This window comes from Nerophis lumbriciformis, linkage group LG03, assembly GCF_033978685.3.
Source record: "Nerophis lumbriciformis linkage group LG03, RoL_Nlum_v2.1, whole genome shotgun sequence".
NCBI classification, from domain to species: Eukaryota; Metazoa; Chordata; class Actinopteri; order Syngnathiformes; family Syngnathidae; genus Nerophis; species Nerophis lumbriciformis.
Genome location: NC_084550.2, coordinates 5160139 through 5232227, shown reverse-complemented (window position 1 = coordinate 5232227; position 72089 = coordinate 5160139). Strand labels below are relative to the sequence as shown.

Sequence of the window (72089 nt, the reverse complement as noted above, 5' to 3'; positions counted from 1 at the left end):
CAACGTGCCCACACAATGCAGACAAGGTAGGTACACTAGACAAAAGTCTTGGGACACTTCAGACTAAAAGTAGACAAAAGTATTGGGACACTTAGGACTAGCACCTGCCAAATACGCGGGCCCGAACAATGCTGCTTGCAGCTTTAATTTTAAATTGCCTTTCAAATGTCTATTCTTGCTGTTGGCTTTTATCAAATACATTTCCCCCAAAAAATGCGACTTATACTCCAGTGCGACTTATATGTTTTTTTCCTTCTTTATTATGCATTTTCGGCCGGTGCGACTTATACTCCGAAAAATACGGTACATATAAGATGTCCGGGTCCACTGGATTGATGTTCTATGTACCACACGCAAACAGGGGAACATTATCAGCAGACCTATGTAAGCGTCAATATATACCTTGATGTTGCAGAAAAAAGACCATATGTTTTTTTAACCGATTTCCGAACTCTAAATGGGTGAATTTTGGCGAATTAAACGCCTTTCTAATATTCGCTCTCTGAGCGATGACGTCACAACGTGGCGTCACATCGGGAAGCAATCCGCCATTTTCTCAAACACCGAGTCAAATCAGCTATGTTATTTTCCGTTTTTTTCGACTGTTTTCCGTACCTTGGAGACATCATGCCTCGTCGGTGTGTTGTCGGAGGGTGTAACAACACCAACAGGGACGGATTCAAGTTGCACCAGTGGCCCAAAGATGCCAAAGTGGCAAGAAATTGGACGTTTGTTCCGCACACTTTACCGACGAAAGCTATGCTACGACAGAGATGGCAAGAATGTGTGGATATCCTGCGACACTCAAAGCAGATGCATTTCCAACCATAAAGTCAAAGAAATCTGCCGCCAGACCCCCATTGAATCTGCCGGAGTGTGTGAGCAATTCAGGGACAAAGGACCTCGGTAAGCAATGGCGGCAGTTTGTTCCCGCAGACGAGCGAGCTAAACCCCCTATCTACCCTAGCTTCCCTGGCCTGCTGACATCAACTCCAAAACTGGACAGATCAGCTTTCAGGAAAAGAGCGCGGATGAGGGTATGTCTACAGAATATATAAATTGATGAAAATTGGGCTGTCTGCATTCTCAAAGTGCATGTTGTTGCCAAATGTATTTCATATGCTGTAAACCTAGTTCATAGTTGTTAGTTTCCTTTAATGCCAAACAAACACATACCAATTGTTGGTTAGAAGGCGATCGCCGAATTCGTCCTCGCTTTCTCCTGTGTCGTTTTCGTCGTTTTCGCTTGCATACGGTTCAAACCGATATGGCTCAATAGCTTCAGTTTCTTCTTCAATTTGGTTTTCGCTACCCGCCTCCACACTACAACCATCCGTTTCAATACATGCGTAATCTGTTGAATCGCTTAAGCCACTTAAATCCGAGTCTGAATCCGAGCTAATGTCGCTATAGCTTGCTGTTCTTTCCGCCATGTTTGTTTGTGTTGGCTTCACTATGTGACGTCACAGGAAAATGGACGGGTGGTTAAAATCAGGCACTTTGAAGCTTTTTTTTAGGGATATTGCGTGATGGGTAAAATTTTGAAAAAAAACTTCGAAAAATATAATAAGCCACTGGGAACTGATTTTTAATGGTTTTAACCATTCTGAAATTGTGATAATGTTCCCCTTTAAATTTTTTTTATAAAAATTAAAGAAAAAATGAAAGAAACAAATAAAAATAAAAAACATAGATTTTTTTTAAAATGAGAATCTATTTTGAATCGCACAACGTGAGAATCGCGATTCGAATTCGAATTGATTTTTTCCCACACCCCTAATCATGTAGTAACGGTAACTGAGTTACTGAATATAAAAAATTTTTTTTAGGGATATTGCGTGATGAGTGAAATTTTGAAAAAAACTTCGAAAAATATAATAAGCCACTGGGAACTGATTTTTAATGGTTTTAACCATTCTGAAATTGTGATAATGTTCCCCTTTAAAAAAATTTTATAAAAATGAAAGAAAAAATGAAAGAAACAAATAAAAATAAAAAAACATAGATTTTTTTTAAAATGAGAATCTATTTTGAATCGCACAACGTGAGAATCGCGATTCGAATTCGAATTGATTTTTTTTCACACCCCTAATCATGTAGTAACGGTAACTGAGTTACTGAATATAAAAAATTTTTTTTAGGGATATTGCGTGATGAGTAAAATTTTGAAAAAAACTTTGAAAAATATAATAAGCCACTGGGAACTGATTTTTAATGGTTTTAACCATTCTGAAATTGTGATAATGTTCCCCTTTAAATTTTTTTTATAAAAATTAAAGAAAAAATGAAAGAAACAAATAAAAATAAAAAACATAGATTTTTTTAAAAATGAGAATCTATTTTGAATCGCACAACGTGAGAATCGCGATTCGAATTCGAATTGATTTTTTCCCACACCCCTAATCATGTAGTAACGGTAACTGAGTTACTGAATATAAAAAAAATTTTTTAGGGATATTGCGTGATGAGTAAAATTTTGAAAAAAACTTCGAAAAATATAATAAGCCACTGGGAACTGATTTTTAATGGTTTTAACCATTCTGAAATTGTGATAATGTTCCCCTTTAAAAAAATTTTATAAAAATGAAAGAAAAAATGAAAGAAACAAATAAAAATAAAAAACATAGATTTTTTTTTAAATGAGAATCTATTTTGAATCGCACAACGTGAGAATCGCGATTCGAATTCGAATTGATTTTTTTTCACACCCCTAATCATGTAGTAACGGTAACTGAGTTACTGAATATAAAAAAAAATTTTTAGGGATATTGCGTGATGGGTACAATTTTGAAAAAAAACTTCGAAAAATATAATAAGCCACTGGGAACTGATTTTTAATGGTTTTAACCATTCTGAAATTGTGATAATGTTCCCCTTTAAATTTTTTTTATAAAAATTAAAGAAAAAATGAAAGAAACAAATAAAAATAAAAAACATAGATTTTTTTAAAAATGAGAATCTATTTTGAATCGCACAACGTGAGAATCGCGATTCGAATTCGAATTGATTTTTTCCCACACCCCTAATCATGTAGTAACGGTAACTGAGTTACTGAATATAAAAAAATTTTTTTAGGGATATTGCGTGATGAGTAAAATTTTGAAAAAAACTTCGAAAAATATAATAAGCCACTGGGAACTGATTTTTAATGGTTTTAACCATTCTGAAATTGTGATAATGTTCCCCTTTAAAAAATTTTTATAAAAATGAAAGAAAAAATGAAAGAAACAAATAAAAATAAAAAACATAGATTTTTTTTTAAATGAGAATCTATTTTGAATCGCACAACGTGAGAATCGCGATTCGAATTCGAATTGATTTTTTTTCACACCCCTAATCATGTAGTAACGGTAACTGAGTTACTGAATATAAAAAAAATTTTTTAGGGATATTGCGTGATGGGTACAATTTTGAAAAAAAACTTCGAAAAATATAATAAGCCACTGGGAACTGATTTTTAATGGTTTTAACCATTCTGAAATTGTGATAATGTTCCCCTTTAAATTTTTTTTATAAAAATTAAAGAAAAAATGAAAGAAACAAATAAAAATAAAAAACATAGATTTTTTTTAAAATGAGAATCTATTTTGAATCGCACAACGTGAGAATCGCGATTCGAATTCGAATTGATTTTTTCCCACACCCCTAATCATGTAGTAACGGTAACTGAGTTACTGAATATAAAAAATTTTTTTTAGGGATATTGCGTGATGGGTAAAATTTTGAAAAAAAACTTCGAAAAATATAATAAGCCACTGGGAACTGATTTTTAATGGTTTTAACCATTCTGAAATTGTGATAATGTTCCCCTTTAAATTTTTTTTTATAAATATTAAAGAAAAAATGAAAGAAACAAATAAAAATAAAAAACATAGATTTTTTTTAAAATGAGAATCTATTTTGAATCGCACAACGTGAGAATCGCGATTCGAATTCGAATTGATTTTTTCCCACACCCCTAATCATGTAGTAACTAACGGTAACTGAGTTACTGAATATAAAAAAATTTTTTTAGGGATATTGCGTGATGAGTAAAATTTTGAAAAAAACTTCGAAAAATATAATAAGCCACTGGGAACTGATTTTTAATGGTTTTAACCATTCTGAAATTGTGATAATGTTCCCCTTTAAATTTTTTTTATAAAAATTAAAGAAAAAATGAAAGAAACAAATAAAAATAAAAAACATAGATTTTTTTTTAAATGAGAATCTATTTTGAATCGCACAACGTGAGAATCGCGATTCGAATTCGAATTGATTTTTTCCCACACCCCTAATCATGTAGTAACGGTAACTGAGTTACTGAATATAAAAAATTTTTTTTAGGGATATTGCGCGATGAGTAAAATTTTGAAAAAAACTTCGAAAAATATAATAAGCCACTGGGAACTGATTTTTAATGGTTTTAACCATTCTGAAATTGTGATAATGTTCCCCTTTAAAATGCAGGAAGTTATTGGTATCTTCTTAAAACTCTTATGAGTGTTTCAGTGCTATCTTTGTTGGTCAATTCTGATTTTCACACAAGAAATAACATTGAGGAAAAAAAAAATTATACCGTATTTTCCGCACTATAAGGCGCACCGGATTATTAGCCGCACCTTCAATGAATGGCATATTTCATAACTTTGTCCACCAATAAGCCGCCCCGGACTATAAGCCGCGCCTACGCTGCGCTAAAGGGAATGTCAAAAAAACAGTCAGATAGGTCAGTCAAACTTTAATAATATATTGAAAACCAGCGTTCTAACAACTCTGTCCCAAAATGTACGCAAATGTGCAATCACAAACATAGTAAAATTCAAAATGGTGTAGAGCAATAGCAACATAATGTTGCTCGAACGTTAATGTCACAACACACAAAATAAACATAGCGCTCACTTTCTGAAGTTATTCTTCATTCGTAAATCCTTCGAATTCTTCGTCTTCGGTGTCCGAATTGAAAAGTTGCGCAAGCGTGGGATCCAAAATGGCCGGTTCCGTCTCGTCGAAGTCATCGGAGTCAGTGTCGCTGTTGTTGTCCAGTAGTTCTGTGAATCCTGCCTTCCGGAAAGCTCGGACCACAGTTGTGACCGAAATATCTGCCCAGGCATTTACGATCCACTGGCAGATGTTGGCGTATGTCGTCCGGCGCTGTCTGCCTGTCTTAGTGAAGGTGTGTTCGCCTTCGGTCATCCATTGTTCCCACGCCGTTCGCAGTCGTGATTTGAATGCCCTGTTGACACCAATATCCAGCGGTTGGAGTTCTTTGGTTAATCCACCCGGAATGACGGCGAGTGTTGTATTTGTGTGCTTCACTTGGTTTTTGACACCATCTGTGATGTGGGCGCGCATGGAGTCGTATATCAACATGGACGGAGCTGTGTGAAAAAAGCCACCCGGCCTCTTCGCGTAAACTTCCCTTAACCACTCGCTCATCTTTTCTTCATCCATCCATCCCTTCGAGTTAGCTTTTATGATGACGCCAGGCTGGAAAGGTCTCTTTTGGCAAGGTCTTCCTTTTGAATATCACCATGGGAGGAAGTTTCTGGCCATTAGCATGGCAAGCTAGAACCACAGTGAAGGACGACTTCTCATTCCCTGTGGTGCGAATATTCACCGTACGTGCTCCCGTTGTATCCACAGTGCGGTTCACAGGAATATCAAAAGTCAGTGGAACCTCGTCCATGTTGATAATGTGCTCTGGCCGGATCTTTTTTTCCGCTATCTTGTTTTTACAATATGCACGGAAAGTAGCCAGCTTTTCTTTAAAGTCGTTAGGCAGTTGCTGTGAAATAGTGGTCCGTGTGCGGATGGAGAGATTGCGTCTTTTCATGAACCGGAAACACCAAGAAGCACCACCTTTAAAATCATCCAGGTGAAGTTCGCTTGCTAGCGTTGTTGCCTTCATTCGAATAGTGATGGTGCTGACACTTCTGCTTGCTGCTCTCTGCTCAACAACCCACTGTTCGAGTTCGTCCTCCAACAGTTGCCATCTTGCTTTGTTCCCTCGGAAACTCTGTTTTGTCTTCTTTACCTGGCGCAGGTCATCTTCTTGCTTCCTCCACCTACGCACCATTGATTCATTTACCGTATTTTCCGCACTATAAGGCGCACCTAAAAACCACAAATGTTCTCAAAAGCTGACAGTGCGCCTTATAACCCGGTGCGCTTTATTACGATTCATTTTCATAAAGTTTCGATCTCGCAACTTCGGTAAACAGCCGCCATCTTTTTTCCCGGTAGAACAGGAAGCGCTTCTTCTTCTACGCAAGCAACCGCCAAGGAAAGCACCCGCCCCCATAGAACAGGAAGCGCTTCTTCTTCTACTGTAAGCAACCACCCGCCCCCGGAAGAAGAAGAAAAAACGCGCGGATATCACCGTACGTTTCATTTCCTGTTTACATCTGTAAAGACCACAAAATGGCTCCTACTAAGCGACAAGGATCCGGTTCATAAAAAGACGCAATCTCTCCATCCGCACACGGATTACTACCGTATTTCACAGCAACTGATATTCCTGTGAACCGCACTGTGGAACGGGAGCACGTACGGTGAATATTCGCACCACAGGGAATGAGAAGTCATCCTTCACTGTGGTTCTAGCTTGCCATGCTAACTTCCACCCATGGTGATATTCAAAAGGAAGACCTTGCCAAAAGAGACCTTTCCAGCCGGGGTCATCATAAAAGCTAACTCGAAGGGATGGATGGATGAAGAAAAGATGAGCGAGTGGTTAAGGGAAGTTTACGCGAAGAGGCCGGGTGGCTTTTTTCACACAGCTCCGAAGGCGAACACACCTTCACTAAGACGGGCAGACAGCGCCGGACGACATACGCCAACATTTGCCAGTGGATCGTAAATGCCTGGGCAGATATTTCGGTCACAACTGTGGTCCGAGCTTTCCGGAAGGCAGGATTCACAGAACTACTGGACAACAACAGCGACACTGACTCCGATGACTTCAACGAGACGGAACCGGCCATTTTGGATCCCACGCTTGCGCAACTTTTCAATTCGGACACCGAAGACGAAGAATTCGAAGCATTTACGAATGAAGAATAACTTCAGAAGGTGAGCGCTATGTTTATTTTGTGTGTTGTGACATTAACGTTCGAGCAACATTATGTTGCTATTGCTCTACACCATTTTGAATTTTACTATGTTTGTGATTGCACATTTGCGTACATTTTGGGACAGAGTTGTTAGAACGCTGGTTTTTAATATATTATTAAAGTTTGACTGAACTATCTGACTGTTTTTTTGACATTCTCTTTAGCGCAGCGTAGGCGCGGCTTATAATCCGGGGCGGCTTATTGGTGGACAAAGTTATGAAATATGTAATTCATTGAAGGTGCGGCTAATAATCCGGTGCGCCTTATAGTGCGGAAAATACGGTATGTTATATTCTCTTGCTGCTGCTCTATTTCCGTGTTCTTCGGCATGACTTATTGCCTTAAGTTTAAATTCTGCGTTATACGCGTGTCGCTTAGTAGGAGCCATTTTGTAGTCTGGTCTTTACAGATGTAAACACACAAAGGAAATGAAACGAAAATCCGCGCGCTTCTTTTTCTTCCGGGGGCGGGTGGTAGCTTACAGTAGAAGAAGAAGCGCTTCCTGTTCTATGGGGGCGGGTGCTTACCTTGGCGGTTGCTTGCGTAGAAGAAGAAGCGCTTCCTGTTCTACCGGGAAAAAAGATGGCGGCTGTTTACCTAAGTTGCGAGATCGAAACTTTATGAAAATGAATCTTAATATTAATCCATATACCGTATTTTCCGCACTATAAGGCGCACCTAAAAACCACAAATTTTCTCAAAAGCTGACAGTGCGCCTTATAACCCGGTGCGCTTTATATATGGATAAATATTAAGATTCATTTTCATAAAGTTTAGGTCTCGCAACTACGGTAAACAGCCGCCATCTTTTTTCCCCGTAGAAGAAGCGCGCGGTGCATGCTGGGATATGTGACGTTTCATTTCCATTTGTGTGTTTATGTAAAGACCCCAAAATGGCTCCTATTAAGTGTGTTGTCTGTCTAATTATAAATAATGCAGACGAGGCGTGTTAACTGAGTTCTCAACGTTTACTCACAGCGTGCTCATAACCACATTCTAACTGCCAGCATACAACAACGCTTCTCAGGGCTACCGCGCATGCTCGTCACTATCGTTGCATGCTGGGTAGTGTAGTTGTTATATTTGCTAGCTCATAACAGCACATTGAGAGACACGCTTACGCGCTTAATTCAATACTCGCCGTCATTCCGGGTGGATTGACAAAAGACCTCCAGCCGCTAGATATTGGTGTCAACAGGGCATTCGAAGCTAGACTGCTAACTGCGTGGGAACAATGGATGACAGAAGGCGAACACACCTTCACTAAGACGAGGAGGCAGCGCCAGACGACGCCAACATCTGCCAGTGGATCGTAAATTTGCCCAACTTTTCACTTCGGACACCGAAGACGAAGGATTTACGAATGAAGAATAACTTCAGAAAGTGAGCGCTATGTTTATTTTGTGTGTTGTGACATTAACGTTCGAGCAACATTATGTTGCTATTGCTCTGCACTATTTTGAATTTTACTATGTTTGTGATTGCACATTTGCGTACATTTTGGGAGTGAACAGAGTTGTTAGAACGCTGGTTTTTAATATATTATTAAAGTTTGACTGACCTATCTGACTGTTTTTTTGACATTCCCTTTAGCGCAGCGTAGGCGCGGCTTATACCGTATTTTCCGCACTATAAGGCGCACCTAAAAACCACAAATTTTCTCAAAAGCTAACAGTGCGCCTTATAACCCGGTGCGCTTTATTACGATTAATTTTCATAAAGTTTCGATCTCGCAACTTCGGTAAACAGCCGCCATCTTTTTTCCCGGTAGAACAGGAAGCGCTTCTTCTTCTACGCAAGCAACCGCCAAGGAAAGCACCCGCCCCCATAGAACAGGAAGCGCTTTAAGCAACCACCCGCCCCCGGAAGAAGAAGAAAAAACGCGCGGATATCACCGTACGTTTCATTTCCTGTTTACATCTGTAAAGACCACAAAATGGCTCCTACAAAGGACAAGGATCCGGTTCATAAAAAGACGCAATCTCTCCATCCGCACACGGATTACTACCGTATTTCACAACAACTGATATTCCTGTGAACCGCACTGTGGAACGGGAGCACGTACGGTGAATATTCGCACCACAGGGAATGAGAAGTCATCCTTCACTGTGGTTCTAGCTTGCCATGCTAACTTCCACCCATGGTGATATTCAAAAGGAAGACCTTGCCAAAAGAGACCTTTCCAGCCGGCGTCATCATAAAAGCTAACTCGAAGGGATGGATGGATGAAGAAAAGATGAGCGAGTGGTTAAGGGAAGTTTACGCGAAGAGGCCGGGTGGCTTTTTTCACACAGCTCCGAAGGCGAACACACCTTCACTAAGACGGGCAGACAGCTCCGGACGACATACGCCAACATTTGCCAGTGGATCGTAAATGCCTGGGCGGATATTTCGGTCACAACTGTGGTCCGAGCTTTCCGGAAGGCAGGATTCACAGAACAACAGCGACACTGACTCCCGATGACTTCGACGAGACGGAACCGGCCATTTTGGATACCACGCTTGCGCAACTTTTCAATTCGGACACCGAAGACGAAGAATTCGAAGGATTTACGAATGAAGAATAACTTCAGAAGGTGAGCGCTATGTTTATTTTGTGTGTTGTGACATTAACGTTCGAGCAACATTATGTTACTATTGCTCTACACCATTTTGAATTTTACTATGTTTGTGATTGCACATTTGCGTACATTTTGGGACAGAGTTGTTAGAACGCTGGTTTTCAATATATTATTAAAGTTTGACTGAACTATCTGACTGTTTTTTTGACATTCACTTTAGCGCAGCGTTTTTTTGACATTCACTTTAGCGCAGCGTAGGCGCGGCTTATAGTCCGGGGCGGCTTATTGGTGGACAAAATTATGAAATATGTACCGTATTTTCCGCACTATAAGGCGCACCGGATTATTAGCCGCACCTTCTATGAATTACATATTTCATAATTTTGTCCACCAATAAGCCGCCCCGGACTAAAAGCCGCGCCTACGCTGCGCTAAAGTGAATGTCAAAAAAACGCTGCGCTAAAGTGAATGTCAAAAAAACAGTCAGATAGTTCAGTCAAACTTTAATAATATATTGAAAACCAGCGTTCTAACAACTCTGTCCCAAAATGTACGCAAATGTGCAATCACAAACATAGTAAAATTCAAAATGGTGTAGAGCAATAGCAACATAATGTTGCTCGAACGTTAATGTCACAACACACAAAATAAACATAGCGCTCACCTTCTGAAGTTATTCTTCATTCGTAAATCCTTCGAATTCTTCGTCTTCGGTGTCCGAATTGAAAAGTTGCGCAAGCGTGGGATCCAAAAATGGCCGGTTCCGTCTCGTAGAAGTCATCGGGAGTCAGTGTCGCTGTTGTTGTGCAGCAGTTCTGTGAATCCTGCCTTCCGGAAAGCTCGGACCACAGTTGTGACCGAAACTATCTGCCCAGGCATTTACGATCCACTGGCAGATGTTGGCGTATGTCGACCGGCGCTGTCTGCCCGTCTTAGTGAAGGTGTGTTCGCCTTCGGAGCTGTGTGAAAAAAGCCACCCGGCCTCTTCGCGTAAACTTCCCTTAACCACTCGCTCATCTTTTCTTCATCCATCCATCCCTTCGAGTTAGCTTTTATGATGACGCCGGCTGGAAAGGTCTCTTTTGGATGGGTGGAAGTTAGCATGGCAAGCTAGAACCACAGTGAAGGATGACTCCTCATTCCCTGTGGTGCGAATATTCACCGTACGTGCTCCCGTCCCACAGTGCAGTTCACAGGAATATCAGTTGCTGTGAAATACGGTAGTAATCCGTGTGCGGATGGAGAGATTGCGTCTTTTTATGATCCGGATCCTTGTCGCGTAGTAGGAGCCATTTTGTGGTCTTTACAGATGTAAACAGGAAATGAAACGTACGGTGATATCCGCGCGTTTTTTCTTCTTCTTCCGGGGGCGGGTGAAGCGCTTCCTGTTCTATGGGGGCGGGTGCTTTCCTTGGCGGTTGCTTGCGTAGAAGAAGAAGCGCTTCCTGTTCTACCGGGAAAAAAGATGGCGGCTGTTTACCGAAGTTGCGAGACCGAAACTTTATGAAAATGAATCGTAATAAAGCGCACCGGGTTATTAGGCGCACTGTCAGCTTTTGAGAAAAATTGTGGTTTTTAGGTGCGCCTTATGGTGCGGAAAATACGGTAATTCATAGAAGGTGCGGCTAATAATCCGGTGCGCCTTATAGTGCGGAAAATACGGTAGTCCAGGGCGGCTTATTGGTGGACAAAGTTATGAAATATGCCATTCATTGAAGGTGCGGCTAATAATCCGGTGCGCCTTATAGTGCGGAAAATACGGTATAAAGCGCACCGGGTTAAAAGCCGCACTGTCAGCTTTTGAGTAAATTTGTGGTTTTTAGGTGCGGCTAATGGTGCGGAAAATACGGTAATTTGTTTTGTGTTTATGTGTTTTTTTTTTAGATGGCAAAAAAATACCGCATTGAGGATGCTTTGAAAATGATTATGGATGGAAGTTCGAGTGACATGGAGCAGCTGGGGGAAGAGGATGATGCGATGGATGAATGGACCCCTCCTGCCAGGATTGAGGAAAGCACAGACACTAGTGATGATGATGATGAGGAGGAGGACCCGGAAGTCCCAGAGGAACACAATGATATAACACAAAAGCAACTGGGAAAAATGAAAAGAAAAGAGTATCAGTGGAAAAGAAAACGGTTTGAACCTCCAGCGGTTGACTTTGTGGAGTATGTCGAGGAAGGCTCTGAAGACAGACTCGACTGGACGCCATACTCGTATTTCAAAGACTTTGTGACCGAGGAAATGCTGCTGGAAATCGCCGAAGAAACAAACTTGTACAGCCTGCAAGAAGACGGAAAGTCGGTGAACACAAACGCCAAAGAAATTGAGCAAGTTGTGGGTATGTACATGCACATGGGCTTGGTGCAGATGCCCAACGTGCGAGCCTACTGGGAGATGGAGACCAGGTACCCGGCGGTTTGCGACGTCATGTCGCGCGATCGGTTCCTGTATTTGCTGCCGCGGATTCACTTTCAGAACAACCTCAGAGTATCGGAGGAGGCGAAAAAAGACAAACTGTGGAAACTCAGTCCGTGGTTGGAGAAATTACGGCAACGTTTTCTTTGCATACCTCCGGAAGAATGTCACGCTGTAGACAAAATCATGGTGCCTTTTAAAAGAAAATTAAATCTGCGGCGCTGCGTCCCGGGAAAAGATCCCAAGTCGGAGTTCACGATGTGGGGTCGTGTCGGACTCAGCGGCTTTCTTTATGACTTTGACGTGTGCCAAGGGGAAGAAAATCCAGACCAGGAGAAATCTGACGTTGACGCTGCTGGGGACGTTGTACTGAAAATGACCTCGACCCTGCCAGCGAATAAAAATCACAAAGTTTTTGCGGATAAATATTTTACATCGGTTCAATTAGTGGAGCACTTGAAACAACGAGGAATCTACTTCATAGGCACAGTGCGAATGAGCAGGGTGAAGAACTGCCTACTGGTTCACGAGAAGGAATTAAAGGCGAAGGGAAAAGGGTCCCTAGATTTCAGCGTGAACCAGGAAGACCACATAATTGTGAGATGGTACGACGACAAATCTGTCGACCTGCTCTCCTCTTTTGTCGGCGTTGAACCCCTGGGCCACGTGAAACGCTGGGATCGGAAAGCCCACACCCATATCCTGGTTCCCAGACCGGCCATCGTCGACGCTTACGGCAAATTCATGGCGGGCGTTGACCTTCTTGACATGTTGTCTGCGCTTTACAGGTACAGATTCAGATCTCAGAGGTGGTATTTAGACATCTGGTGGCACACTGTTACGGTGGCAGTGATCAACGCGTGGATCCGCTACAGGAAAGACCTGGAGAGAATGAGGCCCGAGCAAAAACCGCTGCCCCTTCAGAGGTTCCAGGCTTCTGTTGGCACGTCTCTCACAAGCGCAGGGAAGGTCGCAAAGTTTGGCAGACCGCTGTCCTCTCCAGATGCCACGCCGACCCCTTCCCGGAAAAGGAAAACAACCGGCGTGCCGCCCGATGTGAGGAAGGACGCCCTTGACCATTTCCCAACGTGGCAAACCAGACAGCGATGCAAGTACTGCACCGGTCACTTTTCCCACGTGTACTGTGAGAAATGCAAAGTGCATCTTTGCCTGAACAATCACAGAAACTGTTTTCAGGCCTTCCATCATGCAAACTAAAAATGTCGGGACACCAAATGAGTTTTCTCTACCAGTTCCATTAGAATAGGACTTTTCAATGCTGCAAGTTATTAAAAATGTTCTTTTTGTATGCTTGGAATGACCAATAAGTTGGTGTGTCCGTGTATTATTTGTTTTTTTTTGTTATGGAAATAATAATTTTTGAGGGCGAGTATAGAGAAGTTCGGATTTTTCAACATATCCCACAATTAAAGATGTCCGATAATATCGGCCGATAAATGCTTTAAAATGTAATATAGAATCGGTTTCAAAAAGTAAAATGTATGACTTTTTAAAACGCCGCTGTGTACACGGACGTAGGGAGAAGTACAGAGCGCCAATAAACCTTAAAGGCACTGCCTTTGCGTGCCGGCCCGATCACATAATATCTACGGCTTTTCACACACACAAGTGAATGCAATCACATACTTGGTCAACAGCCATACAGGTCACACTGAGGGTGGCCGTATAAACAACTTTAACACTGTTACAAATATGCGCCACACTGTGAACCCACACCAAACAAGAATGACAAACACATTTCGGGAGAACATCTGCACCGTAACACAACAGAACAAATACCCAGAAACCCTTGCAGCACTAACTCTTCTGGGACGCTACAATATACAGGGAGAGCATGTCCCAAATTCCAAGCTGCTGTTTTGAGGCATGTTAAAAAAAAAGAATGCACTTTGTGACTTCAATAATAAATATGGCAGTGCCATGTTGGCATTTTTTTTTTCCATAACTTGAGTTGATTTATTTTGGAAAACCTTGTTACATTGTTTAATGCATCCAGCGGGGCATCACAACAAAATTAGGCATAATAATGTGTTCATTCTACAACTGTTTATATCGGTATCGCTTGATATCGGAATCGGTAATTACGGTAGGTCTCACTTAGACCTACATTTCATTCATTGACATCCTTAAGCAGAAATCTACAGGAAGTTTGCTATTCCCCCTTCAAAACAACATTTTTGTAAAAACCGGTCACCTCTCTTCAAACATTATCTCCTCTGAGCACGTTTGTTGTTTCGGCTTCAAACTAATACAGGAGAGAGATTGAACCCTTGTGATTAAAAGTACAGACGAGCGTTTTGATACCTGCTCCGGTTTTGATTTTATGACTCTTCAAAGAGTTGGACAATATCGGATAGCGGCAAAAAAAGCCATTATCGGACTTCTCTACCCACAATGCATTGCCGTTGGCCATATTAGAAGACTCATTGTTGGGTTTGATTGAGACTTTTATTAGTAGGTTGCACAGTGAAGTACATATTCCGTACAATTGACCACTAAATGGTAACACCCCAATAAGTTTTTCAACTTGTTTAAGTCGGGGTCCACTTAAATTGATTCATGATACAGATATATACTATCAGATATATACTATCATCATAATACAGTCATCACACAAGATCATCACATTGAATTATTTACTTTATTTACAATCCGGGGTGTGGAGGGGGGGGGGTTGGTTAGGTTTGGTTGTTATCATCAGTCATCAGAGAGAGAGAGATCAGAAGGCATAAGAAAAAGTATCTGCATTTGATTGTTTACATTTGATTATTAACAATCCGGGAAGGGTGTTAGTTTATGGTTGTAGCTGCCTGGAGGTGAACTTTTATTGAGGTTTTGAAGGAGGATAGAGATGCACTTTCCTTTATACCTGTTGGGAGCGCATTCCACATTGATGTGGCATAGAAAGAGAATGAGTTAAGACCTTTGTTAGATGGGAATCTGGGTTTAACGTGGTTAGTGGAGCCCCCCCCCCTGGTGTTGTGGTTATGGCGGTCAATTAAATGATAAATAAATAAATGATAAATGGGTTGTACTTGTATAGCGCTTTTCTACCTTCAAAGTACTCAAAGCGCTTTGACACTACTTCCACATTTACCCATTCACACACACATTCACACACTGATGGAGGGAGCTGCCATGCAAGCCGCTAACCAGCACCCATCAGGAGCAAGGGTGAAGTGTCTTGCTCAGGACACAACGGACATGACGAGGTTGGTACTAGGTGGGGATTGAACCACCACTGCGCCACGCCGTCCCTTACGTTACGTTAAGGAAGTAGTTTGACATGTACTTCGGTATCAGGGAGGTGTAGCGGATTTTATAGACCAGGCTCAGTGCAAGTTGTTTTACTCTGTCCTCCACCCTGAGACAGCCCACTTTGGAGAAGTGGGTAAGAGTGAGGTGTGATCTGGGGTGGAGGTCTCGAAGTAATCTGACTAGCTTGTTCTGGGATGCTTGGAGTTTAGATTTGAGGGTTTTGGAGGTGCTAGGGTACCAGGAGGCAGAGGTGGGACCAAGTCATTGTTTTGCAAGTCACAAGTAAGTCTCAAGTCTTTGCCCTCAAGTCCGAGTCAAGTCCCGAGTCAAGACAGGCAAGCCCCGAGTCAAGTCCAAAGTCAAGACTGGAAAGTCTCAAGTCAAGTCCTAAGTCCTGCATTTTGAGTTACGAGTCCTTTCAAGTCCTTTTAACCACAGACTAATATATTAACACAGATTGTGTATGCTTTTCAAACGCTGTATTTATTTATTAAAACAAGTGCATTTTAAATTGCAGGAAAGAAAATTGTGCTGACATTGCACTTTATAATAGCACTATTAACCAGTCATTTTAAACATTAACTCATTCCTTTACAGAACAAACACATTGAAAAATAAAGTGCAAATGTACTTATTTGTACAAAAGTGTTAACATTGAAAAAACATGACATATACGTGAACATAACAAAAAAGTTGTACTTTTTATATGTCAGGGCCCTATGCTGCATTGCATTTGCAAAAGACCAAATTAGCCAAGAGTCTGTCAGTCATTTGTGCACGATGGGGGCGTAGTATGATGCCACCATGGCTGAAAACTCGCTCCACTGGAGCACTGGAGGCAGGCACTGCCAAGACTCTCATGGCCACTCGGAACAGTGAAGGAAGAGTCTTCATGTTCAATGCCCAGAACAAAAGGGGGGAGAGAGTTGTTTTGGGTTGGTGCACTACTTGTAAGTGTATCTTGTGTTTTTTATGTTGATTTAATTAAAAAAAGAAAAAATTCTTGTGCGGCCCGATACCAATCGATCCACGGACCAGTACCGGGCCACGGCCCGGTGGTTGGGGACCACTGAGGTAAACAACCAACAGTATGTCAGAAAGCTAGCTAAAACGGTACACATATTCATAATATAGTATACATTTTAACTGACCTTTATTTGACTATTTTTGTCTTTTTTTAGGTGGCTAAAATACGCGGTGCTGCTGACCGCCGTCTAACGTTAGGTGTGATATATTGACTAACGTAACCCTGCTTGAAAAAAATCACTGAACAAAAAGTATGAATAAGGTAGTGAACTGCAACAGATTCCCGTGTTTGCAATAACGTTATAACGTTAGCAGTGAGTTTACAGCCTCACTGATTTAACTACACAGCAAATAAAAGTCACGTTACTTAGCCAATAAACGTTATCTTTCATTCAAAACTTACCGTTCTTTGTGCAACTTCAAATGCCGGACGAAGTTGGAAGTTGTTGCCTCTCCATCAGTCATTTTGGAACCGCATGTGTTGCATACTGCAAACCGTTTTGTGTTGACCACCTCGTAATTTTTATACCCAAACGAAATTATTTTAGGTATCATTTTTTGTTCACTGGCGTGTGGTTTGGACATGTCTTCTTCGTTGGTTGTCCTGCAATTTGATTGGATGAATGCTGTGTGATGAAAACAAAGTAGATCTAATTTGATTGGCTGTTGTACTGAGAGCACACCAGCTGACACACGCAACGCTGATAGACAAGTACACGATGAAAAATACGGAGCGCTCCCGAATAACTTTTTCATCTTTGGGTTTTGGGGAAAGTAGCAAGTCATGTCAAGTCATGTCAATTCAAAAGGCTCAAGTCCAAGTGAAGTCACAAGTCATTGATGTTAAAGTCTAAGTCGAGTTGCAAGTCTTTTTACATTTTGTCAAGTCGAGTCTAAAGTCATCAAATTCATGACTCGAGTCTGACTTGAGTCCAAGTCATGTGACTCGAGTCCACACCTCTGCCAGGAGGTGCATGCGTAATCGAAAAAGGGTTGAACGAGAGTTCCCGCTAGAATCTTCGTGGTGCTTTTGTTGACCAGAGAGGAGATTCTATAGAGAAATCTCGTTCATGGGTTGACCTTTTTGATGACCTTGGTTGCCATTTGATCACAGGAAAGATTAGCCTCTAGAATGGAACCTAGGTAGGTGACCTCATCTTTCCTGGTGACAACAATGTCACCCACTTTTATAGTGAAGTCATTGACTTTATGGTTGATGTGGGACCCAAATAGGATGGATTCCGTTTTACCCAAGTGTATGGATAGCTTGTTGTCAGCGAGCCAGGTGCAAGTTCTACAGAGCTCAGCACTGTAGAACTTGCACCTGGCTCGCTGACAACCATTCATCCAGTGATAATAATAATTAAAGCTGCAAGCAGCGTTGGTCGGGCCCGCGTATTTGGCAGGTGCTAGTCCTAAGTGTCCCAATACTTTTGTCTACTTTTAGTCTGAAGTGTCCCAAGACTTTTGTCTAGTGTACCTACCTTGTCTGCATTGTGTGGGCACGTTGGTGCTTCCTGCTTTTAAGCAGCCATCTTACAAAAACAGCAGTGCAGCAGCATCAGCGCAGCGGTTCTTTGAAGGCTCATAAAATCAAAACCGGAGCAGTTATAAAAAAACTGTTCTGTTAATGTATGCACAAGGGTGTAATCTCTCTCCTGTGTTAGTTTGAAGGCGAAACGACAAATGCGCTCAGAGGAGATAGATTTTGAAGGAAGGTGACCGGTTTTTACAAAAATGTTGTTTTGAAGGGGGAATAGCAAACTTCCTGTTGATTTCTGCTGGGGGTTGTCAATTTATGAAATGTAGATCTAAGTGAGACCTACGGAGAGGTTTTTGTTTCATGTCTCTCCGACCTTCCCAGTGGGAGTTACAGGCAGTTTTGTCCTTTTTGTCTTCCGAGGAGCAGTTTTTTGTCCGTTTGATAAAAAAATTGCTGTAGAGCACAATTTTTAGATTTGAAGTTCGGTTTTTTCATTAGATCACAGTTTTAGCCAGTCCTGATGTGTGTGTTCAGTTTGGTGAGTTTTGAAGCATGTTAAGGGGGTCAAATTACAGCTCAAAGAGGCAAAAGTGACTGTTTTTAGTACTTTTTTGTCTTGAAGGGGGAATTGCCAACTTCCTGTTGATTTTAGCCCGAGAATGTACCATTATGAAAGTTAGGTCTGAGTCAGACCTACATAGAGGATTGTGTTTCATGTTTTTCCGACCTTCCTAGTGGGAGTTACAGGCAGTCTAGTTTTTTTTTTCCCTAGGGGGCGCTAGAGTGCAATTTTGAGTTTTGGGGTTTGGTTTTTTTATTAAAAGAAAATTTTTGCAGGTCCTGATCGGTGGGTCAAATATGGTGAGTTTTGAAGCATGTTAAGTGGGTCAAATTAGTGTTCAAAGAAGAGGTGGCGGAAGAATAAAGAATAATAATAAAACCTTACAATAACAATAGGTCCTTATGTCCCATTGCATAAGGACTCCCTGTGGGAGTCCTTTTGCAATGGGCCATGGCGGGCCCTAATAATAAAACCTTACAATAACAATAGGTCCTTATGTCCCATTGCATAAGGACTCCCTGTGGGAGTCCTTTTGCAATGGGCCATGGCGGGCCCTAATAATGCAGAATACGTGTGCGGTTGTCAACTGCTACAATCGAGGAGGGAGCTAAATGACTAGCTTTAACACATTGCTAAGCGTATTTCTGGACACACGGAAGCGGCCGAAAAGAAGAGTTAATGGCGAAGGCATGCATGGATCGCCGCAATTAACCGAGATGTGACATGCTACGATGACTTTGGGTTTGTTCTGATCATTTGATTTCAGGTAATAAGAACATTTTATAGGTAGAAATTAATCTATATAAATGACAGCCCCCACTTTGCAGTTGTGCTTGGTCGAATTGATTGAGACTTTTATTAGTAGATTGCACAGTACAGTACATATTCCGTACAATTGACCACTAACATACCTGCCAACTTTTGAAATCAGAAAAACCTAGTAGCCAGGGTCCAAGGGCCGCAGGCTCCGGTAGGTCCAGGACAAAGTCCTGGTGGGGGGGTTCAGGCTCGCCCCCCCGACGCAAAATGATTATTAGCATTCAGACAGGTTAAAATGTTGCTAAAACCATCACTTTTCTATCAGTCACAGTGACTTTTCAAAACAAAAATATTACAGCAAAAATCATATGGGTTGATTGACATGTTTATTCTGTAAGCTAACTTCAATAGTTTGAAATTATTTTGACAGTTAATGCCAGTTATCCTGTCAACCTTTCACAAGACTTCAATTTGTTAATTGAAAGTATAAACACTTTTTACAGTAAACAAATGGTAAAACAGTACTAAACATTCCATTAAAAAAAAAATTGGTGTCATTATTAACTTTCTGTCCAAGCTTGTATAATCTACTGTCTTGTTCAACTGTAAAAAATATTCTGTGCCTAAAATTCACATTTCTATCACAATTATCATACTGTAAACATGGTAAGCTAACTTCATTAAAATGAATAGTCCTGTCAATAGCATGGAATTACAATTCAAATGTAGTTTTTTTGTAAGCCTTTCAAAAGAATTCAAAATATGAAAAATTCATGAAAATGAATTTAAGCCATCGGACACTTGAAAAGTGGCACATCACATCTCTAATGTAATCATTTGTAACTTTTCAACAGAAATAGCACTGCAAAAATATTAAGGACATACTTCTGTATTTTGGTAGTTATGCTGTCAACATTTAACAAGATTTCTTCAACTTGGACTTGAAAGCATAAATAGTATAAACACTTTTAACAGTATAACAGTACTAAACAATTCCAATAGATAACATTGGTGTCATTACCTTTTTGTGGCTAAAATCCGAAAAACGTTGAAAGTTTTCCACTTGTATCGCTAGCAACGGCATTAGACTTGTGTTTTTTTTGTCCCAACGTGGTCTTTTACATCGCTAATTCCTCCGTGTCCGATCGAAAAATCTTGTCTGCACAAGGTGCAATTCGCGTAGTTTTCACCCTTTTTGGAACGGATAATTATTCCCGGATAGGCTTTTGAATATTCTTCACGGAATGACTGCAGTTTTCTTTTCGGTTTAAGACTCGTTTGCGATTTTTCTCCGGCCGATTCCATGATCCGTTCGCTCGTTTGGAAACAATGGGCAACTGGTGCCTCGTGCTTGGCAGCGGTGCTATAAATAGCCTCGCGCATGGCATTCGGAATGGCTCGATAGGAAGTTACGGGAAGCAGTGTCGATTGTCATTGTTGTTACGCAATTTCGTGAATAAAACTTTATTTTTTTTAATTTTTTTTTAATTAATGAAAAACCGTATTTTTTATCACTGCAACCGTAACCCGGAATAGGTTGATGAAAACCGTACTAATTACGGGAAAACCGGAGTAGTTGGCAGGTATGCACTAAATGGTAACACCCCAATAAGTTTTTCCACTTGTTTAAGTAAATCAATTCATGGTACAAATATATACTATCAGCATAATACAGTCATCACACAAGTAAATCATCAGAGTATATACATTGAATTATTTACAATCCGGGGGGTGGGATGTGGAGGGGGTTAGGTTTGGTTGATATCAGCACTTCAGTCATCAACAATTGCATCATCAGAGAAATGGACATTGAAAGAGTGTAGGTCTGACTTGGTAGGATATGCACAGCGAGCAGTGAACATAATGAGTTCATAAAGCATAAGAACAAGTATATATATTTGATTATTTACTTTAGATTGGTTACATTTGATTAATTGCAATCAGGGGAGGTGGGATGTGGTGGGGGGGGGGGGGGGGGGGGGGTGTTATGGGATATGCAGCCAACAAGATATTTATTAACACTAAGCAATGTTTTCCCAATGCTAAAACACACAAATCAATTTTATACGGAACTTACCTAAAGGAAACTGCCTGTAGGTAAGTATACGGAGAAGAAGAAACGTAAATCAATCATGATATCAGGCTTTAACATTTTATTATAAGTTCATAAAAACATTGACAAAGTGTTCAACTGCAAACTCCATCGTGTTAGTGACTCGGCGCCACTGGAAAAAGAGTGACAGGCTGAACACAGCGGCATCTTTTCTCTGCACATTTTTGAACATTTAGCAACTGTGATATACATATTTGTAACCATACTTGCCAACCTTGAGACCTCCGATTTCGGGAGGTGGGGAGTGGGGGGGGGGCGTGGTTTGGGGCGTGGCTAAGAGGGGAGGAGTATATTTACAGCTAGAATTCACCAAGTCAAGTATTTCATATATACAGGTAAAAGCCAGTAAATTAGAATATTTTGAAAAACTTGATTTATTTCAGTAATTGCATTCAAAAGGTGTAACTTGTACATTATATTTATTCATTGCACACAGACTGATGCATTCAAATGTTTATTTCATTTAATTTTGATGATTTGAAGTGGCAACAAATGAAAATCCAAAATTCCGTGTGTCACAAAATTAGAATATTACTTAAGGCTAATACAAAAAAGGGATTTTTAGAAATGTTGGCCAACTGAAAAGTATGAAAATGAAAAATATGAGCATGTACAATACTCAATACTTGGTTGGAGCTCCTTTTGCCTCAATTACTGCGTTAATGCGGCGTGGCATGGAGTCGATGAGTTTCTGGCACTGCTCAGGTGTTATGAGAGCCCAGGTTGCTCTGATAGTGGCCTTCAACTCTTCTGCGTTTTTGGGTCTGGCATTTTGCATCTTCCTTTTCACAATACCCCACAGATTTTCTATGGGGCTAAGGTCAGGGGAGTTGGCGGGCCAATTTAGAACAGAAATACCATGGTCCGTAAACCAGGCACGGGTAGATTTTGCGCTGTGTGCAGGCGCCAAGTCCTGTTGGAACTTGAAATCTCCATCTCCATAGAGCAGGTCAGCAGCAGGAAGCATGAAGTGCTCTAAAACTTGCTGGTAGACGGCTGCGTTGACCCTGGATCTCAGGAAACAGAGTGGACCGACACCAGCAGATGACATGGCACCCCAAACCATCACTGATGGTGGAAACTTTACACTAGACTTCAGGCAACGTGGATCCTGTGCCTCTCCTGTCTTCCTCCAGACTCTGGGACCTCGATTTCCAAAGGAAATGCAAAATTTGCATGGTTGGGTGATGGTTTGGGGTGCCATGTCATCTGCTGGTGTCGGTCCACTCTGTTTCCTGAGATCCAGGGTCAACGCAGCCGTCTACCAGCAAGTTTTAGAGCACTTCATGCTTCCTGCTGCTGACCTGCTCTATGGAGATGGAGATTTCAAGTTCCAACAGGACTTGGCGCCTGCACACAGCGCAAAATCTACCCGTGCCTGGTTTACGGACCATGGTATTTCTGTTCTAAATTGGCCCGCCAACTCCCCTGACCTTAGCCCCATAGAAAATCTGTGGGGTATTGTGAAAAGGAAGATGCAGAATGCCAGACCCAAAAACGCAGAAGAGTTGAAGGCCACTATCAGAGCAACCTGGGCTCTCATAACACCTGAGCAGTGCCAGAAACTCATCGACTCCATGCCACGCCGCATTAACGCAGTAATTGAGGCAAAAGGAGCTCCAACCAAGTATTGAGTATTGTACATGCTCATATTTTTCATTTTCATACTTTTCAGTTGGCCAACATTTCTAAAAATCCCTTTTTTGTATTAGCCTTAAGTAATATTCTAATTTTGTGACACACGGAATTTTGGATTTTCATTTGTTGCCACTTCAAATCATCAAAATTAAATGAAATAAACATTTGAATGCATCAGTCTGTGTGCAATGAATAAATATAATGTACAAGTTACACCTTTTGAATGCAATTACTGAAATAAATCAAGTTTTTCAAAATATTCTAATTCACTGGCTTTTACCTGTATATATATATATATAAAAGAAATACTTGAATTTCAGTGTTCATTTATTTACACATATACACACACATAACACTCATCTACTCATTGTTGAGTTAAGGGTTGAATTGTCCATCCTTGTTCTATTCTCTGTCACTATTTTTCCAACCATGCTGAACAATCTTTCGCAGGTACCCAGAAAGGTTTCGAGTACCACCAAAAAAAACTGAATCTCTGAAGACAGTATAAAAATCTGTATTAAAGGTGTGCAAATACTGTTTGTATAATAAGCATGTTATTGTTTACAAATGAGGGTTAAGAGTTCAGTACTAAAAAAAAAAAAAAGAATGTGGCTTAAGTACAGTTTTTTAATTGAGCTGCTGCATTTTTTGGTTGGGTTGTTTATTTATTTTGAGTATAACTTCTACATTTCTAAAAGGGGAGGAATGTAATAGAGTGATCTATGTTTGTCTGTTGCCATCTCCTGGTGAATGTTGGCTATAGCGTACTGGGGTTACTTTTTGGTTGGCCAAGGATTTACGTGGTGTTGCGCACCTGACGTCAAGTGTGTGAGTCTGTGCTGAAGTCGACAGTAAAGAGACGTACTTCATCGCCTCGCCTGGTTATTGCCTCCAACTCAATATATTACAACAACATTGCTGTTTACGGCAGACAAACTGCTTTACGGTAGAAGAAAACATGACTGCTGTTGTTGTGTGTTGTTACCGCGCTGGGAGGACGTTAATGAAACTGCCTAACAATAAACCCACATAAGAAACCAAGATCATTCTACAGTTATAACATGTTTGGGCAGGCACGCTGTTTATATTGTGGGAAAGCGGACGTGAATACAGGCTGTTGACACGTCACTCAGGTCCGCAATGGATTTTCGGGAGAAAATTTGTCCCGGGAGGTTTTCGGGAGAGGCGCTGAATTTCGGGAGGGTTGGCAAGTATTTTTTTTTAACCAAGATCTATATTGGAACCATTTCCAGTGAGAACAGTGCATGTATGCGCCATTTTCACTCTGATTCCATAAACATTTTTTCTAGGAGTTAAGTTTCTTTGCCCCACCATGTTCTTGAGTCCCTTGTCATTGCTTCTTTATTAAATGAAACTCTTTGCTGCACCGACAACTCATCGTCATTTCAAACATACCATTCATTGACATTCTCATGGCAGTAGATTGTTATCCAATTGTTGTATCTGCTGGAGTCCGAAAAGTAACAAAAAGTATTTTGCCTCAAAAAAAAAAAGTACACCACATAAGTCATTCTCCCCGTAATTTTGTTAGCATCACAGGACAGTTCCACTTCCTATTTTTTTGTATTAAAACAGGTTAGGTGCTGTTAAAGATAGAGGTTACCTTGTGACTTACACTACGGGCCTGATTTACGTAGATCCGAATACCACGAGCTAAACGGCATGTGCAAACAATAAAATGGTGTGTACAATTGGTGGGTGTGATCTACTAACACTGTGTGCACGATTGACAAGTAGTATAGACCGCCTTATTTAAAGTAGCTTTTTGCGTGTACCGTATTTTCCGCACTATAAACCACAAATTTTCACAAAAGCTGACAGTGCGGCTTATAACCCGGTGCGCCTTATATATCCATCCATCCATCCATCTTCTTCCGCTTATCCGAGGTCGGGTCGCGGGGGCAGCAGCCTAAGCAGGGAAGCCCAGACTTCCCTCTCCCCAGCCACTTCGTCCAGCTCCTCCCGGGGGATCCCGAGGCGTTCCCAGGCCAGCCGGGAGACATAGTCTTCCCAACGTGTCCTGGGTCTTCCTCGTGGCCTCCTACCGGTCGGACATGCCCTAAACACCTCCTTAGGGAGGCGCTCGGGTGGCATCCTGACCAGATGCCCGAACCACCTCATCTGGCTCCTCTCGATGCGGAGGAGCAGCGGCTTTACTTTGAGCTCCCCCCGGATGACAGAGCTTCTCACCCTATCTCTAAGGGAGAGCCCCGCCACCCGGCGGAGGAAACTCATTTCGGCCGCTTGTACCCGTGATCTTGTCCTTTCGGTCATAACCCAAAGCTCTTGACCATAGGTGAGGATGGGAACGTAGATCGACCGGTAAATTGAGAGCTTTGCCTTCCGGCTCAGCTCCTTCTTCACCACAACGGATCGATACAGCGTCCGCATTACTGAAGACGCCGCACCGATCCGCCTGTCGATCTCACGATCCACTCTTCCCTCACTCGTGAACAAGACTCCGAGGTACTTGAACTCCTCCACTTGGGGCAAGATCTCCTCCCCAACCCGGAGATGGCACTCCACCCTTTTCCGGGCGAGAACCATGGACTCGGACTTGGAGGTGCTGATTCTCATCCCAGTCGCTTCACACTCGGCTGCGAACCGATCCAGTGAGAGCTGAAGATCCTGGCCAGATGAAGCCATCAGGACCAAATCATCTGCAAAAAGCAGAGACCTAATCCTGCAGCCACCAAACCAGATCCCCTCAACGCCTTGACTGCGCCTAGAAATTCTGTCCATAAAAGTTATGAACAGAATCGGTGACAAAGGGCAGCCTTGGCGGAGTCCAACCCTCACCGGAAACGTGTCCGACTTACTGCCGGCAATGCGAACCAAGCTCTGACACTGATCATAAAGGGAGCGGACCGCCACAATCAGACAGTCCGAAACCCCATACTCTCTGAGCACTCCCCACAGGACTTCCCGAGGGACACGGTCTTATATATGGATTAATATAAATATTTATTTTCATAAAGTTTCGGTCTCGCAACTACGGTAAACAGCCGCCATCTTTTTTCCCCGTAGAAGAGGAATCTTCTTCTATGGTAAGCAACTGCCAAGGTAAGCACCCGCCCCCGTAGAAGAGGAAGCGCTTCTTCTTCTACGGTAAGCAACCACCCGCCCCCCATAGAAGAAGAAGCGCGCGGGTATTACGTTTCATTTCCTTTGTGTGTTCCATGTTGATATACGACTCCATGCGCGCCCACATCACAGATGGTGTCAAAAAACAAGTGAAGCACACAAATACAACACTCGCAGTCATTCCGGGTGGATTAACCAAAGAACTCCAACCGCTCGATATTGGTGTCAACAGGGCATTTAAAGCACGACTGCGAACGGCGTGGGAACAATGGACGACCGAAGGCGAACACACCTTCACTAAGACAGGGAGACAGCGCCGGACGACATACGCCAACATCTGCCAGTGGATCGTAAATGCCTGGGCGGATATTTCCGTCACAACTGTGGTCCGAGCTTTCCGTAAGGCAATGACTTCGACGATCCCGTATTCGCCCAACTTTTTAATTCGGACACCGAAGGAGAAGAATTCGAGGGATTTATGAATGAAGAATAACTTCAGAAAGTGAGCGTTATGTTTATTTTGTGTGTTGTGACATTAACGTTCGAGCAACATTAAGTTATTGATGTTATTGCTCTGCACTATTTTGAATTTTACTATGTTTGTGATTGCACATTACCGTACATTTTGGGAGTGAACAGAGTTGTTAGAACGCTGGTTTTTAATATATTATTAAAGTTTGACTGACCTATCTGACTGTTTTTTTTGACATTCCCTTTAGCGCAGTTAGATGCGGCTTATAACACGGGGCGGCTTATAGGTGGACAACGTTTTGAAATATGCCGTTCATTGAAGGCGCGGCTTATAACCCAGGGCGGCTTATGGTGCGGAAAATACGGTACTTTACAATAATGTTACCACTCAATCATGCACTGCACATTCATTTTATCATGATCCTACCTGTCACGTTTTGCTATGTTTTCAATCCAGCAGGAGCCATTATTTATGGGCATTTTAGAAGCAGTGCCATCTACATTGAAACCAGGGATGTCCCGATCCAGGTTTTTGCACTTCCGATCCGATACCGATATTGTTTTTGCATTTCCGATCCGATACTGACCGATACCGTTACTGACCGATACTGGCCTATCCGAGCATGTATTAAAGTTTAAAGTTATTTAGCCTACTCAGTTGTCAGAATCATGTTGAAAAGGGTTTTAGTACTCTTGATAACAACTAGCCAGCTGAATTAGGGGAGTTTGAATAATACACAATGGTTGGTAACAAGAAACTGACCTGTTTATTCAAGGATAAACACAAAATAGACAAAATTATACATGACAAACAGAAATGGCATCATTGAACTAGGGCTGGGCGATATGGCCTTTTTTTAATATTGCGATATTTTAAGGCCATATTGCGATACACGATATATATCTCGATATTTTGCCTTAGCCTTGAATGAACACTTGATGCATATAATCACAGCAGTATGATGATTCTATGTGTTTTGATTGATTGATTGAGACTTTTATTCGTAGGTTGCACAGTGAAGTACATATTCCGTACAATTGACCACTAAATGGTAACACCCCAATAAGTTTTTCCACTTGTTTAAGTCGGGGTCCACTTAAATTGATTCATGATACAGATATATACTATCAGATATATACTATCATCATAATACAGTCATCACACAAGATAATCACATTGGATTATTTACATTATTTATAATCCAGGGTGTGGAGGGGGGCGCCGGATGTAAGTGTCAAAAAGACAGCCAAAAGAGTTTGATATGCGAGCACCTTAGAGGGAGCGTTGTTCGCACGGCTGCGCTAGCATCACAGCTAACGTTAGCCATGCTGCTACCTCTCTGCTGGGAGAGGACGTATACGTATGTGACGTATGACGTGACAGTATGTGACGTATGACGTGACAGTATGTGACGTGTGTAAGAAGGTGCGCTTGTCTGTCTGTGAGAGGGAGACACAGGAAAGAGTGAGAAGAGCCTGTCATGTAATGCCAGCAGCTAAAAGCAACTGCGTGACAATTGTGGATGTGTTGAAGGTGTGCTGGAAAATGCGGAACGGAACTTACGGAGCAGCAGAAAAGTGGAATGTATTATTTAAATCGGTGCGTTGGAAAACACGGACCGGAGGTTTTTTTTTAACTGGATCTGGATCGGCATTTTCCCATGCCTTGCCGATACGCAATTTTTGGCAAATATCGGCAGCCGATCCGATCCAAATATCGGATCGGGACATCCCTAATTGAAACCCACTTTTTTTTTTTTTTTTTTTTAATAAACGCGAGAGAAGCTGCAATTACTGTGCTCAAGATTAAAAAAAATGCCTACAGCAAAAAGTGTTTCCTAATAGGAGATATGGTAATAATATATAGCTCAGTGAAAAAATGTACACCATTAAAAAAACACACCAAAACGCATCAGTTGGATTCGCCCCTTAACTCACCAAGCATGCGGCTATAAAATTATGAAAGGATGTTGCTGATGTCTGATATTTGTTTTATCTCAGTGCGTACTATAACTGTCAGTTTGCACGTACTTTTCAGAGGTGCTAAATAAAAACTAAATAGTGCTTACAAAACGGTGGTGAGTGTTGATGAATCAGAATGGTGCGCTGTATCATATGTTCATCTTCTCTTTAATAAAATATTTTTTTGCATTTTAATTTGTAATAATTAGCACGTATTCGGTGGCTAACAATGCCGATCGTGGGAAAAATCAATTCTGCCTCTAAATCACTCTAAAAATGCATCAGAAAAAAACGCCAACAATACTTTGTTTACTTTCTCGTAACCTGACTATTAATCAAGCATAAGAGATATTGTTATTAAAAGCGCTCGCCGCTAACGCAGGCCAAATATTTTTAGCCCACGCCGTGACCAAAGAGCGAGCTTGTGCAGCTTGACGTATTGACATACTGAGCTGCTGCATCGCGATCGCCTCGGAAGATGGTGAAAGTTAACTCTCGATTAGAAATCATGCCTCTCACCTGGTTAATAGAAGGCCGTGGCCATAAAACGAGAAGTTGTTCATCTGTGACATTCAACTTATAGCCGCAACAGTCCAGTTGCGATTGATTGAATGCCCTGAGACGGCAGACAATATAATTATTGTCTGCCGTGTATCGTGTAGTTATATTTATATGGTAATTATTATTCAGTGACTGTAAATTGTTTGCTTGTTGATGCTTTTATTTGTTTCTGTATTGTGTAGTTATAATTACATACCTGCCAACTTTTGAAATCAGAAAAACCTAGTAGCCAGGGTCCAAACGCAAAATGATTGATTGCATTCAGACAGGTTAAAATGTTGCTAAAACCATCACTTTTCTATCAGTCACAGTGACTTTTCAAAACAAAAATATTATGATTGATTGACATGTTTATTCTGTAAGCTAACTTCAATAGTTTGAAATTATTTTGACAGTTAATGCCAGTTATCCTGTCAACCTTTCACAAGACTTCAATTTGTTCATTGAAAGTATAAACAGTATAAACACTTTTTACAGTAAACAAATGGTAAAACAGTACTAAACAATTCCATAAAAAAAAAAAATTGGTGTCATTATTAACTTTCTGTCCAAGCTTGTATAATCTACTGCCTTGTTCAATTGTATAAAATATTCTGTGCCTAAAATTCACATTTCTATCACAATTATCATACTGTAAACATGGTAAGCTAACTTCTTTAAAATTAATAGTCCTGTCAATAGCATGGAATTACAATTCAAATGTAGTTTTTTTGTAAGCCTTTCAAAAGAATTCAAAATATGAAAAATTAATGAAAATGAATTGAAGCCATCAGACACTTGAAAAGTGGCACATCACATCTCTAATGTAATCATTTGAACTTTTCAACAGAAATAGCACTGCAAAAATATTAAGGACATACTTCTGTATTTTGGTAGTTATGCTGTCAACATTTAACAAGATTTCTTCAACTTGGACTTGAAAGCATAAATAGTATAAACACTTTTAACAGTATAACAGTACTAAACAATTCCAATAGATAACATTGGTGTCATTACCTTTTTGTGGCTAAAATCCAAATTTAGCAACGGCATTAGACTTGTGTTTTTTTGTCCCAACGTGGTCTTTTACATCGCTAATTCCTCCGTGTCCGATCGAAAAATCTTGTCTGCACAAGGTGCAATTCGCGTAGTTTTCACCCTTTTTGGAACGGATAATTATTCCCGGATAGGCTTTTGAATATTCTTCACGGAATGACTGCAGTTTTCTTTTCGGTTTAAGACTCGTTTGCGATTTTTCTCCGGCTGATTCCATGATCGTTCGCTCGTTTGGAAACAATGGCAACTGGTGCCTCGTGCTTGGCAGCGGTGCTATAAATAGCCTCGCGCATGGCATTCGGAATGGCTCGAAAGGAAGTTACGGGAAGCAGTGTCGACTGTCATTGTTGTTACGCGATTTCGTGAATAAAACTTAAAAAAAATATATTTTTTTTAATTACCGTATTTTCCGCACCATTAGCCGCACCTAAAAACCACAAATTTACTCAAAAGCTGACAGTGCGGCTTTTAACCCGGTGCGCTTTATATATGGATAAATATTAAGATTCATTTTCATAAAGTTTCGATCTCGCAACTACGGTAAACAGCCGCCATCTTTTTTCCCGGTAGAACAGGAAGCGCTTCTTCTTCTACGCAAGCAACCGCCAAGGTAAGCACCCGCCCCCATAGAACAGGAAGCGCTTCTTCTTCTACTGTAAGCAACCACCCGCCCCCGGAAGAAGAAGAAAAAACGCGCGGATATCACCGTACGTTTCATTTCCTGTTTACATCTGTAAAGACCACAAAATGGCTCCTACTAAGCGACAGGTTTCCGGTTCATGAAAAGACGCAATCTCTCCATCCGCACACGGATTACTACCGTATTTCACAGCAACTGATATTCCTGTGAACCGCACTGTGGATACAACGGGAGCACGTACGGTGAATATTCGCACCACAGGGAATGAGAAGTCATCCTTCACTGTGGTTCTAGCTTGCCATGCTAACTTCCACCCATGGTGATATTCAAAAGGAAGACCTTGCCAAAAGAGACCTTTCCAGCCGGCGTCATCATAAAAGCTAACTCGAAGGGATGGATGAAGAAAAGATGAGCGAGTGGTTAAGGTAAGTTTAAGTTTACGCGAAGAGGCCGGGTGGCTTTTTTCACGCAGCTCTGTCCATGTTGATATACGTATGTTTGTGATTGCACATTTGCGTACATTTTGGGAGTGAACAGAGTTGTTAGAACGCTGGTTTTTAATATATTATTAAAGTTTGACTGACCTATCTGACTGTTTTTTTGACATTCCTTTAGCGCAGTTAGATGCGGCTTACAACACGGGGCGGCTTATTGGTGGACAAAGTTTTGAAATATGCCGTTCATTGAAGGCGCGGCTTTTAACCCAGGGCGCCTTATGGTGCGGAAAATACGGTAATGAAAAAACTTATTTTTTATCACTGCAACCGTAACCCGGAATTGGTTGATGAAAACCGTACTAATTACGGGAAAACCGGAGTAGTTGGCAGGTATGTAATTATATGTTTTACTTGTGGTTGTATTGAGTTTGTGGACCCCAGGAAGACTAGTGGGTTGTTGTGGCAACCAGCTAATGCGGATCCTTAATAAAAATCTGAATCAAACCCTCCTGGTGTTGTAGGCGTTCGGATAATCGACATTTATTCTGCATATTAAGAAAGACCGAGACGCTAAATGGATTGCGAGCCCTATTCCGCTCACTTAACAGACGCGATTCACTTTGCACATGTTTAGTAGATCAGCTTTGCACGTGTTTTAGTGCCAGCAAACCTTTGGTAAATCGGGCCTTTTGTGTGCATGTACAACACTAAAACATTGTCACGGAACAAAGACAATTCCATGATCACTGATGTACACTTCTGTATTCCAAAAGGAAGTAGAGGAATAAGTCCACATTTATGTTGTCACCAGCCAATCAGTTACGCAATTAAATCCTGGGAGATTCTGGTAATATACATACAGCAGATCATTTTTTAAGCGTCTTCTCACATATGACACTTTTTACTTCTACTATTTGACGATCTTTTAGCGCAAAAATGGACTGCTAGCCCAGTCAATCGAGCTGGATTCGGCAGCGTATCTGGCAACCTCAGTCAGGGGGAGGGGGAGGGGACTACAGAATGTTGATTGTAATTGCAGTACCATTTCTGGCCAGATTATTACATATGGCTCCTTTAATACTGCGCAACCAAAGGGGTCATTAAGCTGAGTGCTTACTCATGTGCATGATCATATCTCTCTTTTCAACGTAGCTTTTGCCACAAACTGAACAACTAAACGGTTTTTCACCTGTGTGTGTCCTCATGTGTCTTACCATATCGGTCTTTTTCAAGAATCTTTTACCGCAAATGGAACAACCATAGGGTTTTTCTCCAGTGTGCGTTTTCATGTGTCGCACCATAATGGACTTTTGAGTGTATCCTTTCCCGCAAACTGAACAAATAAATTGTTTTTCTCCTGTGTGTGTTCTCATGTGTGTTACCATAGTTTCCTTTTGAGTGAATCGTTTCCTACAGACGGAGCAACTGAAGGGTTTTTCTCCTGTGTGCGTTCTCATGTGTCTTCCCACGTCTGTCTTTTTTATGAACCTTTTACTACAAACCGAACAACTAAAGGCTTTTTCTCCCGTGTGTGTGTTCATGTGTCGCACCATCATTGATTTCAGATTGAATCTTTTCCCACAAACTGAACAAGTGAATTGTTTTTCTCCGGTGTGCGTGCTCATGTGTATTACCATAGTTCCCTTCTGAGTGAAACTTTTGCCACATTCAGAGCAACTGTAGGGTTTTTCTCCTGTGTGTATCCTCGCGTGTCTTTCCATATCTCTCTTTTCAAAGAAGCTTTTGCCACAAAATGAACAAATAAAGAGCTTTTCTCCCGTGTGTCTATTCATGTGTTTCACCATATTTGCCTTCTGACTGTATTTTTTACTGCAGAATGAACAACCAAATGGTTTTTCACCTGTGTGTGTTGTCATGTGCCGAGTCAAATATGCCTTTTGACTAAAGCTTTTGGCACAAACTGAGCAGGTAAAACATTTTTTTCCGGTCTTCTTTTTGTTGTCCCTCGCATCATCTTCGCAGCCTGTATCGCTGCTGGAAGGTTCTTCAACCAAGTCTTCAGCCTCACTATCTGACAGTGGAGCTAAGAGTTTGTCTTTATAGTCTTCAGTCTTTTCAGAGACGACAGTCAGGGGCAACTTGGCGGGATCAGCCTCCTCCGACCGTAGACGATATTTTCTCTCCGGCATGATCCGCAGTTCCTCCTCTTCCTTTTTTACGTGGAGGAAATGCGGATTCGCCTGCTTTAGGGTGGAGATCCCCCCTTGCGGCTGAGGGGAATGTTCTTCTTGATGACCAATCAGCTGCTGGTCTTGTGGTTTGTCTTTATGGTCTTCAGTCTTCACAGTGTCAACAGTCAGTGGCAACTCGGTGGCATCGGCCTCCTTCGGCCCGAGAAGACACTCACCCTGAGTGACGCAGGGTTCTTTCTTTACCTCGTTAACGTGGAGGAAATGGTTACTCTCCTGCTTCAAAGTGGAGATCCCTTGCGTCTGAGGGGAATGTTCTTCTTGATGGACGTCTGCAGGACACAAACACACTTTAGCTCAGACATGATCCTTCTGATGTTACTCCTGGAATTCACTAAACATTTTATTCTATGTACTGTATGTGTGCTAGAGATGCGCGGATAGGCAATTATTTCATCCGCAACCGCGTCAGAAAGTCGTCAACCATCCGCCATCCACCCGATGTAACGTTTGAGCAGAACTGCACCCGCCCACCATCCGCCCGTTGTTATATATCTAATATTAATAAAAAAATTAAAAAAAAGGGTGAAAACTACGCGAATTGCACCTTGTGCAGACAAGATTTTTCGATCGGACACGGAGGAATTAGCGATGTAAAAGACCACGTTGGGACAAAAAAACACAAGTCTAATGCCGTTGCTAGCGATACAAGTGGAAAACTTTCAACGTTTTTCGTCGCCCAAACAGATTCTTTGGATGTGATAAATGCCGAAGTTTTATTTACGGAGGCAATAATTGAGCATGGACTTCCAATCGCACTGGCTGATCACATGGGACAGTTAATAATGTAATGCAACCTTTAAAAATCATTACGCGGTGATCGCGATCCCAAAAATAAACTTTTCTTGCATGATAATGTCCAGAAAAATTCGCTTTATATTACTATAGAGTCCTTTTAACGAATGAGTTTGATGGTTTATCACAAACCTTAAATGAAAGAAGTCCTTTGTTCTCCTGCACCATGCATGCGCAATCCTGTCGGCTGTATTTCACAGCACGACATACTGTAAAAAGTGTTTATACTATTTATACTTTCAATTAACAAATTGAAGTCTTGTGAAAGGTTGACAGGATAACTGGCATTAACTGTCAAAATAATTTCAAACTATTGAAGTTAGCTTACAGAATAAACATGTCAATCAACCCATATGATTTTTGCTGTAATATTTTTTATTTTGAAAAGTCACTGTGACTGATAGAAAAGTGATGGTTTTAGCAACATTTTAACCTGTCTGAATGCTAATAGTCATTTTGCGTCGGGGGGCGAAGCCCTGAACCCTCCACCAGGACTTTGTCCTGGACCTACCGGGGCCTGCGGCCCTTGGACCCTGGCTACTAGGTTTTTCTGATTTAAAAGTTGGCAGGTATGGTGAGGTTATAAAGCTTTTGCCTGTTAAAGAAAGGAGACTGATCCAATGCACAGACATTCGCGTGCCACGCTGTCACGACCCAGACGCACACCAGTGCGCAATCATATGGGACCCGCGCTGAGCGCACCTCCAAGCGCGTCTCGCTGCCGGCGACGGCCAGATATGGGCCCACGCTCCAGCGCCATCCATTTTCAGGGCTAGTTGATTCGGCAGGTGGGTTGTTACACACTCCTTAGCGGGTTCCGACTTCCATGGCCACCGTCCTGCTCTCTATATCAACCAGGGTGAGCCCCACCCCTTTCATGAGCGCACTACGCGCGGAGTGACCCCTGTTACGCGCCCCCGGCAACAGGGGTGGCAAGCAGGTAAGCTGCGCGGGCGGAGCGCGCGGAGTGACCCATGTTACGAGCCCCCGGCCACGGGGGTGGCGGGCAGGTAAGCTGCTTACCTGCTGCGCGTGACGCCGGCCGCGGCGAAAGCGGACGAGGCGGGGTGTCGGTGCGGTGGGCGCGGTAGTGACCCTGGACGTGCGTCGGGCCCTTCTCGCGGATCGCCTCAGCTACGGCTCCCGGTGGGGCCCTCTCGGGGGAAGGGGCCTCGGTCCCGGACCCCGGCGAGGCGTCCCTTCTCCGCTCCGTAAAAGTGTCCATCTCTTTTCTTTTTTTTTCTTCTGTTGTGGCATATGCAGCAGGTGCCTGCTCGTTTTTCGTATGTGGGTAACAACATTTAACTATGTATATATATTTCCGAATTGGTTTAACTGCCACCCGCAAAAAAAAAAAATACAAAAAAAATTAATCCGCCCGACCCGACCCGCGAGCGGATAAAATCTTAGTTTTTTTAATTTCATCCGCCCGATCCGCGGATAATCCGCGGACTCCGCGGTTGTGTCCGCAAACCGCGCATCTCTAATGTGTGCATAGTAGAGATATCCGATAATTTCGGCCGATAATATCGGAAATTATCAGTATCTGTTTCAAGAAGTAAAAAATATGACTTTTTAAAACGCTGCTGTGTACACGGACGTAGGGAGAGGTACAGAGCGTCAATAAACCTTAAAGGCACTGCCTTTGTGTGCCGGTCCAATCACATAATATCTACGGCTTTTCACACACACACAAGTGAATGCAATTCATACTTGCATACCTGCCAACTTTTGAAATCAGAAAAACCTAGTAACCAGGGTCCAGGGGCCGCAGGCCCCCGGTAGGTCCAGGACAAAGTCCTGGTGGGGGGTTCAGCTTCGCCCCCCCGACGCAAAATGATTACCGTATTTTCCGCACCATTAGCCGCACCTAAAAACCACAAATTTACTCAAAAGCTGACAGTGCGGCTTTTAACCCGGTGCGCTTTATATATGGATAAATATTAAGATTCATTTTCATAAAGTTTTGTTCTCGCAACTTCGGTAAACAGCCGCCATCTTTTTTCCCGGTAGAGCAGGAAGCGCTTCTTCTTCTACGCAAGCAACCGCCAAGGTAAGCACCCGCCCCCATAGAACAGGAAGCGCTTCTTCTTGTACTGTAAGCAACCACCCGCCCCCGGAAGAAGAAGAAGCGCGCGGTGCATGCTGGGATATGTGACGTTTCATTTCCATTTGTGTGTTTATGTAAAGACCCCAAAATGGCTCCTATTAAGTGTGTTGTCTGTCTAATTATAAATAATGCAGACGAGGCGTGTTAACTGAGTTCTCAACGTTTACTCACAGCGTGCTCATAACCACATTCTAACTCCCAGCATACAACAACGCTTCTCAGGGCTACCGCGCATGCTCGTCACTATCGTTGCATGCTGGGTAGTGTAGTTGTTATATTTGCTAGCTCATAACATCACATTAAGAGACACGCTTACGCGCTTAATTCAATACTCGCCGTCATTCCGGGTGGATTGACAAAAGACCTCCAGCTGCTAGATATTGGTGTCAACAGGGCATTCGAAGCTAGACTGCTAACTGCGTGGGAACAATGGATGACAGAAGGCGAACACACCTTCACTAAGACAGGGAGGCAGCGCCAGACGACGCCAACATCTGCCAGTGGATCGTAAATGCCTGGGCAGATATTTCGGTCACAACTGTGGTCCGAGCTTTCCGGAAGGCAGGATTCACAGAACTGCTGGATAACAGTGACACTGACTCCGATGACTTCGACGAGACGGAACCGGCCATTTTGGATCTCACATTTGCCCAACTTTTCACTTCGGACACCGAAGACGAAGGATTTACGAATGAAGAATAACTTCAGAAAGTGAGCGCTATGTTTATTTTGTGTGTTGTGACATTAACGTTCGAGCAACATTATGTTGCTATTGCTCTGCACTATTTTGAATTTTACTATGTTTGTGATTGCACATTTGCGTACATTTTGGGAGTGAACAGAGTTGTTAGAACGCTGGTTTTTAATATATTATTAAAGTTTGACTGACCTATCTGACTGTTTTTTTGACATTCCCTTTAGTGCAGCGTAGGCGCGGCTTATAGTCCGGGGCGGCTTATAGGTGGACAAAGTTTTGAAATATGCCATTCATTGAAGGTGCGGCTAATAACCCGGGGCGGCTTATAGTGCGGAAAATACGGTATTAGCATTCAGACAGGTTAAAATGTTGCTAAAACCATCACTTTTCTATCAGTCACAGTGACTTTTCAAAACAAAAATATTACAGCAAAAATCATATGGGTTGATTGACATGTTTATTCTGTAAGCTAACTTCAATAGTTTGAAATTATTTTGACAGTTAATGCCAGTTATCCTGTCAACCTTTCACAAGACTTCAATTTGTTAATTGAAAGTATAAACACTTTTTACAGTAAACAAATGGTAAAACAGTACTAAACAATTCCATTAAAAAAAAAATTGGTGTCATTATTAACTTTCTGTCCAAGCTTGTATAATCTACTGCCTTGTTCAATTGTAAAAAATATTCTGTGCCTAAAATTCACATTTCTATCACAATTATCATACTGTAAACATGGTAAGCTAACTTCATTAAAATTAATAGTCCTGTCAATAGCATGGAATTACAATTCAAACGTAGTTTTTTTGTAAGCCTTTCAAAAGAATTCAAAATATGAAAAATTAATGAAAATTAATTCAAGCCATCAGACACTTGAAAAGTGGCACATCACATCTCTAATGTAATCATTTGAACTTTTCAACAGAAATAGCACTGCAAAAATATTAAGGACATACTTCTGTATTTTGGTAGTTATGCTGTCAACATTTAACAAGATTTCTTCAACTTGGACTTGAAAGCATAAATAGTACAAACACTTTTAACAGTATAACAGTACTAAACAATTCCAATAGATAACATTGGTGTCATTACCTTTTTGTGGCTAAAATCATTACCTTTTTGTGGCTAAAATCCAAAAACTTCGGCATTTATCACATCCAAAGAATCTGTTTGGGCGACGAAAAACGTTGAAAGTTTTCCACTTGTATCGCTAGCAACGGCATTAGACTTGTGTTTTTTTGTCCCAACGTGGTCTTTTACATCGCTAATTCCTAAAGGCCAAGTCTATTTCCCCGTCTGTGAGGTCATCAAAACAAAAATGGCTGCTAGCTACGGTGGTCGAGAAAGGTCATAATCAACGCAAACGTCACAAGACACTAACATTAATCACAACACAACAACTTTCAGCGACAGCACAATTGCAAAAAGCCACAGCAAAGACAAACAACACAATAACACAAAGCGGAAAAACACTACTTTAAGCCACAAAAGACGCGACTGACACAACGGGAGTTGAGTTGAGTTTGAGTTTATTTGGAACATGCGTGCATACAACATGATACATCACAATTTCCAGTTTCTCTTTTCAACATGTTCGAAAAGGAGTAGGAAGAAGCAGAGCTTATTTAATCCTACCCCTTTTCTTTTACCGTATTTTCCGCACTATAAGGCGCACCTAAAAACCACACATTTTCTCAAAAGCTGACAGTGCGCCTTATAATCCGGTGCGCCTTATATATGGGTTAATATTCATATTAATTTTCATAAAGTTTAGGTCTCGCAACTACGGTAAACAGCCGCCATCTTTTTTCCCCGTAGAAGAAGCGCGCGGTGCATGCTGGGATATGTGACGTTTCATTTCCATTTGTGTGTTTATGTAAAGACCCCAAAATGGCTCCTATTAAGTGTGTTGTCTGTCTAATTATAAATAATGCAGACGAGGCGTGTTAACTGAGTTCTCAACGTTTACTCACAGCGTGCTCATAACCACATTCTAACTGCCAGCATACAACAACGCTTCTCAGGGCTACCGCGCATGCTCGTAACTATAGTTGCATGCTGGGTAGTGTAGTTGTTATATTTGCTAGCTCATAACATCACACTAAGAGACACGCTTACGCGCTTAATTCAATACTCGCCGTCATTCCGGGTGGATTGACAAAAGACCTCCAGCCGCTAGATATTGGTGTCAACAGGGCATTCGAAGCTAGACTGCTAACTGCGTGGGAACAATGGATGACAGAAGGCGAACACACCTTCACTAAGACAGGGAGGCAGCGCCAGACGACGCCAACATCTGCCAGTGGATCGTAAATGCCTGGGCAGATATTTCGGTCACAACTGTGGTCCGAGCTTTCCGGAAGGCAGGATTCACAGAACTGCTGGATAACAGTGACACTGACTCCGATGACTTCGACGAGACGGAACCGGCCATTTTGGATCTCACATTTGCCCAACTTTTCACTTCGGACACCGAAGACGAAGGATTTACGAATGAAGAATAACTTCAGAAAGTGAGCGCTATGTTTATTTTGTGTGTTGTGACATTAACGTTCGAGCAACATTATGTTGCTATTGCTCTGCACTATTTTGAATTTTACTATGTTTGTGATTGCACATTTGCGTACATTTTGGGAGTGAACAGAGTTGTTAGAACGCTGGTTTTTAATATATTATTAAAGTTTGACTGACCTATCTGACTGTTTTTTTGACATTCCCTTTAGTGCAGCGTAGGCGCGGCTTATAGTCCGGGGCGGCTTATAGGTGGACAAAGTTTTGAAATATGCCATTCATTGATGGTGCGGCTAATAACCCGGGGCGGCTTATAGTGCGGAAAATACGGTATTAGCATTCAGACAGGTTAAAATGTTGCTAAAACCATCACTTTTCTATCAGTCACAGTGACTTTTCAAAACAAAAATATTACAGCAAAAATCATATGGGTTGATTGACATGTTTATTCTGTAAGCTAACTTCAATAGTTTGAACTTATTTTGACAGTTAATGCCAGTTATCCTGTCAACCTTTCACAAGACTTCAATTTGTTAATTGAAAGTATAAACACTTTTTACAGTAAACAAATGGTAAAACAGTACTAAACAATTCCATTAAAAAAAAAATTGGTGTCATTATTAACTTTCTGTCCAAGCTTGTATAATCTACTGCCTTGTTCAATTGTAAAAAATATTCTGTGCCTAAAATTCACATTTCTATCACAATTATCATACTGTAAACATGGTAAGCTAACTTCATTAAAATTAATAGTCCTGTCAATAGCATGGAATTACAATTCAAACGTAGTTTTTTTGTAAGCCTTTCAAAAGAATTCAAAATATGAAAAATTAATGAAAATTAATTCAAGCCATCAGACACTTGAAAAATGGCACATCACATCTCTAATGTAATCATTTGAACTTTTCAACAGAAATAGCACTGCAAAAATATTAAGGACATACTTCTGTATTTTGGTAGTTATGCTGTCAACATTTAACAAGATTTCTTCAACTTGGACTTGAAAGCATAAATAGTATAAACACTTTTAACAGTATAACAGTACTAAACAATTCCAATAGATAACATTGGTGTCATTACCTTTTTGTGGCTAAAATCATTACCTTTTTGTGGCTAAAATCCAAAAACTTCGGCATTTATCACATCCAAAGAATCTGTTTGGGCGACGAAAAACGTTGAAAGTTTTCCACTTGTATTGCTAGCAACGGCATTAGACTTGTGTTTTTTTTGTCCCAACGTGGTCTTTTACATCGCTAATTCCTCCGTGTCCGATCGAAAAATCTTGTCTGCACAAGGTGCAATTGGCGTAGTTTTCACCCTTTTTGGAACGGATAATTATTCCCGGATAGGCTTTTGAATATTCTTCACGGAATGACTGCAGTTTTCTTTTCGGTTTAAGACTCGTTTGCGATTTTTCTCCGGCTGATTCCATGATCGTTCGCTCGTTTGGAAACAATGGCAACTGCTTGGCAGCGGTGCTATAAATAGCCTCGCTCGTGGCATTCGGAATGGCTCGATAGGAAGTTACGGGAAGCAGAGTCGATTGTCATTGTTGTTACGCGATTTCATGAATAAAACTTAAAAAAAAAAAAATAATTTAATTAATGAAAAACCGTATTTTTTATCACTGCAACCGTAACCCGGAATAGGTTGATGAAAACCGTACTAATTACGGGAAAACCGGAGTAGTTGGCAGGTATGGTATCTGTTTCAAAAAGTACAAAATATGACTTTTTAAAACGCTGCTGTGTACACGGACGTAGGGAGAGGTACAGAGCGCCAATAAACCTTAAAGGCACTGCCTTTGTGTGCCGGTCCAATCACATAATATCTACGGCTTTTCACACACACAAGTGAATGCCATACAGGTCACACTGAGGGTGGCCGTATAAACAACTTTAACGCTGTTACAAATATGCGCCCCCCCTGTGAATCCACACCAAACAAGAATGACAAACACATTTCGGGAGAACATCTGCACCGTAAATCAAATCAACTTTATTTATAAAGCACATTTAAAATTTACCACAGGGGTAGCCAAAGTGCTGTACAATGGGCAGGTTAAAAGGTAATACGAGTACCGAGCAAACACAACACAACACAAACAGAACACGATACAAAATAAATAAATAAAATAGAATAAATAAAAACAGGTTCACAGCAGGTGTATTATGGGGCGCCATAACAACATAAACACAACAGAACAAATACCCAGAACCCCTTTGCAGCACTAACTCTTCCGGGATGCTACAATATACACCCCCTACCACCCCCCTCCACCTCAACCTCCTCATGCTCTCTCAGGGAGAGCATGTCCCAAATTCCAAGCTGCTGTTTTGAGGCATGTTAAAACAAATAATGCACTTTGTGACTTCAATAATAAATATGGCAGTGCCATGTTGGCATTTTTTTTTCCATAACTTGAGTTGATTGTTTAATGCATTCAGCGGGGCATCACAACAAAATTACCGTATTTTCCGCACTATAAGGCGCACCTAAAAACCACAAATTTTCTCAAAAGCTGACAGTGCGCCTTATAACCCGGTGCGCTTTATATATGGATAAATATTAAGATTCATTTTCATAAAGTTTAGGTCTCGCAACTACGGTAAACAGCCGCCATCTTTTTTCCCCGTAGAAGAAGCGCGTGGTGCATGCTGGGATATGTGACGTTTCATTTCCATTTGTGTGTTTATGTAAAGACCCCAAAATGGCTCCTATTAAGTGTGTTGTCTGTCTAATTATAAATAATGCAGACGAGGCGTGTTAACTGAGTTCTCAACGTTTACTTACAGCGTGCTCATAACCACATTCTAACTGCCAGCATACAACAACGCTTCTCAGGGCTACCGCGCATGCTCGTAACTATCGTTGCATGCTGGGTAGTGTAGTTGTTATATTTGCTAGCTCATAACAGCACATTGAGAGACACGCTTACGCGCTTAATTCAATACTCGCCGTCATTCCGGGTGGATTGACAAAAGACCTCCAGCCGCTAGATATTGGTGTCAACAGAGCATTCGAAGCGAGACTGCTAACTGCGTGGGAACAGTGGATGACAGAAGGCGAACACACGTGACGTTCACCAAGACAGGGAGACAGCGCCGGACGACATACGCCAACATCTGCCAATGGATCGTAAATGCCTGGGCAGATATTTCGGTCACAACTGTGGTCCGAGCTTTCCGGAAGGCAGGATTCACAGAACTGCTGGACAACAGCGACACTGACTCCGATTACTTCGACGAGACGGAGCCGGCCATTTTGGATCCCACATTCGCCCAACTTTTCAATTCGGACACCGTAGGAGAAGAATTCGAGGGATTTATGAATGAAGAATAACTTCAGAAAGTGAGCGTTATGTTTATTTTGTGTGTTGTGACATTAACGTTCGAGCAACATTATGTTGCTATTGCTCTGCACTATTTTGAATTTTACTATGTTTGTGATTGCACATTTGCGTACATTTTGGGAGTGAACAGAGTTGTTAGAACGCTGGTTTTTAATATATTATTAAAGTTTGACTGACCTATCTGACTGTTTTTTTGACATTCCTTTAGCGCAGTTAGATGCGGCTTACAACACGGGGCGGCTTATAGGTGGACAAAGTTTTGAAATATGCCGTTCATTGAAGGCGCGGCTTATAACCCAGGGCGCCTTATGGTGCGGAAAATACGGTACATAACAGTTGCTAAAACTTTTGTTCACTTCCTGTTCTCAATTTATTCACAATATACTCCATAAGTAATCACAGTAAAAATAAATAAATGAATAATAATTGGTGAAGTAAGTCATATTTCATATGATGAGATAAGTAAAATTATTTTGAGAATGAATGAATGGATGGATGAAATAAATTTAGAATGTTTATCATGGTTCTTCTTCTTTGTACTTTGTAAACACTTTAGGTTTGAAGAGTTTCTTGAAGTGGATCATCATACCTGCCAACTTTTGAAATCAGAAAAACCTAGTAGCCAGGGTCCAGGGGCCGCAGGCCCTGGTAGGTCCAGGACAAAGTCCTGGTGGGGGGTTCAGGTTCGCCCCCCGACGCAAAATGATTATTAGCATTCAGACAGGTTAAAATGTTGCTAAAACCATCACTTTTCTATCAGTCACAGTGACTTTTCAAAACAAAAATATTACAGCAAAAATCATATGGGTTGATTGACATGTTTATTCTGTAAGCTAACTTCAATAGTTTGAAATTATTTTGACAGTTAATGCCAGTTATCCTGTCAACCTTTCACAAGACTTCAATTTGTTAATTGAAAGTATAAACAGTATAAACACTTTTTACAGTAAACAAATGGTAAAACAGTACTAAACATTCCATAAAAAAAAAAAATTGGTGTCATTATTAACTTTCTGTCCAAGCTTGTATAATCTACTGCCTTGTTCAATTGTAAAAAATATTCTGTGCCTAAAATTCACATTGCTATCACAATTATCATACTGTAAACATGGTAAGCTAACTTCATTAAAATTAATAGTCCTGTCAATAGCATGGAATTACAATTCAAATGTAGTTTTTTTGTAAGCCTTTCAAAAGAATTCAAAATATGAAAAATTAATGAAAATGAATTGAAGCCATCAGACACTTGAAAAGTGGCACATCACATCTCTAATGTAATCATTTTGACTTTTCAACAGAAATAGCACTGCAAAAATATTAAGGACATACTTCTGTATTTTGGTAGTTATGCTGTCAACATTTAACAAGATTTCTTCAACTTGGACTTGAAAGCATAAATAGTATAAACACTTTTAACAGTACTAAACAATTCCAATAGATAACATTGGTGTCATTACCTTTTTGTGGCTAAAATCCGAAAAACGTTGAAAGTTTTCCACTTGTATCGCTAGCAACGGCATTAGACTTGTGTTTTTTTGTCCCAACGTGGTCTTTTACATCGCTAATTCCTCCGTGTCCGATCGAAAAATCTTGTCTGCACAAGGTGCAATTCGCGTAGTTTTCACCCTTTTTGGAACGGATAATTATTCCCGGATAGGCTTTTGAATTCTCTTCACGGAATGACTGCAGTTTTCTTTTCGGTTTAAGACCCGTTTGCGATTTTTCTCCGGCTGATTCCATGATCGTTCGCTCGTTTGGAAACAATGACAACAGGTGCCTCGTGCTTGGCAGCGGTGCTATAAATAGCCTCGCGGAATGGCTCGATAGGAAGTTAAGGTAAGCAGGTCGAATGTCATTGTTGTTACGCGATTTCGTGAATAAAACTTTTTTTTAAATTATTTTTTTTAATTAATGAAAAACCGTATTTTTTATCACTGCAACCGTAACCCGGAATAGGTTGATGAAAACCGTACTAATTACGGGAAAACCGGAGTAGTTGGCAGGTATGGATCATATTAGTACATTGTTTGATTGCTTTGCTTAATCCATTCCATCATTTAATTCCACATACTGAAGGTCTTAAGTGTTGTACGTGCGTACAAATGTTTTAAATTACATTTTTCTCTAAGATTATATTTCTCCTCTTTTTTTGAGAAGAATTGTTGTATATTCTTGGCTAGCAGGTTATAGTTTGCTTTGTGTATAATTTTAGCTGTTTGCAAATTCACTATGTCATGGAATTTCAGTATCTTTGATTGGTTTGTATGTTCTCTATATCCAACATTATGTATTACCGTATTTTCCGCACCATTAGCCGCACCTAAAAACCACAAATTTACTCAAAAGCTGACAGTGCGGCTTTTAACCCGGTGCGCTTTATATATGGATAAATATTAAGATTCATTTTCATAAAGTTTCGGTCTCGTAACTACGGTAAACAGCCGCCATCTTTTTTCCCGGTAGAACAGGAAGCGCTTCTTCTTCTACGCAAGCAACCGCCAAGGTAAGCACCCGCCCCCATAGAACAGGAAGCGCTTCTTCTTCTACTGTAAGCAACCACCCGCCCGCGTAGAAGAAGAAAAAGCGCGCGGATATTACCGTACGTTTCATTTCCTGTTTACCGTATTTTCCGCACTATAAGGCGCACCGGATTATTAGCCGCACCTTCAATGAATGGCATATTTCATAACTTTGTCCACCAATAAGCCGCCCCGGACTATAAGCCGCGCCTACGCTGCGCTAAAGGGAATGTCAAAAAAACAGTCAGATAGGTCAGTCAAACTTTAATAATATATTAAAAACCAGCGTTCTAACAACTCTGTCCCAAAATGTACGCAAATGTGCAATCACAAACATAGTAAAATTCAAAATAGTGCAGAGCAATAGCAACATAATGTTGCTCGAACGTTAATGTCACAACACACAAAATAAACATAACGCTCACTTTCTGAAGTTATTCTTCATTCATAAATCCCTCGAATTTTTCTCCTTCGGTGTCCGAATTGAAAAGTTGGGCGAATGTCGTCCGGCGCTGCCTCCCTCTTAGTGAAGGTGTGTTCGCCTTCGTCATCCATTGTTCCCACGCAGTTAGCAGTCTAGCTTCGAATGCCCTGTTGACACCAATATCTAGCGGCTGGAGGTCTTTTGTCAATCCACCCGGAATGACGGCGAGTATTGAATTAAGCGCGTAAGCGTGTCTCTCAATGTGATGTTATGAGCTAGCAAATATAACAACTACACTACCCAGCATGCAACGATAGTGACGAGCATGCGCGGTAGCCCTGAGAAGCGTTGTTGTATGCTGGCAGTTAGAATGTGGTTATGAGCACGCTGTGAGTAAACGTTGAGAACTCAGTTAACACGCCTCGTCTGCATTATTTATAATTAGACAGACAACACACTTAATAGGAGCCATTTTGGGGTCTTTACATAAACACACAAATGGAAATGAAACGTCACATATCCCAGCATGCACCGCGTGCTTCTTCTTCTTCCGGGGCGGGTGGTTGCTTACAGTAGAAGAAGAAGCGCTTCCTGTTCTATGGGGGCGGGTGCTTACCTTGGCGGTTGCTTGCGTAGAAGAAGAAGCGCTTCCTGTTCTACCGGGAAAAAAGATGGCGGCTGTTTACCGAAGTTGCGAGATCGAAACTTTATGAAAATGAATCGTAATATTAATCCATATATAAAGCGCACCGGGTTAAAAGCCGCACTGTCAGCTTTTGAGTAAATTTGTGGTTTTTAGGTGCGGCTAATGGTGCGGAAAATACGGTACATCTGTAAAGACCACAAAATGGCTCCTACTAAGCGACAAGGATCCGGTTCATGAAAAGACGCAATCTCTCCATCCTCACACGGATTACTATTTCACAGCAACTGATATTCCTGTGAACCGCACTGTGGATACTGTGGATACAACGGGAGCACGTACGGTGAATATTCGCACCACAGGGAATGAGAAGTCGTCCTTCACTGTGGTTCTAGCTTGCCATGCTAATGGCCTGAAACTTCCACCCATGGTGATATTCAAAAGGAAGACCTTGCCAAAAGAGACCTTTCCAGCCGGCGTCATCATAAAAGCTAACTCGAAGGGATGGATGGATGAAGAAAAGATGAGCGAGTGGTTAAGGGAAGTTTACGCGAAGAGGCCGGGTGGCTTTTTTCACACAGCTCCGTCCATGTTGATATACGACTCTATGCGCGCCCACATCACAGATGGTGTCAAAAAACAAGTGAAGCACACAAATACAACACTCGCCGTCATTCCGGGTGGATTAACCAAAGAACTCCAACTGCTGGATATTGGTGTCAACAGGGCATTCAAATCACGACTGCTAACTGCGTGGGAACAATGGATGACCGAAGGCGAACACACCTTCACTAAGACAGGCAGACAGCGCCGGACGACATACGCCAACATCTGCCAGTGGATCGTAAATGCCTGGGCAGATATTTCGGTCACAACTGTGGTCCGAGCTTTCCGGAAGGCAGGATTCACAGAACTACTGGACAACAACAGCGACACTGACTCCGATGACTTCGACGCGACGGAACCGGCCATTTTGGATCCCACATTTGCCCAACTTTTCAATTCGGACACCGAAGACGAAGAATTCGAAGGATTTACGAATGAAGAATAACTTCAGAAAGTGAGCGCTATGTTTATTTTGTGTGTTGTGACATTAACGTTCGAGCAACATTATGTTACTATTGCTCTGCACTATTTTGAATTTTACTATGTTTGTGATTGCACATTTGCGTACATTTTGGGACAGAGTTGTTAGAACGCTGGTTTTTAATATATTATTAAAGTTTGACTGACCTGACTGTTTTTTTGACATTCCCTTTAGCGCAGCGTAGGCGCGGCTTATAGTCCGGGGCGGCTTATAGGTGGACAAAGTTTTGAAATATGCCATTCATTGAAGGTGCGGCTAATAACCCGGGGCGGCTTATAGTGCGGAAAATACGGTATTATAACTGATCTTTTTTGTAACACAGTTAGTGAATGAAGTGTACTTTTCTAGTTATTTCCCCATATTTCTACACAGTAACTCAGATATGTAACACTCGCGAGCAGTAGAGAATATTAAGGCTGCAGCTAACGATTATTTTTCTATCGATTAATCTATAGATTATTTTTTCGATTAATCGGTTAATCTATAGATTATTTTTTTTCGATTAATCTACAGATTATTTTTCCTTTTACTGATTATTTTTTTTATTTAAAATGAAGATGAAAAAATAAATGTAGACCAGTTTTAACAAAAGGCATGGCTTTTATTTACAAAAAAAAAAAAAAAGTATGGCCACTCAGTCAACATTGACAACAACATGACAAAATATTCTGTAACAAGGTAAACATTTAAACCTTTTAACATTTAACAAAATTAAAAGTAGCTTATTTACTTTTTAATGTGCAAATATAAAATAAATATACAGTGCAAATGTTAATATTCTGCAATAGTATAAGCATTTCAAAAGTAAAAGTATTGCTTATTTTGCTTTAAAATGTGCAAAAATAAAGATAAACATTATTTCCTTGAATTGGCGCCGGGTATATAGTATTCGCATGCCTCGAATTACTGCCGGGTCAAACTCGTTTCGCAAAATAATTAGCGCATGCTTGGCTTTACTGCCAGCTCAGGATTAACGCCGGATCAAACTCGTTTCGCAAAATATTAATTTTATTATTTATGTCTGGAATTTTCGCCGGGTCAAACTCGTCACGTCATGAGTGACACTTCACCTGTCATCATTTTCAAAATGGAGGAGGCTGATTTCAATCATTTGAAATCGCATAAAGGGAAGAAGATTAAGAGCTATTCAGTAGGATTTAAGGTCCAAGCTATTGAATATGCTAAAAAGAACAGTAAGCAGCTATGTTTTATTAATATACCGTAGCTGCGTGTGTCAAATATGAGTCATTAAATGACTCCCGCCTCCTGGTGGTAGAGGGCGCTAGTGATCCTTCTTGCAACTACTGGTACTGCAGAAGACCGGTGCCAACAAGCCACAAGAGTGAGCAGTGATCGTTTGCTTGCACTTTTAACATGGAGGATTACATATCTAAAATAAAACAGTTTTCTAAACTGGACTTTCAATTGAAGCAGGAGGTAATACTTAAAGGAATATCTCCATCGAGACAGAGAGACTTTTAAAACTGAAGAAAGATAAGGAAGACTTCTATAAACAAGTTATCGATGCTTTTGATCAGAAGCAGCTGCGCATGGACTCATAAGTAAAGGTAAGACCATAATAACGTTTCTATTATTTAAATTAAATGTGCTTTTCATGATGGTATCCTTACATCACTCAAATTTATAAGCGCAGGCCTAAATTTACCCCACGCCTTTTGGTAAGCGCAGGAGTGAGAAGAGGTTTTAAATTAATTAGCGCCCTGGCGGCTATTCAAGGAAATACAGTATGCGACGCACAAAAACGGCGTCGACATATTTACGTACCGTATTTTCCGCACCATTAGCCGCACCTAAAAACCACAAATTTACTCAAAAGCTGACAGTGCGGCTTTTAACCCGGTGCGCTTTATATATGGATTAATATTACGATTCATTTTCATAAAGTTTCGATCTCGCAACTTCGGTAAACAGCCGCCATCTTTTTTCCCGGTAGAACAGGAAGCGCTTCTTCTTCTACGCAAGCAACCGCCAAGGTAAGCACCCGCCCCCATAGAACAGGAAGCGCTTCTTCTTCTACTGTAAGCAACCACCCGCCCCCGGAAGAAGAAGAAAAAACGCGCGGATATCACCGTACGTTTCATTTCCTGTTTACATCTGTAAAGACCACAAAATGGCTCCTACTAAGCGACAAGGATCCGGTTCATAAAAAGACGCAATCTCTCCATCCGCACACGGATTACTACCGTATTTCACAGCAACTGATATTCCTGTGAACCGCACTGTGGAACGGGAGCACGTACGGTGAATATTCGCACCACAGGGAATGAGAAGTCATCCTTCACTGTGGTTCTAGCTTGCCATGCTAACTTCCACCCATGGTGATATTCAAAAGGAAGACCTTGCCAAAAGAGACCTTTCCAGCCGGCGTCATCATAAAAGCTAACTCGAAGGGATGGATGGATGAAGAAAAGATGAGCGAGTGGTTAAGGGAAGTTTACGCGAAGAGGCCGGGTGGCTTTTTTCACACAGCTCCGTCCATGTTGATATACGACTCCATGCGCGCCCACATCACAGATGGTGTCAAAAAACAAGTGAAGCACACAAATACAACACTCGCCGTCATTCCGGGTGGATTAACCAAAGAACTCCAACCGCTGGATATTGGTGTCAACAGGGCATTCAAATCACGACTGCGAACGGCGTGGGAACAATGGATGACCGAAGGCGAACACACCTTCACTAAGACAGACAGACAGCGCCGGACGACATACGCCAACATTTGCCAGTGGATCGTAAATGCCTGGGCAGATATTTCGGTCACAACTGTGGTCCGAGCTTTCCGGAAGGCAGGATTCACAGAACTACTGGACAACAACAGCGACACTGACTCCGATGACTTTGACGAGACGGAACCGGCCATTTTGGATCCCACGCTTGCGCAACTTTTCAATTCGGACACCGAAGACGAAGAATTCGAAGGATTTACGAATGAAGAATAACTTCAGAAGGTGAGCGCTATGTTTATTTTGTGTGTTGTGACATTAACGTTCGAGCAACATTATGTTGCTATTGCTCTACACTATTTTGAATTTTACTATGTTTGTGATTGCACATTTGCGTACATTTTGGGACAGAGTTGTTAGAACGCTGGTTTTTAATATATTATTAAAGTTTGACTGACCTATCTGACTGTTTTTTTGACATTCCCTTTAGCGCAGCGTAGGCGCGGCTTATAGTCCGGGGCGGCTTATTGGTGGACAAAGTTATGAAATATGCCATTCATTGAAGGTGCGGCTAATAATCCGGTGCGCCTTATAGTGCGGAAAATACGGTAATTGATGACGTCGACGCGTCGTTTCAGCCTTAGAGAATATGAAGTGATTTTTGGTCTAGAACATGTTTTGCTTTATTCATTATTGACGCGTTTCTTGCTACTTTATGTTGTATATTTTTATACATGAGATTTCCAGTTCAATTTATCATCAATCATTATACCTAGAAATTTGGTTTCATTTACTCTTTCAATTTCTATTCCGTCTATTTGTATTTGTGTTTGACTTTCTCTTCGACTGTTACCAAATAGCATTATTTTAGTTTTACTGAGATTCAACGATAGTCTGTTTTTGTCAAACCATCTTTTTAATTTGTTCATTTCTTCTGTTATTATTTGTATCATCTTCGGTGTGTTCTCTCCTGAACAAAACGCTGTTGTATCATCCGCAAATAATACTAACTTTAAATCTTTTGTAGCTTTACAAATGTCATTTATATAGAGATTGAATAATTTAGGTCCTAGTATTGATCCCTGAGGTACACCACAGGATATATTTAGCGTTGTAGATGTGTATTCGCCTAGCTTCACGTATTGTTTCCTGTTCATTAGATAACTTCTTATCCAGTTAAAGACTAACCCTCTGATGCCATATCATTCTAGTTTTTTAATTAAAATATTGTGATTAATTGTGTCAAATGCTTGATTTAGATCCATAAACACTGCTGCCGCACATTTTTTACTATCTATTGCATTGGTAAGTTCTTCTGTAATTTCAATTAAAGCCATCAAAGTTGAAACAGTAGCTCTGTATCCATATTGGTTCTCTTCGAGTATTCTATTTTTGTTTGCGAAACTCTCTAGTCTGTTATTGAACAGTTTTTCAATGATTTTAGAAAATTGTGGAAGGAAAGAAACAGGTCTATAATTTGTAAATTGATGTTTGTCTCCAGTCTTATAAATTGGTGCAACTTTAGCTATTTTCATTTTGTTTGGAAATGTACCTGTTTGAAATGATAGGTTACTAATATACATTAATGGTCCTGAGATCTCTCCAATAACCTTTTTTATCGTTTCCATATCAATTCCGTTACAATCAGTTGAAGTCTTAGATTTACATTTTTTCACGATAATAACTATTTCCTCCTGTGTCACATTACTGAGGAACATAGAGTTGGGATTTCACTCTATGGAATCATTATAGTCCTCAATTGAAACTGGGTCTGGAATCCTTTCTTCCAATTTTGGTCCAATATTTACAAAGTAATTATTGAAGCTTTCAGCGACTTCCTTTATGTTGTCATTATTTTTATTTCCGTCTAAGAAGTATTTGGGGTAATCCCTCTTAGTGCCATTTTTAATAATGCTATTGAGGATGCCACATGTTGCTCTCATATTGTTTTTGTTCCTGTCCAATAATTCACTGTAATATTATTTTCTACATGATCGTAGTATGGTTTAGGGATGTCCCGATCCAGGTTTTTGCACTTCCGATCCGATACCGATATTGTTTTTGCATTTCCGATCCGATACTGACCGATACCGATACTGACCGATACTGGCCTATCCGAGCATGTATTAAAGTTTAAAGTTATTTAGCCTACTTAGTTGTCAGAATCATGTTGAAAAGGGTTTTAGTACTCTTGATAACAACTAGCCAGCTGAATTAGGGGAGTTTGAATAATACACAATGGTTGGTAACAAGAAACTGACCTGTTTATTCAAGGATAAACACAAAATAGACAAAATTATACATGACAAACAGAAATGGCATCATTGAACTAGGGCTGGGCGATATGGCCTTTTTTTAATATTGCGATATTTTAAGGCCATATTGCGATACACAATATACATCTCCATATTTTGCCTTAGCCTTGAATGAACACTTGATGCATATAATCACAGCAGTATGATGATTCTATGTGTTTTGATTGATTGATTGAGACTTTTATTAGTAGGTTGCACAATGAAGTACATATTCCGTACAATTGACCACTAAATGGTAACACCCCAATAAGTTTTTCAACTTGTTTAAGTCGGGGTCCACTTAAATTGATTCATGATACAGATATATACTATCAGATATATACTATCATCATAATACAGTCATCACACAAGATAATCACATTGAATTATTTACATTATTTATAATCCAGGGTGTGGAGGGGGGTGCCGGATGTAAGTGTCAGAGTTTGATATGAGAATAAATCTAAAGTTAAAATATAGGGTAGAAATGCACCCATTTGCAGGAAATGTAGTCTTGATTTTCAAAATTTTCTTTCAAGGCTTGCATGTCTACATTAAAACATTCTTCTTCATACTGCATTAATATATGCTACTTTTAAACTTTCATGCAGAGAAGGAAATCACAACTAAAAAAAATCACTAATTTTTTCATACAGTGTTGATGTGGAAATGTTTGCCTCTGCATTTTGTGTGGCACCGAATGGAGATAAGCGTCTCGACAGACGTCACAATATTTGAACAATGATGACGAAAACTGTTTTCTCTGTCGTGTCCGTGTGTCGAAAATTGTTATGCGCTTATTTTTTTATTTGATTTTGTGCGTGGCATAGATTTGCTATGCGCAGAGGACGCTTAAACAGTGCGCAATTGCACAGGCAAGCACCTTAGAGGGAGCGTTGCTCGCACGGCTGCGCTAGCATCACAGCTAACGTTAGCCATGCTGCTACCTCTCTGCTCGGGGAGGACGTATACGTATGTGACGTATGACGTGACAGTATGTGAGGTATGTCGTGACAGTATGTGACGTATGACATGACAGTATGTGACGTATGACGTGACAGTATGTGATGCATGTCGTGACAGTATGTGACGTGTGTAAGAAGGTGCACTTGCTGTCTGTGAGAGGGAGACACAGGAAAGAGTGAGAAGAGCCTGTCGTGTAATGCCAGCAGTTTAAAGCAACTGCGTGAGAATCCACAGACCTGTGGATGTGTTGAAGGTGTGCTGGAAAATGCGGAACGGATATTAGGGAGCAGCAGAAAAGTGGAATGTATTATTTAAATCGGTGCGTTGGAAAACACGGACCGGAGTTTTTTTTTAAACTGGATCTGGATCGGCATTTTCCCATGCCTTGCCGATACGCAATTTTTGGCAAATATCGGCAGCCGATCCGATCCAAATATCGGATCGGGACATCCCTTAATTTCTGCTTCTGTAGTTCTTTGTGCTATACATTTTCTATAGTGTATTCTTCTTCTTACAAGCATTTTTAATCATTTTGTCATTCATGGTTGATTATTCTTTCCCTGCTTTCTACTGAGTTGTTTCCATGGACAATGTTTGTCATAAAGTATTATGAACTTTTTCAAGAAATGTTCATCAACCTCTTTTTCATTGTACACATTGTCCCAATTTTGCGTTTGTAGCTCAATTTTTAAAAAAAGGTGGAAGGCACATATAAAATGTGTTGTAATTCCTACACCGTTCACCTGATTTGGATGTAAATGCCCTCAAATTAAAGCTCAAAGTCTTCACTTAAAGCACATCTTGATTGTTTCATTTCAAATCCATTGTGGTGTTGTACAGAGCTGGAATACTGAAAATTGTGTCAATGTCCAAATATTTATGGAACTAACTGTACATTAAAGTAATATAATGAATGAATGTATAATATTCATTCATTAAATATATATTGCTTGTACTCCATCACGTGACTTCTTCCCAGAAGTGAAAAGAAGTGGTGGTCAACCCAGCCAAGATGGCTGTTATACTATCTGAGTACGAAAGAGGCTTAAACCTGTCTGCAAAAAGCAGATATGAGAACATTTTTTTAACTATGCAATGGAATAGATCCCTATACTTAAAGGGGAACATTATCACCAGACCTATGTAAGCGTCAATATATACCTTGATGTTGCAGAAAAAAGACCATATATTTTTTTAACCCATTTCCGAACTCTAAATGGGTGAATTTTGGCGAATTAAACGCCTTTCTATTATTCGCTCTCGGAGCGATGACGTCACAACGTGGCGTCACATCGGGAAGCAATCCGCCATTTTCTCAAACACCGAGTCAAATCAGCTCTGTTATTTTCCGTTTTTTCGACTGTTTTCCTACCTTGGAGACATCATGCCTCGTCGGTGTGTTGTCGGAGGGTGTAACAACACGAACAGGGACGCATTCAAGTTGCACCAGTGGCCCAAAGGTGCTAAAGTGGCAAGAAATTGGACGTTTGTTCCGCACACTTTACCGACGAAAGCTATGCTACGACAGAGATGGCAAGAATGTGTGGATATCCTGCGACACTCAAAGCAGATGCATTTCCAACCATAAAGTCAAAGAAATCTGCCGCCAGACCCCCATTGAATCTGCCGGAGTGTGTGAGCAATTCAGGGACAAAGGACCTCGGTAGCACGGCAAGCAATGGCGGCAGTTTGTTCCCGCAGACGAGCGAGCTAAACCCCCTGGATGTCTTGGCTCACACCGTCCCTTATGCCACCGAAGATGATCAAGAGAAGAATATCGACCCTAGCTTCCCTGGCCTGCTGACATCAACTCCAAAACTGGACAGATCAGCTTTCAGGAAAAGAGCGCGGATGAGGGTATGTCTACAGAATATATTAATTGATGAAAACTGGGCTGTCTGCACTCTCAAAGTGCATGTTGTTGCCAAATGTATTTCATATACTGTAAACCTAGTTCATAGTTGTTAGTTTCCTTTAATGCCAAACAAACACATACCAATCGTTGGTTAGAAGGCGATCGCCGAATTCGTCCTCGCTTTCTCCCGTGTCGCTGGCTGTCGTGTCGTTTTCGTCGGTTTCGCTTGCATACGGTTCAAAGCGATATGGCTCAATAGCTTCAGTTTCTTCTTCAATTTCGTTTTCGCTACCTGCCTCCACACTACAACCATCCGTTTCAATACATTCGTAATCTGTTGAATCGCTTAAGCCGCTGAAATCCGAGTTTGAATCCGAGCTAATGTCGCTATAGCTTGCTGTTCTTTCCGCCACGTTTGTTTGTGTTGGCTTCACTATGTGACGTCACAGGAAAATGGACGGGTGTATATAACGATGGTTAAAATCAGGCCCTTTGAAGCTTTTTTTTAGGGATATTGCGTGATGGGTAAAATTTTGAAAAAAACTTTGAAAAATATAATAAGCCAATGGGAACTGATTTTTAATGGTTTTAACCATTCTGAAATTGTGATAATGTTCCCCTTTAATCAAAAAAGATTTCTCAAGTGTGACCAATGATTATATGTCGGCACATTCCCACACATATCGAACTATGATGTGCTCCAGACGCCATTCTACACGACAAAACAGATGAAAACTTGGACAAGCATGGAGGTCTACAACATCTTTGTGTGTGGCTCGGTCAAAGAAATTGGTATCAAGACTCTACCGGATCCTCGCATTGTTTTTGCCAGGGTAAGGTTGCATTTCATGATTTAACTTTGTGTCTACAGCCATGTTTGTTGACAAACATGAGCTACTGAATGACCATCAGTAAGGGTTCAGGAGTAATCGATCTACATCCCTAGCAGTGATGGACTTTGTAGAAAACATAGCTAAAGCAATAGAAAAAAAGCAACACACTGTTGGGAGTATTTATTGACTTATATAAAGCTTTTGACACAATTGACCATTCCTCACTTCTGCAAAAATGGTAAAACTATGGCATAAGAGGTGCTTCACAACAGTGGTTAAGTAGTTATTTAAGTAATTGATCTCAATATGTGGAAATTAATAACACTAAATCACAGCCAAGAAGAGTAACTTGTGGGGTTCCACAGGGCTCGGTATTGGGACCAATTAGGGATGTCCCGATCCAATATTTGGATCGGATCGGCTGCCGATATTTCCCAAAAATTGCGTATCGGCAAGGCATGGGAAAATGCGGATCCAGATCCAGTTTAAAAAAAAACTCCGGTCCGTGATTTCCAACGCACCGATTTAAATAATACATTCCACTTTTCTGCTGCGCCCTAATTTCCGTTCCGCATTTTCCAGCACACCTTCAACACATCCACAGGTCTGTGAATTCTCACGCAGTTGCTTTTAGCTGCTGGCAGTACACGACAGGCTCTTCTCACTCTTTCCTGTGTCTCCCTCTCACAGACAGCAAGTGCACCTTCTTACACACGTCACATACTCTCACGACATACGTCACATACATATACGTCCTCCCCGAGCAGAGAGGTAGCAGCATGGCTAACGTTAGCTGTGATGCTAGCGCAGCCGTGCGAGCAACGCTCCCTCTAAGGTGCGCGCCTGTGCAATTGCGCACTGCTCAAACGTCCTCTGCGCATAGCAAATCTATGCCACGCACAAAATCAAATAAAAAAATAAGCGCATAACAATTTTCGACAAACGGACACGACAGAGAAAACAGTTTTCGTCATCATTGTTCAAATATTGTGACGTCTGTCGAGACGCTTATCTCCATTCGGTGCCACACGCCCACACCATCAAAATGCCGAGGCAACAATTTCCAGATCAACACCGTATGAAAAAATTTGTGATTTTTTTAGTTGTGATTTCCTTCTCTGCATGAAAGTTTAAAAGTAGCATATATTAATGCAGTATGAAGAAGAATGTTTTAATGTAGACATGCAAGCCTTGAAAGAAAATGTTGAAAATCAAGACTACATTTCCTGCAAATGGGTGCATTTCTACCCTATATTTTAACTTTAGATTTATTCTCATATCAAACTCTTTTGGTTGTCTTTTTGACACTTACATCCGGCGCCCCCCTCCACACCCTGGATTATAAATAATGTTAATAATTCAATGTGATTATCTTGTGTGATGACTGTATTATGATGATAGTATATATCTGATAGTATATATCTGTATCATGAATCAATTTAAGTGAACCCCGACTTAAACAAGTTGAAAAACTTATTCGGGTTTTACCATTTAGTGGTCAATTGTACGGAATATGTACTTCACTGTGCAACCTACTAATAAAAGTCTCAATCCATCAATCAAAACACATAGAATCATCATACTGCTGTGATTATATGCATCAAGTGTTCATTCAAGGCTAAGGCAAAATATCGAGATGTATATTGTGTATCGTAATATGGCCTTAAAATATCGCAATATTAAAAAAAAGGCCATATCGCTCAGCCCTAGTTCAATGATGCCATTTCTGTTTGTCATGTATAATTTTGTCTATTTTGTGTTTATCCTTGAATAAACAGGTCAGTTTCTTGTTACCAACCATTGTGTATTATTCAAACTCCCCTAATTCAGCTGGCTAGTTGTTATCAAGAGTACTAAAACCCTTTTCAACATGATTCTGACAACTAAGTAGGCTAAATAACTTTAAACTTTAATACATGCTCGGATAGGCCAGTATCGGTCAGTATCGGTATCGGATCGGAAATGCAAAAACAATATCGGTATCGGATCGGAAGTGCAAAAACCTGGATCGGGACATCCCTAGGACTAATATCTGTTCGGTATCCAATAAATTGAAATGTATTACGTTTGTAGATGATACAAATGTATATTGTTCAGGAGAAGACTTGAAGGGAGTGTTGAGGATAATAGAAGTTGAATTGATTCAGCTAAAAAAATGGTTTGATATTAATAAGTTATCATTAAATGATAAGAGAACTAAATGTATGGTGTTTAGTGGTGCAAGGACAAATTTGATGCAAAATTAAAATTAAATCAAGTGGAAATTGATAAGAGTATATGAAACTAAATTCTTGGAAATAATAATTGATCATAAATTATGTTGGAAACCACATATTGAATATATAAAGGGAAACATATCCAAATGCATTGCTGTTCTTTATAAAGTAAGACACATGCTGAATAAGAAATGTCAGCATATGTTATATTATTCTTTTATTTTTCCATATTTAACATATTGTGTTGAAGTTTGGGGAAATGTTTATAAAACAAACATAGACCCAATAATTAAACTTCAAAAAAGGGTAATTAGAATAATACACAAAGCATGCTACTATGAACCTACCAATCCATTATTCAAAAGTTCTAATGTGTTAACATTTTCAGATATTGTGGTTTTAAAAACAATGGAAATTATGTTTTGAGTAAAGAACAAAAGCCTTTCAGCTTGTATTCTTAGGTTATTTAAATTAAGAGGAGAAAACTATAATTTACAGGGGATACCGATTTTTGAAATAGGAACAGTAAGAACGAATATAAAATACAAATGTATTTCAGTTTAAGGAGTTAAATGGTGGAACAAGCTCAGTGATGAGTTGAATACATGTACTTCTTTGTTAAGGTTTAAGGTGAAATAATAGAAAATTATAAAATATAGTAACAATTACTTTCATCCCATTAATTTTTTGAACATTGATGTTCCAGGCAATCTAATTTTCAGTGAATGTATACCAGGCCAATACAGACTATTTACATTGTAGATTGTCACTGAAGGCATCAAAACTATGAATGAACACATGTGGAGTTATGTACTTAACAAAAAAAAGGTGAAATAACCGAAAACATGTTTTATATTCCAGTTTCTTCAAAATAGCCACCCTTTGCTCTGATTACTGCTTTGCACACTCGTGGCATTCTCTCCATGAGCTTCAAGAGGTAGTCACCTGAAATGGTTTTCCAACAGTCTTGAAGGAGTTAGCTCATCGAGAGCATGCCAAGAGTGTGCAAAGCAGTAATCAGAGCAAAGGGTGGCTATTTTGAAGAAAACTATAATATAAAACATGTTTTCAGTTATTTCACCTTTTTTGTTAAGTACATAACTCCACATGTGTTCATTCATAATTGTGATGCTTTCAGTAACAATCTACAATGTAAATAGTGATGAAAATTAAGAAAACGCATTGAATGAGAAGGTGCGTCCAAACTTTTGGCCTGTACTGTATGTATATATATATATATATATATATATATATATATATATATATATATATATATATATATATATATATAGTATGTGTGTTTATATATATATATATATATATATATATATATATATATATAGTATGTGTGTTTATATATATATATATATATATATATATATATATATATATATATATATATATATATAGTATGTGTGTGTGTGTGTATATATATATATATATATAAGGGCTGCAACTAACGATTAATTTGTTAATAGATTAATCTGTCGATCAGTACTTCGATTAATCGATTAATAATCGGATAAAAGAGACTAACTACATTTCTATCGTTTCCAGTATTTTATTGAAAAAAAAACAACAGCATACTGGCACCATACTTATTTTGATTATTGTTTCTCTACATGTTGCAGTTTATAAATAAAGGTTTATAAAAAATAAAAACACTAAAAAAAAAAAATATATATATATATACACACACACTCACACACATATATACAGGTAAAAGCCAGTAAATTAGAATATTTTGAAAAACTTGATTTATTTCAGTAATTGCATTCAAAAGGTGTAACTTGTACATTATATTTATTCATTGCACACAGACTGATGCATTCAAATGTTTATTTCATTTAATTTTGATGATTTGAAGTGGCAACAAATGAAAATCCAAAATTCCGTGTGTCACAAAACTAGAATATTACTTAAGGCTAATACAAAAAAGGGATTTTTAGAAATGTTGGCCAACTGAAAAGTATGAAAATGAAAAATATGAGCATGTACAATACTCAATACTTGGTTGGAGCTCCTTTTGCCTCAATTACTGCGTTAATGCGGCGTGGCATGGAGTCGATGAGCTTCTGGCACTGCTCAGGTGTTATGAGAGCCCAGGTTGCTCTGATAGTGGCCTTCAACTCTTCTGCGTTTTTGGGTCTGGCATTCTGCATCTTCCTTTTCACAATACCCCACAGATTTTCTATGTGGCTAAGGTCAGGGGAGTTGGCGGGCCAATTTAGAACAGAAATACCATGGTCCGTAAACCAGGCACGGGTAGATTTTGCGCTGTGTGCCGGCGCCAAGTCCTGTTGGAACTTGAAATCTCCATCTCCATAGAGCAGGTCAGCAGCAGGAAGCATGAAGTGCTCTAAAACTTGCTGGTAGACGGCTGCGTTGACCCTGGATCTCAGGAAACAGAGTGGACCGACACCAGTAGATGACATGGCACCCCAAACCATCACCCAACCATGCAAATTTTGCATTTCCTTTGGAAATCGAGGTCCCAGAGTCTGGAGGAAGACAGGAGAGGCACAGGATCTACATTGCCTGAAGTCTAGTGTAAAGTTTCCACCATCAGTGATGGTTTGGGGTGCCATGTCATCTGCTGGTGTCGGTCCACTCTGTTTCCTGAGATCCAGGGTCAACGCAGCCGTCTACCAGCAAGTTTTAGAGCACTTCATGCTTCCTGCTGCTGACCTGCTCTATGGAGATGGAGATTTCAAGTTCCAACAGGACTTGGCGCCGGCACACAGCGCAAAATCTACCCGTGCCTGGTTTACGGACCATGGTATTTCTGTTCTAAATTGGCCCGCCAACTCCCCTGAACTTAGCCCCATAGAAAATCTGTGGGGTATTGTGAAAAGGAAGATGCAGAATGCCAGACCCAAAAACGCAGAAGAGTTGAAGGCCACTATCAGAGCAACCTGGGCTCTCATAACACCTGAGCAGTGCCAGAAACTCATCGACTCCATGCCACGCCGCATTAACGCAGTAATTGAGGCAAAAGGAGCTCCAACCAAGTATTGAGTATTGTACATGCTCATATTTTTCATTTTCATACTTTTCAGTTGGCCAACATTTCTAAAAAATCCCTTTTTTGTATTAGCCTTAAGTAATATTCTAATTTTGTGACACACGGAATTTTGGATTTTCATTTGTTGCCACTTCAAATCATCAAAATTAAATGAAATAAACATTTGAATGCATCAGTCTGTGTGCAATGAATAAATATAATGTACAAGTTACACCTTTTGAATGCAATTACTGAAATAAATCAAGTTTTTCAAAATATTCTAATTTACTGGCTTTTACCTGTATATCCATGCCCTTGTCCTTAAATGTGATGCATCACCTAGAACCCATCAGATACTAATGCCAAAAAAAAGCCCATTACTAGCAAAAATGAGCAAAAAAAACAAAAGTCTCTGGAGAGCTTTTTTGCAAAGGGAAGAGTTTTCTGATTGATTGATTGAAACTTGTATTAGTAGATTGCACAGTGCAGTACATATTCCGTACAATTGACCACTAAATGGTAACACCCAGGGCCGGCCCGTGGCATAGGCCGTATAGGCAAATGCTAAGGGCGCCGTCCATCAGGGGGCGCCACGCCAGTGCCACAAATGTTGGAGAAAAAAAAAAAAAAAAAATAAGTTGGTACTATTATTTCTAAATACAAAAAATAATCCCACGTTAATTAAAATGCAAAGTAAAGCCTATTTAATAGAAATATTATTTGTTACAACATTACGCCCCCCCCCCCCCCCCCCGCACGGTGCGCCCCCTCCCTTCCCGTATCATGACTCTTTTTGGACGTCACCACATCAAAAAATCAACACAAGATGTCAAAACGACCAAAACTGTCAGGTGCCCAGGGAAGAAAAAAGAGAAAAGAAGAGGAGGAGAAACGAGAAAAGACAGGAGGTAGCAGGTAGGTAACGTTAGCCTACATGAAATTATTTGTCTGTTACAGAATGTGATAGTAACCTGGCTTTTTAGCATTAAGCTAATGTTACATGATTCGGCAATTGCTAATCAATAAATAGCTAGTTCTGTTTTAACGTCGGGTTAATATTGTGGAGGGGGCTAAATTGTTATGGAAAATAATAATGTAACGTTAGGTAATTACAGTACTCCCACCTTACATTCCTCAGGGACATTTGTATTAGATCTTTTAAGCAGGTGTTTTTTGTTTACATTGTTATTGCCTTCTGGTTAGCTAATGTTTGCCCTGCAGGTAATAGTCACTTTTCCACCCCTTTATATATTAGGTATAGTTGTAAGCCTAGTTGTTAAAGTGCACATCATTAATGTTAATTAAGCAATATGTATGTAAAAAAATATTGTATTTCATATATTCATTTTTGCATTCATTTATTTATTCTTTTTTTTTTTTATCTTGTTAACTATTCTGATTGTTAATTTGCTTTCTTTAAGTAAAAAAAAGGTCAAAGACAAAGCTATCCGGTTTCTTGTGAGTATATACACTTCACTGCCGATGTGGGGGGGGCGCCACCTAAAATCTTGCCTAGGGCGCCAGATTGGTTAGGGCCGGGCCTGGTAACACCCCAATAAGTTTTTCAACTTGTTTAAGTCGGGGTCCACGTTAATCATTTCAGGGGCTCCCACTAATTGAATGTTTTGATGAGTTTTTTTCATGTATTCATTTTTCATGCACTTATTTGCTGTATCGATCTGCCACACGTGGAAGGCCGGTCCGTGGAAATAATGCCTCCATTAAACTGGTCCTCGGTGCAAAAAAAGGTTGGGGACCCCTGCTGTATAGGATTGATACCTTTATTGCCGATATCACCCACCCTACTTTATGAATATATGTGTCTCTTTGCTACTCCACTTTCATTATTTGTGGTTCTGGTTCGAAGCGGACCTTTGTCTTCTTCAAGCTAACAACATGGCGGTTCTTTGTTAGACTTGAGCCACAAGGTCGGCTAATTTCTCTTCTCGGGGGGGCTGCCTATGATAACCTCCATAAGACGTTGTAGTAAACTTCAACTCGCTCACCTTTTTCTGCAGTTTCCCTCTTTTTCTCCGTTGACTTGCTTTTAGTCGACGGCGCGGATTCTTTTTCGTGTTGTCTTTTACCAGACGTCGCCATCTTAGCATCGCAGTTGTCGTCCATTTTCTATCTTCTCTTCAACCTTTTCTTCAAGACACTTCGAACTACACTTTCGTCTCCTGGGGCTTTAGAAAAGACTAATACCCGAGGTATACCTCACTATGTTATATGTTTGAGAATAAATTAGAACCGCCTATCGGTCGCTCGAAAAGACGCCGCAGTGAGCTCTGAACCCTCCTCTTTTGGTTTCCTCCGTGTTGCCAGATGGGGAATAACGCGATATCGTTCCAGAAGCAGAGGTGGGTAGAGTAGCCAGAAATTGTACTCAAGTAAGAGTACTGTTACTTTAGAGATTTATTACTCAAGTAAAAGTAAGGAGTAGTCACCCAAATATTTACTTGAGTAAAAGTAAAAAGTATGTTGTAAAAAACTACTCAAGTACTGAGTAACTGATGAGTAACATACACACACATATCATATATATATATATATATATATACATACATACATACATACATACATTGATATATACAGTATATCATTTATATTTATTTTTTTGGCCGTTTTTGTTTACATGTTAATAGTCCATCCATCCATCCATCCATCCATCTTCTTCCGCTTATCCGAGGTCGGGTCGCGGGGGCAGCAGCCTAAGCAGGGAAGCCCAGACTTCCCTCTCCCCAGCCACTTCGTCCAGCTCCTCCCGGGGGATCCCGAGGCGTTCCCAGGCCAGCCGGGAGACATAGTCTTCCCAACGTGTCCTGGGTCTTCCTCGTGGCCTCTTACCGGTCGGACATGCCCTAAACACCTCCTTAGGGAGGCGCTCGGGTGGCATCCTGACCAGATGCCCGAACCACCTCATCTGGCTCCTCTCGATGCGGAGGAGCAGCGGCTTTACTTTGAGCTCCCCCCGGATGACAGAGCTTCTCACCCTATCTCTAAGGGAGAGCCCCGCCACCCGGCGGAGGAAACTCATTTCGGCCGCTTGTACCCGTGATCTTGTCCTTTCGGTCATAACCCAAAGCTCATGACCATAGGTGAGGATGGGAACGTAGATCGACCGGTAAATTGAGAGCTTTGCCTTCCGGCTCAGCTCCTTCTTCACCACAACGGATCGATACAGCGTCCGCATTACTGAAGACGCCGCACCGATCCGCCTGTCGATCTCACGATCCACTCTTCCCTCACTCGTGAACAAGACTCCGAGGTACTTGAACTCCTCCACTTGGGGCAAGATCTCCTCCCCAACCCGGAGATGGCACTCCACCCTTTTCCGGGCGAGAACCATGGACTCGGACTTGGAGGTGCTGATTCTCATCCCAGTCGCTTCACACTCGGCTGCGAACCGATCCAGTGAGAGCTGAAGATCCTGGCCAGATGAAGCCATCAGGACCAAATCATCTGCAAAAAGCAGAGACCTAATCCTGCAGCCACCAAACCGGATCCCCTCAACGCCTTGACTGCGCCTAGAAATTCTGTCCATAAAAGTTATGAACAGAATCGGTGACAAAGGGCAGCCTTGGCGGAGTCCAACCCTCACCGGAAACGTGTCCGACTTACTGCCGGCAATGCGGACCAAGCTCTGACACTGATCATACAGGGAGCGGACCGCCACAATCAGACAGTCCGAAACCCCATACTCTCTGAGCACTCCCCACAGGACTTCCCGAGGGACATCGGTCGAATGCCTTCTCCAAGTCCACAAAGCACATGTAGACTGGTTGGGCAAACTCCCATGCACCCTCAAGGACCCTGCCGAGAGTATAGAGCTGGTCCACAGTTCCACGACCAGGACGAAAACCACACTGTTCCTCCTGAATCCGAGGTTCGACTATCCGGCGTAGCCTCCTCTCCAGTACACCTGAATAGACCTTACCGGGAAGGCTGAGGAGTGTGATCCCATGTTAATAGTGTTTTAATGAATATACATGCATGTTTAACACATATAGATTCCTTTCTTTCATGAAGACAAGAATATAAGTTGGTGTATTACCTGATTCTGATGACTTGCATTGATTGGAATCAGACAGTAGTGATGATAACGTCCACGTTTTCAAATGGAGGAGAAAAAAAGTTCCTCCTTTCTGTCTAATACCACATGAAAGTGCTTGGTTTTTGGCATCTTATATGTCCAGCTTCCATATTCGTTTTTATACACTTTACAAGAAATACATTGGCGGCAAACTCCGTAGCTTGCTAGCTTGTTTGCGCAGGCTTTCGGAGACTCTTATTTTGAAAGCGCAGGCGCGATGGAGCGGCACTTTTATTGTGAAGACAGGAACTGTGCAGTCAGTCTTTAGGCTTTTGACGGGGTGTACGGTTGAAATAAAAAATGGTCTTTTTTCCTTCACACTTTTGATTGATTGATTGGAACTTGTATTAGTAGATTGCACAGTACAGTACATATTCCGTACAATTGACCACTAAATGGTAACACCCCAATAAGTTTTTCAACTTGTTTAAGTCAGGTCATGTGACCCCTGGCTCTGTTTGATTGGTCCAACGTCACCAGTGACTGCATCTGATTGGTGGAACGGAGTGAACGTCACCAGTGACTGTATTTGTTGCATTAAAACTACTCTTAGAAGTACAATTTATCCCAAAAGTTACTCAAGTAGATGTAACGGAGTAAATGTAGCGCGTTACTACCCACCTCTGTCCAGAAGCTTATAATTATCGTATTTTAAAGGGAAATGGTCGCACATACCCTATTTTATTTAATAAACAGCACAGGATACATACCGTCTGTGTCTGCTAATAGTCATGTATTGAAAAAAAAGAAGAAGAAAAAAAAGTCTGCGGGCTATACTTAAACCAAACAATAATACTTTGAATCTTGCTAAATTAACATAAATTAGGGCAAATTAAATCTCAAGAAACATACAAAAAAAGGTACAATGCTGTTTTTGCATGTTCTGTCCAAAAGAATCCTTTAAAAAAAACTCTGCAGCATGCAGTCCATTTGTTCCATGTCTGTTGCCTCAATTGTAAAGCACTGACACACTTTTTTGTTTTCTTTGGAACAAACGTCTCATACTCGTTAGCATTAGCCATGTTTTGCTTGGCTTTTGGATCTCCGCAAAGGAAGTATAGGGGGTGAAAAAAATTAATAAAACAGAACATTTTTGTAGCGCAGAAAATGTTTTGTAGCAATACCAAATGTCTTTTTTTTTTTTTCATTTAATTTTTTATTAACATCCAGCATCAGACATTCCTATCCATGACATCATATTTACAAACATCATATATCTGTTGTCTGCCCTAAATATCAAAATATTATTTGTTTATATCCCAACTATGTCGCCCCCTCGCCCCCCGCCCCCACCAAAAAGGAAGAAAGAAACAGCAGGAAAACAAAATAATAATAATATTTACAGATAAATCAATTAAATAAAGAAAAAAGAAAACTAATAAATTATTAATAACAATAATTAGGAAAAAATAAAATAATATAAACAGATAATAAATAATAATTGAAAAATTATATATATATATATATATATATATATATATATATATATATATATATATATATAATTTTTTATTTTTTTTATTTCTCGAATTAGTGATTGAAAAAAAAAAATATATATATATATATACACACATATAGGGAGTAATTTTTTAACAGTATATATATATATATATATATATATATATATATATATATATATATATATATATATATATGTATGTATATATATATATATATTTTTTTTTTTTTTTTTTATTTCTCGAATTAGTGATTGTACCGTTAAAAAAAAATAAAAAATACATTTAATAAAGTCAAATACAAATAAGGCAACAAGAGAAGTATCCTACACTTCTCTTTTGTAAAGTAAATCTGAACAGCCGACATGGGCATCTACATCAACTATATGATTTGCCTGAGAAGCTGGACAGGACATAAAAAAAAAAAAATAAAATAAAAAAAAAAAAAAAAAAAAAAAAAAAAAAAAAAAAAAAAAAAAAAAATATATATATATATATATATATATATATATATATATATATATATATATATATATATATATATATATATATATATATATATACATACACATATAGGGAGTAATTTATTTAAAAAAAATTTAACAGTATATATATATATATATACTGTTAAAAAAAATTTAAATAAATGTTTTTATATATATATATATATATATATATATATATACATATAAGGAATCTTTTATTTTTTTATTTTTTAACAGTACAATCACTAATTCAAGAGATTAAAATCAGGCTTATCGGGCGTGACATAATTGACCCAGTTTTCCAAGTATGAAGTAAATTTCTCCAATTTATAATCAATAAAAGCAGTTATCGTCTCCATTTTATATATGTCCATTGTCATTTCGATCCATTGTTTCAAAGTTGGGCTCTTCCTGGCATATCCATTTCCTAGAGATGGCCTTTTTACAGGCCACTCGAAGGATATTCATTAAGTGTTAATCTTTTTTCAGCCAGTCCTGAGGTACATATCCGAAAAACAGAGTCTTACTTTCAAGGGGTATTTCACATTTGAAAATGTTCAAATATGAAATGTCTTAAATATCACAATTTCATTATTGACACTCAAACAACATACACATGTATGAGGGGCCGTTAGGGACATTATTCAGAATGACCTCTTACAGTTGTTTATGTGAGAGCATTTCAGTAGTGTATGTAAGAGGTCATTCTGAATAATGTCCCTAACGGCCCCTCATAGGAATGCAACCTCTCTCATACACACTCGTGAAATGCTCTCATACACATAACTGAAATCCTTGCACTCATACTACTGAAATTGTTGTCTCTCACACGCACGTGAAAAAAGCACACACACACACAGGTGAAATCCGTTTATACATACTAGTGAAAAATAATTCTGTGTGTGTGTGTGCGTGAGAGAAAAACATTTTAGTAGTGTTTATGAGACTGTTTCAGTAGAGTGTGTGAGAGAAAAATATTTGAGTTGTTTATGTGAGAGCATTTTAGTAGTGTATGTAAGAGTGTTTCAGTAGTGTATAAGAGTGTTTCAGTAGTGTGTGTGAGAGTGTTTCAGTAGTGTGCATAAAAGTGTTTCAGTAGTGTGTGAGATTGTTTCAGTAGTGTGTGAGAGTGTTTCAGTAGTGTGCATAAGAATGTTTCAGTAGTGTGTGTGAGTGTTTCAGTAGTGTGCATAAGAGTGTTTCAGAAGTGTGCATAAGAGTGTTTCAGTAGTGTGTGTGGAAGAAAAACATTTCAGTTGTTTATGTGAGAGCATTTTAGTAGTGTGTATAAGAGTGTTTCAGTAGTGTGTATAAGAGTGTTTCAGTAGTGTGCATAAGAGTTTTTCAGTAGTGTGTGAGAGAAAAACATTTCAGTTGTTTATGTGAGAGCATTTTAGTAGTGGGTATGAGAGTGTTTCAGTAGTGTGTGTGAGAGAAAAACATTTCAGTTGTGTATGTGAGAGCATTTCATTAGTGTATGTAAAAGGTAATTCTGAATAATGTCCCTAACGGCCCCTCATACCAACCTGCCAACTGCTTCATGATGCTGTGTGACAAGCTGTATTCTGAAAATGACTTGAATAAAGTAATTAATTGTAGTTACTCGTTACTTTATCCAAAAAGTAATTGAATTACTAATGAAATCACTCTTTAATAAATGTACAAAACCTAAAACCAGTGAAGATGGCACGTTGTGTAAATGGTAAATAAAAACAGAATACAATGATTTGCAAATCCTTTTCAACTTATATTCAATTGAATAGACTGCAAAGACAAGATACTTAACGTTCAAACTGGAAAACGTTGTAATTTTTTGTAAATATTAGCTCATTTGGAATTTGATGCCTGCAAAATGTTTCAAAAAAGCTGGCACAAGTGGCAAAAAAGACTGCGAAACTTGAGGAATGCTCATCAAATACTTATTTGGAACATCCCACCGGTGAACAGGCTAATTGGGAGCAGGTGGGTGCCATGATTGGGTATAAAATCAGCTTCAGTCATTCACAAACAAGGATGGGGCGAGGTTCACCACTTTGCCAACAAATGCGTGAGCAAATTGTCGAACAGTTTAAGAACAACATTTCTCAACCAGCTATTGCAAGGAATTTAGGGATTTCAATCCAATCCAATCCAATCCACTTTCTTTATATAGCACATTTAAACAACAAAAATGTTTCCAAAGTGCTGCACAACAATATTGAAAACAATATTCAAATATTATCCTTAGCTCCACCAATGACTGAATAAAAACAAACAAAAAAGAAATATAAAACCAATATAAAAATAAATATGATTGAAAACGATTTCACAAACGAACACATCCTGACCTGTTAAATTAAACATTCACACATAGATTAAAGCTCATGTTATTTAAAAAAAATCTATACAAATCCTTGATCAAAAGCCTCTGCCAATCAATCAGTGTAACATTTTGGTGAAATATAAAATGTTCAACTTCGGAAATGTTATTCATTTCAAAAATAGCCGTTTAATTGATAAAGTTGTTCATGGACTAGCCCCAACCCTCGCTCTCCACATATTTTTAACTGGGGACTGACCGAGGTTTTGGCACCAGAGCCTCCTCCAGAGGAAACCTTGACATCCCCTGCAGGGGTGTCAAACTCATTTTAGCCCAGGGGCCGCATGGAGGAAAATCTGTGCACACGCGGGTCGGAATCAGGGCATTAAAAACTGAAAAATAAAGACAACTTGAGATTGTTTTCTTTGTCTTACTTTGGCACAAAATAGAACACATTCTGAAAATATTACAAAAAAAATATAGAAAAAAAAATACCGGCATCTGTAAAGTTTACATCCATGAAGGAAAGAAGAAAGTGAATGAATGTCCATCCATCCATCCATCTTCTTCCGCTTATCCGAGGTCGGGTCGCGGGGGCAGCAGCCTAAGCAGGGAAGCCCAGACTTCCCTCTCCCCAGCCACTTCGTCCAGCTCTTCCTGTGGGACCCCGAGGCGTTCCCAGGCCAGCCGGGAGACATAGTCTTCCCAACGTGTCCTGGGTCTTCCCCGCGGCCTCCTACCGGTCGGACGTGCCCTAAACACCTCCCTAGGGAGGCGTTCGGGTGGCATCCTGACCAGATGCCCGAACCACCTCATCTGGCTCCTCTCGACGTGGAGGAGCAGCGGCTTTACTTTGAGCCCCTCCCGGATGGCAGAGCTTCTCACCCTATCTCTAAGGGAGAGCCCCGCCACCCGGCGGAGGAAACTCATTTCGGCCGCTTGTACCCGTGATCTTGTCCTTTCGGTCATAACCCAAAGCTCATGACCATAGGTGAGGATGGGAACGTAGATCGACCGGTAAATTGAGAGCTTTGCCTTCCGGCTCAGCTCCTTCTTCACCACAACGGACCGATACAGCGTCCGCATTACTGAAGACGCCGCACCGATCCGCCTGTCGATCTCACGATTCACTCTTCCCTCACTCGTGAACAAGACTCCGAGGTACTTGAACTCCTCCACTTGGGGCAAGATCTCCTCCCCAACCCGGAGATGGCACTCCACCCTTTTCCGGGCGAGAACCATGGACTCGGATTTGGAGGTGCTGATTCTCATCCCAGTCGCTTCACACTCAGCTGCGAACCGATCCAGTGAGAGCTGAAGGTCCTGGCCAGATGAAGCCATCAGGACCACATCATCTGCAAAAAGCAGAGACCTAATCCTGCAGCCACCAAACCAGATCCCCTCAACGCCTTGACTGCGCCTAGAAATTCTGTCCATAAAAGTTATGAACAGAATCGGTGACAAAGGGCAGCCTTGGCGGAGTCCAACCCTCACTGGAAACGTGTCCGACTTACTACCGGCAATGCGGACCAAGCTCTGGCACTGATCATACAGGGAGCGGACTGCCACAATCAGACAGTCCGATACCCCATACTCTCTGAGCACTCCCCACAGGACTTCCCGAGGGACACGGTCGAATGCCTTCTCCAAGTCCACAAAACACATGTAGACTGGTTGGGCAAACTCCCATGCACCCTCAAGGACCCTGCCGAGAGTATAGAGCTGGTCCACAGTTCCACGACCAGGACGAAAACCACACTGTTACTCCTGAATCCGAGGTTCGACTATCCGGCGTAGCCTCCTCTCCAGTACACCTGAATAGACCTTACCGGGAAGGCTGAGGAGTGTGATCCCACGATAGTTAGAACACACCCTCCGGTTCCCCTTCTTAAAGAGAGGAACCACCACCCCGGTCTGCCAATCCAGTGGTACCGCCCCCGATGTCCACGCGATGCTGCAGAGTCTTGTCAACCAAGACAGCCCCACAGCATCCAGAGCCTTAAGGAACTCCGGGCGGATCTCATCTACTCCCGGGGCCTTGCCACCGAGGAGCTTTTTAACTACCTCAGCAACCTCAGCCCCAGAAATAGGAGAGCCCACCACAGACTCCCCAGGCACTGCTTCCTCATAGGAAGACGTGTACTGAATAATATGCATAAACATTTGTTTTCTTTTGTATATGTCAGAATAATTGTATCAAAGTTATCACAAAACTTTGTGTTTCAATGAGTTCCCCGCGAGCAGACCAAAGCTGTCTTTGATCTTACCAATCAAAAGGCTTGTTAAACTCCACTGTGTAGGATGGGAAGCGACATGAAGGTGTCGGTTTCTTTGATCTATTGTAATCCACAGGAAGATTTTGTCTTGACCCGAGATCTACAAAGCGGAGAGGAAGCAGGACCTGACCCCCT

The 72089-nt window shown here is 40.7% G+C and overlaps 1 protein-coding gene across 1 annotated transcript; it reads right to left on the bottom strand.

Annotated features, from left to right (window-relative positions):
- Positions 1–31440: 31440 nt before the first annotated feature.
- On the bottom strand, positions 31441–63654 carry LOC133578132 (uncharacterized). Its single transcript, XM_061932312.2, has 2 exons — positions 63351–63654; positions 31441–33626 (listed from the first exon to the last, which is right to left on the bottom strand). Exons 1-2 carry the CDS (start codon positions 63466–63468, stop codon positions 32245–32247), a joined length of 1500 nt encoding a protein of 499 aa, XP_061788296.1. The 5' UTR covers positions 63469–63654; the 3' UTR covers positions 31441–32244.
- Between the last annotated feature and the right edge of the window lie 8435 nt (positions 63655–72089).

What these genes read in the sequence shown, in the direction of transcription:
- LOC133578132 (XM_061932312.2), bottom strand. Translation starts at nt 63,468, where the DNA reads ATGGACGACAACTGCGATGCTAAGATGGCGACGTCTGGTAAAAGACAA. An exon ending in GAGGGAAACTGCAGAAAAAG is followed by an intron (nt 33,627 to 63,350) that starts GTGAGCGAGTTG and finishes TGTGTCCTGCAG; the next exon opens with ACGTCCATCAAGAAGAACAT.